Source organism: Nicotiana tabacum, chromosome 12 (assembly GCF_000715075.1).
Source record: "Nicotiana tabacum cultivar K326 chromosome 12, ASM71507v2, whole genome shotgun sequence".
In the NCBI taxonomy this organism is placed as follows: domain Eukaryota; kingdom Viridiplantae; phylum Streptophyta; class Magnoliopsida; order Solanales; family Solanaceae; genus Nicotiana; species Nicotiana tabacum.
The window spans coordinates 119695913-119768001 of NC_134091.1; the positions used below are offsets into that span (position 1 = coordinate 119695913).

General features: G+C 39.2%; 1 protein-coding gene across 1 annotated transcript; it reads right to left on the reverse strand.

The window, feature by feature from the left end:
* Window positions 1-31003: 31003 nt before the first annotated feature.
* On the reverse strand, window positions 31004-47664 carry LOC107823847 (disease resistance protein RPP13-like). The gene is made up of 3 exons (XM_075226913.1): window positions 46979-47664; window positions 31807-34004; window positions 31004-31322 (listed from the first exon to the last, which is right to left on the reverse strand). Exons 1-2 carry the CDS (start codon window positions 47480-47482, stop codon window positions 32007-32009), a joined length of 2502 nt encoding a protein of 833 aa, XP_075083014.1. The 5' UTR covers window positions 47483-47664; the 3' UTR covers window positions 31004-31322; window positions 31807-32006.
* Between the last annotated feature and the right edge of the window lie 24425 nt (window positions 47665-72089).

Here is a 72089-nt window from a genome sequence, read left to right on the forward strand (position 1 = left end):
ATTCAATGTTAAGGATGAATTTTAATAGTTGCTTATCTTATCAAAGTAGGTTGAAAAATGTATAAAGGCACTCAAAGAATTAAGAAATATTTTTCTAAACTAACATTGCAAGAAGATCGATTTAAGTTGGCAAGAATTAAAGAAAGAAAATAACTAGTAACTATAATTTAAGATGCGTAAAACTTTTAGGTATAATTATTAAATATTATATATATATATATATATATATATATATATATATATATATATATATATATATATATATATATATATATATATATATTACTTATAAATTTTGAGGCCCTAAGTATTTTGGGGGCCTCAGGCCATTGCCTTATTGGCCTTAGGCTTCGGCCGACCTTGCATCTCTACCCCAAACACATACAATACTCTACCCCAAACACATACAACACAAAGTCAAAAAAGGGAGGAGGAAAATCAAAAAGAGGGGAGATTCTTTGCACAACTGAGAGAGAAGCGGGGGAATATAGAGAGAGAGAAACATTAAGAGGGGATTGACGAAAAAAGAGAAGGTACAGATCTAGAAAAGAAAAAAACGCAGCCACACCTCCTCTCTTCTATTTCATCTTTTTCCTACCACCTAATCACAAACCAGCTATTTTCTTTCATCCATTTTTAGCCATGTGACCTTTAGCCACTCAAACTCCAGCTGAAAATCAGCAACAAACCCAACAACAAAAACACACCAAAACCCACCCAAAACACACCCAAATTAGCCCCCTAAACCACCGAAATCACCCCAAAAAATAGCCCCCCAAAACCCAGCAAAACACCAGCTGAAACCTGCTGCCGAAACCGCTCAAAAATAGTCCAAAAATATGACCAAAAAAGCAGTCAAAATTCAATGAAAAAACAACCATAAAATCTGCCGCAAAAGCACGAGCTCATCCGTAAAGTATTCGAGGTTCCGGTGCCGTTGCGTTTCTGTTCGGGTTCTGGCGGGTTTTCTCTGTTGGAGTCCATTCAGCTTTGATTTCAGCTATTGCAATTTCACTGGAGGTGCTTGCAATAAAGGAAAGATTTTTGTTACTAAAGGTCCGGTCGTTTACCTTAAGTCTTCGTTTTTTACATATTTGTCTGTGATTTTTCTTAGATATGGGTTTGAGTTCATTTCGATAAAATTGTTGCCTAAAGAATCCTGCTGCGTATTTGTTGCTATGTGTACCTATGCCCTGTTTAGTATAATTAATCATCTATTTGTTAATTATGAGAAGAAAAGCATGATAATTTTAGGAGTAAATGTATAATTGGATCTTTCTCTTTAATCAAGCGGGTCGTCAGTTCTTTTAAGAATACTTGGGCTTTAAGGCTATTATTTGGACCGAGCATTTGCATTTATTTGAATCTCATCATTATCCATTGGCATTTTAATTCACTCTGTAGTTTAATTTTTAATTTCGAAAGAATGTTAGCAATTAATTAAGTTGTAACATAATTGTTCTTGTTAATAAGTTTTAGTTAAAACATACATTTCTTTCTCAAGTAATTCCATAATTCATGACCTTATAATAATCTCAAACTTTAAGAAGAATAATGAATACCGATAAAGTGCTTTAGGCGCGCTTTTAATTAGTTTATTGCGATTATATATACGTTCGCGTGACATAATTGTGATTTCCAAATTTAAAACAAAAGTATGTGTTCACGCAACTTTGGTAAAAATAATCTTAATATAATAAAATGCTATTAATTGTGTACACGTACGCGTGATATAATTTTGGTACAATAAACAAAACGGATTCACACACAGTGATTCGTTTCAAAGATAGTTCCATATTTTAATAATTAAAAGCGGATAGATAAAACATGAAAATCAATAAATCACAGTTTATCCAAAATTAATTCAAGTGAAGTTGTAGTCAATAAAGCGACCGTATTAGAATCACGGGACTCGGGGAATGCCTTACACCTTCTCCCTGGTCAACAAAATTCCTTATTCAGACTTTGTTTTCATAGACCAAATTAGAAAAGAGTCAAATCTTCTTTTGAATAGGGATTCAAATAAAAGGTGACTTGGAATACCCAAAAAATAATTTCAAGTGGCGACTCTAAATAATAAAATAATACATACTTCAAAAATATCACTTTAACTGAAAAAACTCTTTAACCCACAAGAATTCATAACACACTTATCTTATCATTTTGAGGGTAGAAAATGAGTGTGACAGCTCTGGCGACTCTGCTGGGGAATCTCAAGAACTCGAGCTTGTACATTTAACTTTATTTGGCTTTATGAATTTTTGTATATACTGTGATTTATTTGGGCCTAATGTGTTATTTGTCTGCTTTTTACCAGTTTGATATTGTTGAAATGTACATATAAACTGTCTTTTCTCGCACCCCTCAGAGTCTTCTTGAATTTAAATTGGAAATTTGCTTGACATAGCCCGCTTTATTTGAGATAGCCGAGGTGCTTGTCACCCGATGAAGGATTTTAGTCACACATATTTTAGGCGGGGAGCACCACCAGCTAAGCCGGGAAGCAATTCTACTGGTACGCGGATCCTTCTCGGCTTGAGTTGTCCGCTCGAGTAAGCCAGTCTAGATATCTTCTCCCCGAGGATTTAAACATAGAAGAACATACCTCATACCGGATCCCTAGTAGGTACGTTTTTTTGCATCACGTACATTTGACTTGGGGGACTCAACACAGGGGTTGGGTCCATCTAGGACAAGTGCACCCAATTTATAAAGCCATCCTGATGCATTTAACGTGCTACTTGTGCACTTATTTGTTTTGGCTTGCATGTTGACCATCTTCTAAAATATCCAGGTATTTGAAAAAATCCTGAAACTCTACTGAAGTTTTGAAAAAAAAGAATCATTTCAAAAATAAGCAAAATATTTTCAAAAAAACAAAAAAACAAAAACAAAATCATGTTTTTGTGTTATGTCAACACCGATCGAACTACGCGGATATGATTCTCACCGGATGTGAGATACGTAGGCAAGCCCCATCGATTCCGACCCCCAATTTTCAATAATCCAAAAAGATATGTTCCTTTAATTTCTTCTTTAGAAATATTTCTTTGAGACGTCAAATCCAAAAATCCAAAAATATTTTCTTCCTTTTTTCTAAAAAAATATTTTCTCCCAAAATTCAAAAAACAATCAAAATCAAAATCCATTTTTTTTCTTTCTTTTGAATAATAAAAAAAAATTAAAATCCAAAAATATTTTCTTTCTTCTTTAGAAGTCTTTCTTTCACCAATTCTCCTAAAACAAAAAAATAAAATCAGAAAAAAATTTAAAATATTTTCGTTGCTAGGAGATTTTGTCGGATTATTTGTATATGAGAAAAAAAAAGGAATTAGTTTATTTATTTTATTTCTGATCTTCCTGAACTACGTAATGATCTGATTGATGCGACATCATGATACGTAGGCAATCCCCATCACATTCGATCATTGCCATTAAGAAAAAATAATTGAGTGAAAAAAAATGAAAGAAAAGAGTGACTAAAATAATAGGGATTCCATCATTGCCACTAAATAAACTAAGTGAATGAAAAAAACAAAAACAAAAAAAAGAAAAAGAAAAAAAATAGAAAAAAGAGAGAAGAAAAACAAAACAAAAATCAAACAAGTTAATGTTGATTGAACTATGTTTGACTTGATTCCGAAAGGATACGTTGACAACCTCTCTCTGGGGTTCAGTCATACCAAAACAAAAATTTACATTCGCCCAAAAGTTGAAACTGGGGCATATGTTGTAATGGTTCGGCGATGGTTCCGCCTGTAAGGTTCCAAAGTTGTAATTCAATCCAAATTCTTTTTACCCAAATTCTTCTCAAGTCCTTTCGATCAATCAACGAGAATGTTCAAGAATTGGAGGATACAATCACTTGGATCTGATGCAACCACAATGAGAGAAATAAAATAAAAGAGTCTTATTGGTGAAAACCTTCACGGGCATCAAAGGGCGATGACGAGCAGAGAAAATAAAAATGAGATAGTCTTGTTAGTGAAAACTCACAAAGATCACTATAAGACGATAGTGAGAAGAGAAATTAGAGAGGCCAGCTGGTAAAAACTCGAAAATGGCACTACTGATCGAAAAGAGGTTCCTCACAGCCAGTGGTATCGACACAGTCCTGGGCAAGGTTTTTCGGTTTCGAGGCGAAAGTTGTGATGAATTTTTTAGGGTCGAATGGTTTATAAGGATTAGGCGTCCAGTCCAAAATGTTCATTGAAGTCCGCATGTACTCCGAGATAAGTCTTTCTTTAATTTTTGTTCCTCGAAAGTGACACCTCTTGTTTAAACTCATTTCTCCATTCCATTGCTGTTTACTTTCAATCCCTTTCGGTATAACTTCGTGTCAAAATAAAGGCAAAGAAAGGATGATAAGACCGATTACAAGGCTCTCGTTTGAAGCGAACGGATACATTGAAAAGGCACCCAACCTCGGTAAGGGCATCAAGGCCACAAACTGACCACCACGTTGAACACTCATAATTTTCTTTATTTGCAGCAGGAACAAAGAAGTGCATAATGGCAATTCCTACAGGACGAATGTCACCATAGGTAAGTTTCCTCATAATCTCCAATTTCTTTTATTTTTAGCATGCATCACTACCATTCATACCTTTCATTTTCGTAGCTTAACCCAGGTAGAACCTTTTCGCCTAAGGTGATCCAGCTCATATTTCCGGGTAGATGTATTCTTCGCCCATGCTTTCTTTACGTTTCTTAACCCAGGTAGAATCTTTTCACATAGGGGTATCCAACTCATATTTTCGGGTAGAAGTACTCTTTGCCCAGGCTAATTTTCGTAGCTTAACGTAGGTAGAACCTTTTTCGCCTAGGGGGATCTAGCTCATATTTTCGGGTAGAAGTACTCTTCACCCAGGCTTGTTTTGCATAGCTTAACCCGTGTAGAACCTTTTCACCTAGGGGGATCCAGCTCATAGTTCCGGGTAGAAGTACTCTTCGCTCAGGATGTTTTACTTAGCTTAACTCAGGTAAAACCGTGTCTCCTAGGGATATCCAGCTCATATTTCCGGGTAGAAGTACTCTTCGCTCAGGTTGTTATATGTAGTTTAACCCAGGTAAAACCTTTTCGCCTAGAGGGATCCAGCTCATAGGTCCAGGTATAATTACTCTTCGCTCAGGTTGTTTTACGTAGCTTAACCCAGGTAGAACTATTTCGCCTTGGGGGATCCAGCTCATAGTTCCGAGTAGGAGTACTCTTCGCTCAGGATGTTTTACGTAGCTTAACCCAAGTAGAACCTTTTTTACTAGGGGTATCCATCTCATAGTTCCGGGTAGAAGTACTCTTCGCCCAGGCTGTTTTACGTAGCTTAACCCAGGTAGAGCCTTTTTCTCCTAGGGGATCTAGCTCATATTTTCGGGTAGAAGTACTCTTCGCCCAGGCTGTTTTACGTAGCTTAAACAAGTAGAGCCTTTTCACCTAGGGGGATCCAGCTCATAGTTCCAGGTAGAAGTACTCACTCTTCGCTCAGGATGTTTTACGTAGCTTAACCCAGGTAAAACCTTTTCTCTTAGGGGGATCCAACTCATAGTTCAGGGTAGAAGTACTCTTTGCTCGGGATGTTTTACGTAGCTTAACCCAGGTAGAAACCTTTTGCTAAGGGGATCCAGCTCATAGTTCCGGGTAGAAATACTCTTTGCTTAGGATGTTTTACGTAGCTTAACCTAGGTAGAACTTTTTCGCCTAGGGGGATCCAGCTCATAGTTCCGGGTAGAAGTACTCGTTGCTCAAGATGTTTTACGTAGCTTAACCCAGGTAGAACCTTTTCGCCTAGGGTGATCCAGCTCAAAGTTCCGGGTAGAAGTACTCTTCGCTCAGGATGTTTTATGTAGCTTAACCTAGGTAGAACTTTTTCGTCTAGAGGGATCCAGCTCATAGTTTGGATAGAAGTACTCTTCGCTCAGGTTGTTTTACGTAGCTTAACCCAAGTAGAACCTTTTTGCCTGCGGGGATCCAGCTCATAGTTCCGGGTAAAAGTACTCTTTGCTCAGGATGTTTTACATAGCTTAACCCAGGTGGAATCTTTTCGCCTAGGGGGATCCAACTCATATTTCTGGGTAGAAGTACTATTCGCTCAGGTTGTTTTATATAGCTTAACCCAGGTAGAACATTGTCACCTAGGGGGATCCAGCTCATAGTTTCGAGTAGAAGTACTCTTCGCTCAGGATGTTTTACGTAGATTAACTCGGGTAGAACCTTGTCGCCCAGGGGGATCCGACTCATATTTCCTAGTAGAAGTACTCTTCACTCAGGTTGTTTCACGTAACATAACCCAGGTAGAAGTTTTTCGCCTAGGGGGATCCAGCTCATAGTTCCGGGTAGAAGTACTTTTCGCTTGGGATGTTTTTTATACCTTAACCCATGTAGAACGTTTTCGCCTAGGGGGATCTAGCTCATAATCCAGGTAGAAGTACTCTTCGCTCAGATTGTTTCACGTAACGTAACCGAGGTAGAACCTTTTCGCCTAGGGGGATCTAGCTCATAGTTCCGGGTAGAAGTACTCTTCGCTCAGGCTTGTTTTACGTAGCTTAACCCAGGTAGAACCCTTTTGCCTAGAGGCATCTAACACTTTATTCGTAATACCGGGTACCAACCCCTGGTTACATTCCTTTCAGTAATACAGGGTACCAACCCCTCGTTACATTTCTTTTAGTAATACAGGGTACCAACCCCTGGTTACATTCCTCCTTTCAGCAATACTGGGTACCAACCACTGGTTACACTCATTTAAGTAATACAGGGTACCAACCCCTGGTTACATTCCTCTCAGTAATACATGGTACCAACCCCTGGTTACAGTTTTTTTTAGTAATACAGGGTACCAACCCCTGGTTACCTTTCATTTTTAGTAATACATGGCACCAACCCTTGTTTACATTTTTCTTTCAGTAATACAGGGTACCAACCCGTGGTTACATTTCCTCTTCAATAATACAGGGCGCCAACCCCTGTTTACATTTAGTATCAATAATAAAGGACGCCAACCCCTGGTTATATTTTATTTCAGTAATACATGGTACCAATCCCTGATTACATTCTTTTTCCGTAACACAGGGTATCAACCCCTGGTTACTTTTCCTCACCAGTATCGGGGTACACTAATCCCTAGCTGTGTTTCTCCACATAGGATCTCCACTTCTTAGTTGATTTTTATTTTTTAGAGATAGGGTCTTCACTCCTTGGTCTCCTTACCAGTATCAGGGTACACTATTCCCCATCGTATTTCCCCTAACATAAGTTACACCAATCTTTAATTGAGGCATCATTAAGACAATCAAGGTACACCATTCCCAAAGAATCATGTTTTCCCAAGGTACACCAATCTTTAGTTGAGGCACCATTTAGACAATCAAGGTACACCATTCCCAAAGAATCATATTTTCCCAGGGTACACCAATCCCGACCTTTTATTGCTTTCAATAATGAAGTAGTATAAAGTTTTGTTACAAATAACTCACAAAATTTTCCTAGTGAAAACTGGGGTAGAAAAATTTTGTTCGTTTGTTTGTTTTGGTGACTGAGCAGGTTTTACTTCGAGGCACGGGTTGGAGATGACCAATAAAAGAAGTCTCAATCCAAAATAAAGGAAGTGAATCCAGATTGCAGAAGCAGATGAAAAGATGTGAACTATTCAAGACATGACTGAAGTCACGAGCATTGCATTTCCCGTCTTCATCAGAAGAGGCCGTAGAAGAATGAACTGGCACCAGCAGCGAGCAAGCATCAAGGTTTAGATCAGAGTCTGCGTGAAGAACTAGTCAAAACTCAAGATCAAGTTTTATAAGACTTATATATATGAATCTTATAACTCATAGCTGATAGGGTTGTTTAGTCTCTTCTGATTTTGATGTAATAACACAACTACAGACCGAAGCCTCGACGGAACCTCACTCGACTCTCCAACTCTAACATTAAATCCTTTTCCTTGAACTACACGCGACCTGATTCCCTTATAAACCAGTAAATGTAGGCCGTCCAAAACCAAGACTCGGTTGTACTCTTTTTGCTCTTCCCTTTTGAATAATTTTATGGTAAAAAATTAGTCGTATCGCTCACCTTATCTTTGCTTGAAAACTCTTTATGTTTCCAAACAAAGAGGGGCATGCTGTGAGCACTTAATTTTTGACTATGCGTGAATATTTTTCCACTAACACTCTCACTTTCCCCATGCACTTCCCTCACATGATCCCTCCATCAACACACACATACACTCACAAAAAAAGGAGATTCATCTCTACCCTAAATACATACAACAAAAAGTCAAAAAGGGGAGGAGAAAAGTCAAAAAGGGGAGAAGGAAAATCAAATAGGGGAGGAGGAAAGTCAAAAAAGAGGGGAGATTCTTTGCACAATAGAGATAAACGGGAGAATATATATAGAGAGAGACATTGAGAGGGGACAGACGAAAAAAAGAAGGCACAAATTTGGAAAAGAAAAAAACGCAGCCACACCTCCTCTCTTCTAGTTCATCTTTTTCCTATCACCTAACCACAAACCAGCCATTTTCTTTCTTCCATTTAGCCATGTGAGATCACCTTTAGCCGCTCAAACTCCAGCTGAAATCAGCAGCAAACCCAACAAAAAAAACACACCAAAACCCACCCAAAACACCCAAAAAACAGCCTCCTAAACCACCAAAATTACCCAAAAAAATAGCCCCCCAAAACCAAGTAAAACACTAGCTGAAACATTTTGCCGAAACCGCTCAAAAATAGTCCAAAAATATGACCAAAAAAGCAGTCAAAATTCAATGAAAAAACAACCATAAAATCTGCCGCAAAAGCACCAGCTCATCCGTAAAGTATTCGAGGTTCCGGTGCCGCTGCGTTTCTGTTCGGGTTCTGGCGGGTTTTCTCTGTTGGAGTCCATTCAGCTTTGATTTCAGCTATTGCAATTTCACTGGAGGTGCTTGCAATAAAGGAAAGATTTTTGTTACTAAAGGTCCGGTCGTTTACCTTAAGTCTTCGTTTTTTACATATTTGTCTGTGATTTTTCTTAGATATGGGTTTGAGTTCATTTCGATAAAATTGTTGCCTAAAGAATCCTGCTGCGTATTTGTTGCTATGTGTACCTATGCCCTGTTTAGTATAATTAATCATCTATTTGTTAATTATGAGAAGAAAAGCATGATAATTTTAGGAGTAAATGTATAATTGGATCTTTGTCTTTAATCAAGCGGGTCGTCAGTTCTTTTAAGAATACTTGGGCTTTAAGGCTATTATTTGGACCGAGCATTTGCATTTATTTGAATCTCATCATTATCCATTGGCATTTTAATTCACTCTGTAGTTTAATTTTTAATTTCGAAAGAATGTTAGCAATTAATTAAGTTGTAACATAATTGTTCTTGTTAATAAGTTTTAGTTAAAACATACATTTCTTCCTCAAGTAATTCCATAATTCATGACCTTATAATAATCTCAAACTTTAAGAAGAATAATGAATACCGATAGAGTGCTTTGGGCGCACTTTTAATTAGTTTATCGTGATTATGTATACGTTCGCGTGACATAATTGTGATTTCCAAAATTAAAACCAAAGTATGTGTTTACACAACTTTGGTAAAATCAATCTTAATATAATAAAATGCTATTAATTGTGTACACATACGTGTGACATAATTTTGGCACAATAAATAAAACGGATTCACACATAGTGATTCATTTCAAAGATAGTTCTATATTTTAATAATTAAAAGCGGATAGATAAAACATAAAAACTAATAAATCATAGTTTATCTAAAATTAATTCAAGCCAAGCTATAGCCAATAAAGCGACTGTGTTAGAACCATGTGACTCGGGGAATGCCTTACACCTTCTCTCCGGTCAACAAAATTTCTTATTCGGACTTTATTTTCGTAGACCAAATTAGAAAAAAGTCAAATCTTCTTTATAATAGGGATTCAAATAAAAGGTGACTTGGAATACCAAAACATCAATTCCAAGTGGCGACTCTGAATAATAAAATAATTCCTATTTCAAAAATATCACTTTAATTGGAAAAACTCTTTAACCCACAAGAATTCATAACACACTTATCTTATCATTTTGCGGGTAGAAAAGGTATGTGACATCAATTTTCTCCTAAAATGAGGCTTCCAAATGTTCATCCAGTTCACATTAATCTTGTCAAATTCAACAAATCTCCACCTTGGCAAGATTCCACCAATTTTATCTCACTGATAAATTTTGATTGTGTCTTCAACTTCAATCTTCAAATTTCAACAATGTTGATCAAGTTCAAACAATGTTGAAACTTGATCGCAGTCACTACTTTTGTTAGCATATCAGCAGGGTTGTCTGTAGTTCGGATTTTCTGTACCATGACTCCACATTCTTCTATAATATCTCGTATAAAGTGATATCGAACATCAATGTGCTTCGTCCTTGCATGATAAACTTAGTTCTTTGCTAATTGGATAGGACTCTGACTATCACAAAATAATGTGATGCTTTCTTGACCAATATCAAGCTCTCTAAGCAACTCGTGAAGCCAAATTGCCTCATTTATAGCCTCCATAGTTGCCATGTACTCTGCCTCAGTAGTAGACAAAGCAACCGTTGACTGCAAAGTAGACTTCCAACTAGCTGGTGCATGTGAAAAAGTGAAAACATAACTAGTAGTTGATCTACGCTTGTCCAAATCACCCGCATAATATGAATCACAATATCCAACCAGATACTAACTATCTTCCTGCTCAAAAATCAATCCAATATCTACAGTATTACGAATATACCGTAGAATCCATTTTACAGCTTGCCAATGCTCCTTTCCTGGATCATGCATATACCTGCTTACAACTCCGATAGCATGTGAAATATCAGGTCTTGTGCAAACCATTGCATACATCAAGCTACCAACGACATTCACATATGGCACTCTTGACATTTACTCTCGTTCAGCTTCATTTTTCGGCGACATAGCAACACTAAACTTAAAGTGAGGAGCAAGCAGAGTGCTAACTGACTTCGTGTTCTCATTCATGCCAAATCGATCTATTACTCTTTTCAAGTATTGTTTCTGAGATAGATAGGGTTTCTTTGAATGTCTATCTCGTTTTATCTCCATGCCAAAAATTGTTTTTGCCTCACCTAATTCCTTCATCTCAAACTCCTTTCTTAGTTGAATCTTCAACTTCTCAATTTTCTCTTGACTTTTGGAAGCTGTCAACATATCATCAACATTTAGGAGAAGATATATGAAGGTTCCATCTTCAAGCTTGCGCAGATACACACAATGATCGTATTTGCTTCTTCTGTACCTCTTCCGCAACATAAACTTGTCAAATCGCTTGTACCATTGTCTAGAAGATTGTTTTAATCCATACAACAAATTTTCAAGTTTGTACACCATATTTTCTTTTTCAGCAACTTTGAATCCTTCTGGCTAAGTCATATAGATTTTCTCTTCCAGGTCTCCATGTAAATATGCAGTGTTTACATCTAACTGAACTAGTTTCAAATTCAACTATGCTACCAAAGCCAACAAAACTCTAATGGAGGAGTGCTTCACGACTAGGAAAATACCTCATTGTAATCAATTCCCTCCTTTTGAGCGTATCCCTTGTTCACCAATCTTGCTTTGTAGCGAACATCTTCTTGGTTAGGAAATCCTTCTTTCTTTGCAAATACCCATTTGCGCCCAATTGCTTTCTTGCACTTCGGGAGATTGTCCAATTTTCATGTACGATTCTGATGAAAGGATTGCATTTCTTCATTCATGGCAATCCTCCACTTATCTTCTTCTGAGATTTGGACTGCGTCTTTATAAGTGGTAGGAATACCATCAGTTACAATTGAGAGGCTGCACAAGCCACCGTCTCTATGAGACGGTCATGTTTCTTTATTGTTCTTTTTGGCTTGCTGGTTGCTATTGATTCAAGTTGTTGTTGAGGTTCCTGAATTGGAATCTCCCTCTCTGTTGACTCTTCTTCAAGGGGAAAATATTTTATTGTTTCCTCGTTTTCTCCCTATGTTGGAAAAATTAATTTTCCCTCAAACTCCACCTGCTTTGAAGCACCACCAATTTGTTTGGCATCTTCAACTGTCACCTTATCTGTTATGGCATATTCATCAAAAGTAACATCTTTGCTGAATATAATTTTTCTTGTCTATGGACACCATAATCGGTATCCTTTGACTCCAAAAGTAATCCCCATAAATATAGCTTTTTTTGCTCTCGGATCCAATTTTGACTCTTTCACATGATAGTATACAATTGAGCCAAACACATGCAAAAAGTTATAATCTTCAGTAGGTTTTCCATACCATTTTTCAAATGGTGTCTTGCCTCCAATAGCGATAGATGGTAGACAATTAATGAGGTGGCGTGCATATGTTATTGCATCAGCCTAAAATTCTTTGCCCAAGCTAGCATTGGATAACATATACCAAACCTTCTCCGGCAATGTCCGGTTCATACGTTCTGGCACTCCATTCTGTTGTGGCGTATTTCTGACGGTGAAATCTCTCAAAATTCCATCATCTTCACAAATCTTATTGTAAAGATCAATTTTGTATTCTCCACCGTTATTTGTGTGAAGACACTTTATCTTTCTGCCTGTTTGAGTCTCTATCATCGCCTTCAATTTGAGAAAAGTTCCCAACACCTCATCTTTGGTTTTCATAATATACACCCACTGTCACAACTCGCAATTTGGAGTTGTGATCTCGGCCAAGAACTGGTGAGAAAAGGTCCTTCTGATGGTCTGACGTAGAACTGTCTACTCGGGTAACTTGGGATTTTTAATTTTAAGCATATATAAGGGGGGTATAGGTGATGAAAGCTCCGACCTGCCTCCCCCATACGTTCTGCCACCAAGCCGTATAGAACGAGCTACCTTGGGGGCGAACCCCAAGGGCCTGCCTAGATGTCTCAAAGGAGTGTCAAAGGTATCCACACGAGTTTGGGAACTCGTGTGGATGACGCTACGCCTTCGGGCCTACTTTGGGCATCAAAGTGGCAATGGAGGTTCGATGTGTGGAACGGCTAGCCCCGTAGACTGCCGAATGTTGGAACTATACCTCCGTGCTGAATGGATACTTGACGCACCTATCATAGGGGCATCATGTGTCGACTTGTGAGCATGGCTTGGGTCAACCATGCAAGTAAGGGTCCGTTGGCCTAAAGGTACAGTTGTGGGGCGACACTGCACTATTCGGGATGGAAGCGTGTCGCGAGGGCAATGTATGGGCATGGCACAAAAGACGCGCATGACAATGACCAAGGGCTAAAGGTTGCCTTACTCGGGCGAGGCACGAGCTAGTCGCGGATGCACTAAGCGAGTGTCAGGCTTGAGGGTTGGGTTGTGCATGCGGGAGCGATGCTCAGTCTTGGGCTAAGGACAAGGTATGTCCTAAGCCAATCCCACAGGGCGCACATGGATTGTGATCCTAAAATGAAGTGCCACGACCTGTCTAAGACCAAGGGCCTAGGCCTCTTACGGGCGGCACAAGTTGGGGAGAGCCTACGGGCGAGTCCCATCAACAGGCACAGGATCATGCTTGGGAATCCTGGGATAGGATAACGCCTGGCCTGCAACGAGGGGAACTGCGGGCGCCGCACGGGCAAGCAGGTGACGCTACCCTATGTAAGGATTTGGGCCCATGACACTTGGTATCAGAGCTGATTAAGGCCATATTATGCGATGGCACAACGTCAAGGCAAAGGGTGGATATGGCGATCGCATTTTGGATGTAAGTGCAGAGATCACGTCAATGTAGAGATTGATGTTCATATGCCACCAAAGATCGAGAACCCGATACTGATGGTCGACGAAATAAATGGGTGATTCCATTGTATTTCATGAGTCTAAGGTGCTACTGAATGAGGAGATATACCGATGAGTCGGATGGCCAAGAGAAAGCCATGTTTGCCAGGTCGTTCAACCATATTGCGAAGAGTGGGAGCCATGGACTATAAACTTGGGCATGATCATAGCGGAGATCTTGCCAAGGATGCGTGCAACACATCAAGTGGAGTGTCTTTCCTACGGGAGAAGACCTTTGGGCTGCCTGAGGGCATTGCCAAGGTGAGGAAACAGATTCGAGGGTATAGCGAAGCTTCGAAACTTGGAGGATTTCCAAGTTAGAAGGTGTCATTTTGGAAAGAGGTACGTTGAATGATCGGGGACCGTGCGTGTCCAGGTGCGAGGCACACCGAACCGGGAAGCCGTGATAGCAGGGCCAAGAGGGCGCCTGTCTATAGGGCGAGTATTGAAGTACTACCGGGAGCATTGGCTACTTGCTGAGGAAGTGACAGTTGGAAAACAAAGATCCTTGTTTGGGAATGCGGCGATCGATGCTATGACTTTGGAAATGTAGTACTCACCAAAGGTCGTCCCAACTGCTGGCCGAATGCCAAGTGGGACGACAGAGCTAAGATGTATCCTCCACATTGAGTGTGGGAGGATCCCGCCTATGCAAGAGGCATATGGGAGAAGTCGTGGGTCTGGAAGCGAGCACATCTTCAAGGTAGTGAGGGCAAGGAAAGCTACGAGAGCGAAATGCTACGTGAGCTATGCCAAGAGGGCATCTTAATGCTACGGGAGCGAAAGGCTACGGGAGCCATGCCAAGGGCATCTTAAGGCTACGGGAGCGAAAGGCTACGAAAGCGACGTCAAAAGAGAACATGATGTGCTAACTTGTGAAGGGAAAGCTTCAGACTGACATGAAGGCCGTGAGGGTCATGGTGTGATTGAATAGTGTGGGTCAATCACAAAGTTAGACACCAGAGAGTGCAAGTACGAAGGCACGCTTGGAAGATACTTAGGGGAGAAGTGCATAGGGCACGACTCCTTTTGAGAAAGGACTTCGAGGAAGTCCAACCCACAGGACAAAGGGAGCTTAAATGGGCATACCTGAGGGGGCAGACTCCGGGATGTCTTAAGCCATGATGTGTCATCGGGGACGATGACATTATGAGTGTGGGAGGATGTCACAACTCACAATTTGGAGTTGTGATTTCGGCCAAGAACTGGTGATAAAAGGTCCTTTTGATGGTCTGACGTAGAACTGTCTACTCGGGCAACTTGGGCTTTTAAATTTTAAGCATATATAAGGGGGGTATAGGTGATGAAAGCTCTGACCTGCCTCCCCCATACGTGCTGCCACCAAGCCGTATAGAACGAGCTACCTTGGGGGCAACCTTAAGGGCCTGCCTAGATGTCTCAAAGGAGTATCAAAGGTATCCACACGAGTTTGGGAACTTGTGTGGACGACGCTATGCCTTCGGGCCTGCGTTGGGCATCAAAGTGGTGCTGGAGGCTCGATGTGTGGAATGGCCAGCCCCGCGGGCTGCCGAATGTTGGAACGAGACCTCCGTGCCGATTGGATACTTGACGCACCTGTCATAGGGGCATCATGTGTCGACTTGTGAGCATGGCTTGAGTTCAACCATGAAAGCAAGGGTCCATTGGCCTAAAGGTGTAGTTTTGGGGCGACACTACACTATTCGGGATGGAACCGTGTCGCGAGGGCAATGTATGGGCATGGAAGGAAAGATGCGCATGACAATGACCAAGGGCTAAAGGTTGCCTTACTCGGGCAAGGCATGAGCTAGTCGCGGATGCACTAGGCGAGTGTCAAGCTTGAGGATTGGGCTGTGCACGCGAGAGCGATGCTCAGTCTTGGGCTAAGGACAAGGTATGCCTTAAGCCAATCCCCCAGGGTGCGCATGGATTGTGATCCTAAGATGAAGCGCCATGACATGTCTATGGCCAAGGGCCTAGGCATCTTATAGGCGGCACAAGTTAGGGCGAGCCTACGGGAAAGTCCCATCAACAGGCACAAGATCGTGCTTGGGAATCCTGGGATAGGAAAAAGGCTGGTCTGCAGCGAGGGAAACTGCGGGCGCCGCACAGGCGAGCAGGTGCCGCTACCCAATGTAAGGATTTGGGCCCGTGACACCCACACTCTTCGAGAAAAGTCATCAATAAAGGTTACAAAATAGTGTTTTTTACCTAATGAAGGTGTTTTAGAATCACCCCAAACATTATAGTGAACATAATCCAAAATACCTTTAGTATTATGGATAGCTGTTCCAAATTTAACACTTGTCTGTTTTCCCTTGACACAATGCTCACAAAAATTGAAATTGCAAGTCTTTACTCCTTTTAACAATCCTTAATCTCATAAAATTTTCAAGGATTTTTTTCCAGCATGTCCCAAGCACATGTGTCATAGCTTGGTTGCTTCTGCCTCCTTGTCATCACTTGATGTCACTAATGTTGTCCCAATAAATGTACTACTATGATAGTGGTACATATTATTATTTCGCCGAATTACCTTCATTACCACTAGTGCACCAGAGCATATTCTCATTACCCCATTTTCTGCAACGACTTTGAGCCCCTTTAACTCTAGGGCTACTACAAAAATGAGATTTTTCTTCAATTCCGGTACGTATCGAACATTTGTTAATGTTCTGATCAATCCATCATAGTTCCTTAATCGGATTGAACCAATACCATATGCGGTAAGAGGATTATTATTCGCGGTGTGAATAACTCCATATTCTCCTTCTTGAAAATCAACGAACCAGTCCCTGTTGGGACACCTATAATAGCTACAAGCTGAATCCATCAACCATATGTCAGATGGTTTGAATGGCTCACTTGTAACTAGTGAGAAATCAGAGTAGTCACAATCACCTACATTTGAATCTATGATAGCCTTCCCATTGTTAGGTATGGCCTTGTTTTTCAACTTTGGATAGTCTTTCTTCTAGTGCCTCTTTTCTCGGCAAAAGGCGCATTCATCTTTGCTGGGTCAGGATCTTGACTTGGATCTTCTTTTCTTCGTTCTCATATGATTTTGAGAACGACCTCGCACGACCAATGCTTCTTCTTCTCCACTCTTTTGTTTTTCTCTTTTTCTTTGTTCATAGTTGTACAAGGCAAAACAAACTTCTTTGAGAGACACTTAATCATTCCCATGATGTAGAGTAGTTTTGAGGTGCTCGTACTCATCGAGAAGTGAACTTAATAATATTAAGTCCATATCTCCATCACTAAAAGTCACGTCCATATTCTGTAAATCTATCTCCAACTTATTAAAGCTGGTGATATGATCATTCATTATAGTACCAAGAACATATGTGAAGCATAACGGTCTTTTTTTCATGTAAGGTTTATTTTGACTGTTTTCCTTCAAGAATTTATCCTCTATTGCATTCCACAATTTACTTGCAGAAGTTTATTTTGTATATGGATACTTCTGTTCACTTGCTAGGTACGATCGAATGGTACCATAAGCGACGCGATTGATAATCTTTCAATCTCCTTCTCCGATATTTTTCTGGTTTCTTTTCTTCTATGGCAATATCTAGCCCTTGTTGAAAAAGGACATCAGAACCTCAGCTTGCCACATCTCGAAATGTCCTGACCCGTCAAAAATTTCAACTGCAAATTTCGCATTTGACATAATTTTTGTCATAAGAGAAGATGCCAACGACGCATTACTGACAGCCAATGTGGACTCTTCATTTTTATTATCTCCTATTTTGCTACAAATACTATTTATTTGCTGACAGTACAAAACACCAAAGTAATTCTTTTCTGATGTGGAAGTTTAGACTATGCTGCAACCACAAAGCATACTAAGATAGAACCTTGGCTCTGATACCAAATGTTCCGGAAAACAAATATATATAGAGTGATTAAATCACAACTACTATATCTAAAGGTAGCTAATAAATAGTAAATGAGACAATAATAAAAAGAACTCCAGAAATTAACGAAGTTCGGCAAAATTTGATTTTTGCCTAATCCTCGGACACAATCAACTCAAACTTTATTTTACTCCAAAAATACAAGTAAAATACTACAGGAGAGAAAAAAGATTTAAATGCCTTAGGAGATAAGAAGGCAAGTGAGAGATGTTTACAAATGAACAAACTCTAGCTATTTATAGAAGAGAAATTGCCTTAATAATGTGATGTAACATATCCATTCTGAAACTATAACATCAACTTCTTCATCAATTTCAACATTTTGAACTAACCAAAAAGTATGATATAGTCATTAGTCACCACGGTAAAATGAATTTATATAATAACAAGGGATTTATTTATCCATAATAAAGCGATTCAATTACGACAAAGTTAGAAATGCCTACTTTTTCATTGGTGACGACTATGGAATTTCAGGTGTAGTGAGAACATTACGATATGTTCTTCTCTTTCCTAATGTTTGAGGGGCATGGGCATCAGGTAGTAACTTAATGCCATTGAATATTGAAACCTATTCACTTCTCACCTAGGTTCTTCTTCCTTTCTCTCTCTCTTAATTCATGAAAAGGGAAGGTTAATTCTAAAATGATTCTAGGACTTGCAACAACTAAAATGTCACTCGACGGGATTCTAGTTGTCTTATCAACCAAATTTTGAAGCATATTTTAATGGTTGTTGGTTAGAGATGGACTTTATTTATACTGATATAAGCTCCCGATTAGTTTAGGTTATTTCATAAGTCCCAGAGTGAAGGGTACCACTACTACATCCCCATCTCCCTCCATTGAGCCTACCGGCTTTACAGAAGCCTCTAAGTTCAAAGAATGGCGTGATGCTATGTCATCTGAGATGACAACTTTGTTAAAAATCAAACATGGTCATTGGTTTCCTTCAATTCCTCCATGAACACTCTAGGGTGCAAATGGATCTTTCAGATTAAAAGAAACTCTGCTGGAGCTATTGAGCGCTATAAGGCTCGCTTAGTTGCCAAGGAATTTCATCAGGTTGAGGGTCAAGATTATCATGAAACATTCAATCCAGTCATTAAGCCCATGACAATTCAAATTATATTATCATTGGCAGTCACCTATGGTTGGACTCTAAGGCAATTAGATGCATGCTCAAAATACTTTTCTACATGGTGATCTTCAAGAGGATGTCTATATGGTTTAGTCTCCCGGTTTTGTTCATGTTTGCGAGCTTCACAAATCTCTTTACGGTCTTAACCAAGCTCCATGAGCTTGGTATAAAAAGCTTAATTAATTTTTCATCTTTGTTGGTTTCACCACCTCTAAGACTGATGTTTCTTTGTTTATCTACTTTCATTACAATGTGGTTGTCTACCTATTAGTCTATGTGGATGATATTGTGCTCACAGGAAACCGCTCTTCATTTATTGACTCATTTGTTCAAGCTCTGGGTCATGCATTCTCCATAAGGGACCTTGGTCCACTACATTACTTCCTTGGAATTCAGGTGTGCCACAATAGTGATGGTATTTGTCTCTCTCAATCTCAGTATATCCAGAGTATCCTCACCAAAGCTGGTATGATTCATTGTAAGCTTCTAAGCTCACCCATGGCCACAAATGCAAAGCTTAACAAAGGTGACATTCCCGACTTTGATGATCCAAGTCTTTATCGACAAGCTGTTGGTGCACTTCAATATCTTACTTTAACAAGTCCGGACATATCATTTATGGTAAATAAAGTGTGCCAGTTTATGCACAATCCATCGTTAAACCAGTGGGTTGCTGTGAAGCGCATCCTTAGATATCTCCAGCACACTAAATCCATGTCATTTCTCATTTCAAAGGCTTTTAACCTTTATTTACAAGCTTTTACAGACTCCGATTGGGCTGGTAGTATTGATGATCGCTGTAACGATCCGGCCGGTTATTTCGAGAGCTATAATACCATTTTTATACATTTCTACTTCTTTTCATGTTATTCAGCTATATTATGTTATATCGGGTTAGTTCGTTTGGGACCGGAGTGGTTTCAAAGTGAATTGAGACACTTAGTCTCTTAAGTAGAAACTTAAGTTAGAAAAGTCAACCGGATGTTGACCTATGTGTCAACGATCTCAAATTTGAATTCTGATGGTTCTGTTAGCTCCGTTAGGTAATTTTGGACTTAGGAGTGCGTCCGGAATGTGATTTAAAGGTCCGTGGTAGAATTAGGCTTGCATTGGCGAAATTAGAAATTTGACAATTTTGGTCGGCTGTGGAAAATTTGATATAGGGGTCGGAATGGAATTCCGGAAGTTGGAGTAGGTTCATGGTGTCATTTGTGATGTGTGTGCAAAATTTGAGGTCATTCGGACGTGGTTTGGTTGGTTTCGGCATCGGGTGCAGAATTTAGAAATTTAGAAGTTCTTAGCCTTGAATCTGAGGGTAATTTGATGATTTGATGTTGTTTTGAGTGATTCGAAGGTTCGAATAAGTTGGTATGTTGATATATGACTTGTTGATATTTTTGGTTGAGGTCCTGAGGGCCTCGGGGTGATTTCGGGTGGTTAACAGATTTGTCAAAGTTGGAAAATGCAGCTGAAGCTGCTGCTACTACTATTTTTGCACCTGCGGAAGAAAGAGTCGCAGGTGTGAGGCCGCTGGTGCGCGTGAGGAATTCGCAGGTGAGGGCAATGCTGGGCTAGGCAGGATGCACAGGTGCGAGTTGGAGGTCGCATCTGCGAGCCTGCAGGTGCGAAACCTGGGGCGCAGATGCGGAAAAGGGAATGCTGGGCAGGCTTCGCAGAAGCGGAGGAAACGCGCAGGTGCGCCTTCGCAGGCGCGGGGTTTTGGGCCACAGATGCGGAAGCTGGGCTCCTAAGTGAGTTCCGCACCTGTGATGGAGTTTTTCGCAGTTGCGGTGGGGCAGAAGCGTGAAAGTTTCCGCATGTGCGAAAAACCTGGGCTTTAAATAGAACCCTTTGCGAATTTCGTTCATATCCACCATTTTCAAGTTGGTTTTTTGAGCTTTTGAAGTGATGTTTGAAGGGTGATTCAAGGGCTATCAGTGAGTTAAGTTTCTTGAGCCCTAATATTCGTATTTATGATGATTTCCCGTTGTTTAATCATGTAATAAGTGAAAATTAGGAGTTAGGGCTTGGAATTATTAAAGAGTAATTTAAGGATTTGAAAGACCAAACGATGTCGGATTTTGATGAATTTGATATGGTTAGATTCATGAGTAAATGATCTTTCTAGTTTGTGACTTTTGTCGGATTTCGAGACATGGGCCGGGGGGACAGGTTTGAGCCGGGTTTTGGTCTAATTTTGTAGCTTTTCTTGTGGAATTCATTCCATTAGCACGTATTGATGGTATTGTACTGATTGTGAATAGATTCAGAGCATTTGGAGGACGAGTCTAGAGTCAAGAGCATTGCGGGTAGAGATTTGACCTATTCGAGGTGAGTAACGATTGTAAATCTAGTTCTGAGGGTACCAAATCCCGGATTTTGTATCATTCTACTATTTTTAGTGACGCACATGCTAGGTGACGGGCGTGTGGGCGTGCACTGTTGGGGATTGTGACTTGGTCCGTCCCATAGAAAATGTAAAGTTGCATACTTTGTTGAAACTATATGATACTTATATGTTTTAGAAAGAGTTTATGTAAATTGGGTTGAATGACATGTTTGGGCCTTGTGCCAGTGTTGTTTGGACCCTTAGGGGCCTTTTCTTACTATTCTCTCATTGTTTTCGATTGAAAATCTATACTCAGTCATGGTTATACTTGTTTACTGCATACCTCAGTTTTATGACTCTATTTTGATGCATATAAATGTTCTTTTGGGCCGAATGCTCTATTTTTACTGAAATGCCCGAGTGACTTGAGAGGTTTATGACTGAGTGAGGCCGAGGGCCTGATTTGTGAGGATATTTATGGGATTGGGATACATGCCGCAGTATGTTTGATATCGGCCGAGGGCCTGAGTGATTTATTTCATGATTTGGCTAGATATAGCGATTGGGCTGATCGAGCCCCTCCGGAGTCTGTAAACACCCCCAGTGAGCGCAAATACCTACTGAGTGCGAGTGCCGAGTGCTGAGTGACTGGGTAGCATGAGTGATTGTGAGGTATGCCCGAGTGGCAAAGAGTGATTGTGAGGTATGCCCGAGTGGCAAAGAGTGATTGTGAAGTATGCCCGAGTAGTTCGAGTGATTGTGAGGTTTGCCCGAGGGGCTGTTTATGATTTCATCATTTTTTTCTCTCTTTTGCATTTTTCCTCTGTTTGAAAACTGTTGAAAAATATATATTTAATTGATTCAAATCCTGATTTTAAAAGCATGTGGTATTTTTACTGAGATTTCCTGATATGAACATTATATGCTTTATTGCTCGTCATTACTGCTCAGTCATTATTTATTATTGTTACTTACTGTGTTGGAGTACTCATATTACTCCCTGCACCTTGTGTGCAGATCCCGGTGTAGCTGGACATGGTAGCGGTTGGTGATTGTTCTGATTGCAGATTTTCCCGAGGATAGCAAGGTAGCTGCCTGGCGATCGCAACCCTGCTCTTCTCCCTCTTATCTTTCTCTTGTTGTATTTAGCTATTTTTCAGGCTGAGTTAGCCTTGATATTATTATGCAGATTGTAGTAGATGCTCATGACTAGTTACACCCCGATGCCGGGCTATTCCTTCTGCACTTTTATTTTGATTGGAACTCTTTTACGAAGGTTTTTGTGTTAAATAACATTGAAATTATCTTTGAAATAAAAATATCGGTTTGTTTTGGAAATGAGTCATCTTGCCTAGTTCCACGATGTGTCGTGACATATTGGTATCAGAGCCTAGGTTACATAGGTCTCACGAGTCATGAGCGGGTTTAGTAGAGTCTTGCGGATCGGTACGGAGACGTCTGTACTTATCTTCGAGAGGCTGCAGAACCTTTAGGAAACTCCAATTCTTGAATTCTTGTCGTGCGAATCTGTTGGTTCTAGTAACTAAACATCTGTTGTTTTATTCTCTCACAGATGGTGAGGACTCGTGCTACCGGTCAGGAGGACCAGCCACTAGTACCACCAGCCGGGGTCGCTAGAGGCCGAGGCCACTAAAAGGTCATGGTAGAGGCAGAGGTGCAGCTCGTATAACAGCTGGGGAGTACTTGCAGATCCACCGGTTGTCCCAGATCAGGACCAGGTTCCAGTTGGTGATGCACCAGCTCAGGCACCACCTGTGCCTATTGTGATTCCAAGCCTTCAGGAGGCCCTAACTCAGATTCTGACAGCGTGTACCGGCCTTGCTCAGGAGATCTCTAGCTCGACGGCCGCATCCACTTCTCAGGCTAGGGGAGGCACTCAGACTCCCGTCGCTCGCACACCCGAGTAGGTTATTCAGGGACTTCCGACACCGGAGGCACCACTAGCCCAACCAGTTGCAATTGCTCAGGATTATGTGGTTCCTGCCATGCCTGAGGATGATCATCGTAGGTTGGAGAGGTTTGGGAGACTCCAGCCACTACCTTTCAGTGGCATAGAGAGAGAGGATGCTCAGGACTTCTTGGACAGATGTTAGAGGATACTCCGTACTGCTGGTATTTTGGAGACTTGTGGGGTCTCATTCACTACCTTTCAGTTACTGGGGCTGCACTCAGATGGTGGGAGACTTATGAGAGGCGTAGGCCTGTTGGCGCAGCACCCCTTACTTGGCAGCAGTTCTCCGTGGTCTTTTTGGAGAAGCTCGTGTCTCGATCCTGCAGAGAGGAGCTATGCAAATAGTTTGAACGGCTTCGCCAGGGTGATATGTCTGTGATGCAGTATGAGATACGGTTCTCTAAGTTGTCCCGTCATGCTATCTGGTTGGTTCCCACGGACAGGGAGAGGATCATGAGGTTTATTGATGGTCTCACTTATCAGCTACAGTTGCTCATGACCAGAGAGAGGGTTTCAGGTGCTTCTTTTGATGATGTTGTCGACATTGCTCGGCAGATTGAGATGGTTCGCGGTCAGGAGAGGGTTGAGAGGGAGGCCAAGAGGATTCGTGGTCGGGGTAGATTCAGCAGTGCTATTTTTGGGGGTCAGTTCAAGCACGGTAGAAGTCTTCATTTCAGACAGGCTCAGTCATCTCGGCCATTTCATCGGGGTGCATCATCTGGCCATAGTTCTAACAGTTTTGATCAGGGCCACTCATCACTTAGTGCCTTTCCAGCTTAGATTTCGTCCCGTACTCCACCTGTTCAGGGCTCTTCCATCCAGGTTCTTCTACCAGTCATCCCGGTACTAGGGGTTCCCCTCAGTTTCTGCCACCAACACCAGAGAGTTATTTTGAGTGTGGGGAGTTTGGGCATATGTGGAGGCATTTTCCTCGTCGTCATGGAGGTCTATCTCAGCAAAGGAGTCAACCTCCGACTTCAGCTCCAGTTACCTCACCATCCGCACAATCAGCTCGGGGTGGAGGTCAGTCAGTTAGGGGTCGCCCTAGAGGGGGAGGCAGATTATGGGGTGGCCAAGCCCATTTCTATTATTGTGGACTACGTATATCAGTCATGTGTGGTGACTATTGGGGGTATGGAGACCCAAATAGACCTTTTGCTGCTCAGTATGGTTGACTTTGATGTGATATTGGATATGGATTGGTTATCTCCATGTCATGTTGTTCTAGATTATCATGCTAAGACGGTGACATTGGCTATGCCGGGAATTCCAAGGGTTGAGTGGAGCGGTTCTGTAGATTATGTACCAAGTAGGGTGATTTCATATTTGAAGGCTCAACGCATGGTTGAGAAGGGTTGCCTATCTTATTTGGCTTTTGTGAGGGATGTTAGTGCAGAGACTCCTATCATTGATTCTGTTCCGGTGGTACATGATTTTCCGGATATGTTTCCTGCAGACCTGTCAGGCATGTCGCCTGACATGACTTAGGTATTGATTTGGTACCGGACACTCAGCCAATTTCTATTCCACCGTATCGTATGGAACCGGCAGAGTTGAAGGAATTGAAAGAACAGCTTCAGGAACTCCTTGATAAGGGGTTTATTCGGCCTAGTATGTCACCTTGGGGTGCACCTGTTCTATTAGTGAAGAAAAAGGATGGTTCCATGAGAATATGTATTGATTACAAGCAGTTGAACAAGGTCACAGTCAAGAACAAGTATTCTTTGCCTCATATTGATGATTTATTCGACTAGCTTCAGGGAGCGAGGGTGTTCTCCAAGATTGATTTGAGGTCCAGTTATCACCAGCTGAAAATTCGGGATTCAGATATCCTTAAGACGGCTTTCAGGACCCGATATAGCCATTATGAGTTCTTGGTGATGTCTTTTGGGCTGACCAACCCCAACATCGTTCATACATTTGATGAACAGTGTATTCCATCCCTATTTGGACTCATTCATCGTTGTATTCATTGATGACATCCTGGTGTACTCTCGTAGCTAGGAGGAGCACGCTCAGGATTTGAGGATTGTATTACAGAGATTGAGGGAGGAGAAGCTTTATGAAAAGTTCTCCAAGTGTGAGTTTGGCTCAGTTCAGTAGCATTCTTGGGACACGTGGTGTCCAGTGAAGGTATTCAGGTGGATATGAAGAAGATAGAGGCGGTGCAGAGTTGTATTTAGGCTCCCACAGACTTCGAGGAAGCTCGATGCTATTTGGGTTATTGTGGATCCGCTGACTAAGTCCGCGCACTTTATTCCAGTTGGTACTACTTACTCTTCAGAGTGGTTGGCCGAGATTTATATCCGAGAGATCATTCGCCTGCATGGTGTCCTAGTTTCCATCATTTCAGATAGGGGTACTCAGTTCACATCGCAGTTTTAGAGGGTCGTGCAGCGAGAGTTGGGTACTCAGGTTGAGTTGAGCATAACTTTTCACCCTTAGACGGATGGGCAGTCCGAGAGCACTATTCAGATATTGGAGAACATGTTGCGTGCTTGTGTCATTGACTTTGGGGGTTCATGGGACCAGTTTCTACCACTCGCGAAGTTTGCATATAACAACAGTTATCAGTCGAGTATTCAGATAGCTCCGTACAAGGCTTTATAAGGTAGGAGGTGTAGATCTCCGGTTGGATGGTTTGAGCCGGGTGAGGCTAGGCTCTTAGGTACAAACTTGGTCCAGGACGTATTAGATAAGGTGAAATTGATTCAGAAGCGGCTTCGCACAACGCAGTCTAGGAAGAAGAGCTACGCGGATAAGAAGGTCTTTGATGTGTCTTTTATGGTTGGGGAGAAGGTTTTGCTGAAGGTATCACCCATGGAGGGTGTTATGAGGTTTGGGAAGAGGGGCAAGTTGAGCCCCCGGTTCATTGGGCCTTTTGAGGTGCTTCACAGGATAGGGGAGGTGGCTTATAAGCTTGCCTTGCCACCCAGCTTGTCGAGTGTGCATCCAGTGTTTCATATTTCCATGCTCCGGAAATATATTGGAGATCCGTCCCATATTTTGGATTTCAGCACGGTTCAGTTGGAGGGTGATATGACTTATGATGTGGAGCCGATGGCTATTTTGGATCGGTAGGTTCGAATGTTGAGGTCAAAGGATATAGCTTCAGTGAAGGTGCAATGAAGAGGTTAGCCTGCGGAGGAGGTCACATGAGAGACTGAGCGGGAGATGTGGAGCAGATATCCACGCCTATTCGACACTCCAGGTATGTTTCTAGACCGTTCGAGGATGAACAAATGTTTAAGAGGGGGAGGATGTAACGACTTGGCCGGTCATTTCGAGAGCTATAGCCCCGTTTTCCCCATTTCTACTTATTTTCGTGTTATTCAGCTATATTATGTTATATCGGTTTAGTTGATTCTGGACCGGAGTGGTTTTAGAGTGAATTGAGACACTTAGTCTGTTAAATAGAAACTTAAGTTAAAAAAGTCAACTGGATATTGACCTATGTGTCAACGATCTCGGATTTGAATTCTAATGATTCCGTTAGCTCTGTTAGGTGATTTTGGACCTAGGAGTGCGTCCGGAATATGATTTGGAGGTCCGTGGTAGAATTAGGCTTGCATTGGCGAAATTGAAAATTTGGCGATTTCGGTCCGCAGTGAAAAATTTGATATCGGGGTCAGAATGGAATTCCAGAAGTTGGAGTAGGTTCGTAGTGTCATTTGTGATGTGTGTGAAAAAATTAAGGTAATTCGGACGTGGTTTGGTTGGTTTCGGCATCGGTTGCCGAATTTGGAAATTTACAAGATCTTAGGCTTGAATCCGAGGGTAATTTGATGATTTGATATTGTTTTGAGTGATTCAAAGGTTCGACTAAGTTGATATGTTGATATATGACTTGTTGGTATTTTTGGTTGAGGTCCTGAGGGTCTCGAGGTGATTCCGGGTGGTTAACAGATTTGTCAAAGTTGGAAAATGCAGTTGAAGCTGCTGCTACTGCTATTTTCGCACATGCGGAAGAAAGAGTCGCAGGTTCGAGGTCACTGGTGCGCGTGGGGAGTTCGCAGGTACGGGCAATGCTGGACTAGGTAAAATGCGCAGGTGTGAGTTGGAGGTAGCATCTGCGAGCTCGCAGGTGCGAAACCTGGGGCACAAATGCGGAAAGGGGAATGCTAGGTAGGCTTCGTAGAAGCGGAGGAAACACGCAGGTGCGCCTTCGCAGGCACGGGGTTTTGGGCCGAAGATGCGGAATCTGGGCTCCTAAGTGAGTTCCGCACCTGCGATGGATTTTTCCGCAGGTACGGTGGCGCAGAAGCGTGACATTTTCCGTAGGTGCGAAAAACCTGGGCAGAAACCTTAAATAGAATCCTTTGCGAATTTGGTTCATTTCCACCATTTTCAAGTCGGTTTTTGGAGCTTTTAGAGTGATTTTGAAGGGTGATTCAAGGGCTATCAGTGAGGTAAGTTGCTTGAGCCCTAATACTCGTATATATGGTGATTTCCCGTTATTTAATCATGTAATTAGTGAAAATGAGGGTTTCGGGCTTGGAATATTTGGAGAGTAATTTAAGGATTTGAAGGACCAAACGATGCCGGAATTTGATGAATTTGATATGGTTAGATTCGTGAGTGAATGAGCTTTCTAGTTTGTGAATTTTGTCGAATTTCGAGACGTGGTCCGGGGGGGGGGGGGGGTTTGAGCCAATTTCAGGTTTTGGTCCAATTTTGTAGCTTTTCTTGTGGAATTCATTCCATTAGCGCGTATTGATGGTATTGTACTGATTATGAATAGATTCGGATCATTTGGAGGCTGAGTCCATAGGCAAGAGCATTGCGAGGTAGAGATTTGCCCGGTTCGAGGTAAGTAACAATTGTAAATCTAGTCTAAGGGTACGCAACCCCAGATTTTGTATCATTCTACTAATTTTAGTGACGCACATGCTAGGTGACTGGCGTGTGGGCGTGCACTGTTGGGGATTGTGACTTGGTCCGTCCCATAGCAACTATAAAGTTGCATACTTTGTTGAAACTATTATGATACTTATATGTTTTAGAATGAGTTTCTGTAAATTGGGTTGAATGCCATGTTTGGGCCTTGTGCAAGTGTTGTTTGGACCCTTAGGGGCCTTTTCTTACTCCTCTCATTGTTTTCGATTGAAAATCTATACCCAGTCAAGCTTATACTTGTTTACTGCATAACTTAGTTTTATGACTATATTTTGATGCATATAAATATTGTTTTGGGCCGAATACCCTATTTTTACTAAAATGCCCGAGTGGCTTGAGAGGTTTATGACTGAGTGAGGCCGAGGGCCTGATTTGTGAGGATATTTATGGGATCGGGCTGCACGCCGCAACATATTTGATATCGACCGAGGGCCTGAGTGATTTATGCCATGATTTGGCTTGATATAGTGCTTGGGCTGAAGGAGCCCCTCCGGAGTCTGTACACACCCCCAGTAAGCGCAGGTACCTACTAAGTGCGAGTGCCGAGTGCTGAGTGACTGGGAGGCATGAGTGATTGTGAGGTATGCCCAAGTAGCAAAGAGTGATTGTGAGGTATGCCCGAGTGACAAAGAGTGATTGTGAGGTATACCTGAGTGGCACGAGTGACTGTGAGGTTTGCCCGAGGGGCTGCATATGAGTGATGTTTTGCCCGAGGGGCTGTTTAGGATTTCATCATTTTTTTCTCACCTTTGCATTTTTCCTCTGTTTGAAAACTGTTGAAAAATATTTTTAAATGATTTTTACTGGAACTGGGTTTAAACGAGATGTTTTGATTCAAATCCTGATTTTAAAAGCATGTGGTATTTTTACTGAGATTTCCTGATATGAACGTTATATGCTTTATTGCTCGTCACTACTGCTCAGTCTTTATTTATTGTTGTTACTTACTGAGTTGGCGTACTCACGTTACTCCCTGCACCTTGTGTGCAGATCCAGGTGTAGCTAGACACGGTAGCGGTTGTTGATTGTTCTGATTGTAGATTTTTCCGGGGATAGCAAGGTAGCTGCCTGGCGATCGCATCCCTGCTCTTCTCCCTCTTATCTTCCTCTAGTTGTATTTAGCAATTTTTCAGAGTGAGTTAGCCTTGATATTGTTAGACAGATTGTAGTAGATGCTCATGACTAGTGACACCCCGATGTCGGGCTTTTCCTTCCGCACATTTATTTTGATTGGAACTCCTTTACAAAGGTTTTTGTGTTAAATAACATTGAAATTATCTTTGAAATGAAAATATCGGTTTGTTTTGGAAATGAGTCGGCTTGCCTAGTTCCACTATAGGTGCCATCACGAGAGGGGTTAGTTTGGGTCGTGACAATCGCAAGTCAACAGATGGCTATGTAATATACTTTGGCCCAAACCTGATATCCTGGTCATCCAGCAAGCAACGAACAGTGACACTTCTACCGAGTCTGAGTACAAAGCATTAGCTGATGCTGCTGCAGAATTGATGCGGACTCAATCTTTGATGATTGAGCTTGAAGTTTAGCTGCCTCGCGCTCCAATTTAATGGTGTGATAATATTGGTGCTGCATACCTCATACCTGTCTACTAATCCTATTTTTCACTCGCACTAAATACGTTGAGATATATTTTCAGTTTGTCCGAGATAAAGTTGCGAGACGTGACCTGCTGGTTCAATTCCTCTCTTCCAAAGATCATGTGGCTGATATTCTCACAAAACCACTCGAAACAAGCAAGAATTCAGTTTTTCCGGAACCCCCATAATTTACCTTCTATATAAGCCCCTGGATGTCATACCTACCCCTTCTAGTACCACGTGCAACTATGAGCAAAGTATAATTAATGCACTAAGATATATAGCTTGGACTTTCAACTTTGTGGTTGCAGCCTTTGCAATTCTTGCAGCTACAAAGGAGTTGGTGAATGCTGGTTCTTAATCCTTTTTTTTTGGGTGTAATTAATCTTTTCCTTTATTTTCATCAGCAATATCTCAATTCCGGCTGTAAGAATACCCTCTTTTGGGTGGCATGTCACTTCTGGAATTCATAATTTGCAAACATGAAATTCTGATTCAGATTACACCTTTTAAAATGGAAAGCCACCGGTTAAATGGATTTAGTATAATTACTAAGGTAGTAATCACACAGCCTAGTGGTTACACATTATTATAATTACGGTGACCTTTTTGTTTGTCATAGTGTAATTACAAGTTTACTATTTGATTGTACAAGTATAATTACACAATTAGATTAAATTTTAGATATAGAGTTAATTATCAAAATTAAAATTTAATATTGAACAAATATATGCCTTTATAAATAATACGTATTAAATTTGACATTTAAGATAGATATTATTTCTTGAAAATATATTAATTAATAATTATATATTTGTAACTAATATTGTAAAAATAATTGATATATATTTTTCAAATTAATAATATTTTAATTTAATCAATAATACAAATTAAAATTACATATGTTATATGAACATATATTCAAAATCCAAAAAGAAATTAACATGTACTCTTATGTAAAATATAACATAACATAAAATAAGTTTTAATATAATTCAAAAGAAAAGAAATACATAAGTACAATGAGATTCTACTTTAATGACATCACTCATTATATGCTAAGTTTATTGATAATTTATTATATCTAATATTAGGAGTAGATTCAAAACTAGAATAATGGCACAATTATGCTAAATGAAGAAAATAAAAAAATAAAAATGTGAGCAACTATATGGAATCACAAAAAATAAAAGTTGGAAAATGAAAATATTATTTAAATATTAAAAAGTAATCTATCATTTTAACATAGTTAAGTTTACATATAACTCATCAAATAACAAAGTTCAACTTTAATGACATCAAGTCAAGTTTGTGAAGGACTTATTCTTTTTAAGATTACGGGTATAATCTTTTAGAAAAATTAGAATTATAATGTAGCTATGTGTAATAATGAGAAACAAGGCTTGTAGTAGTTTATCTAGTTGGAATGACATGTCTTTTATGGCAAAGCAAGAAAAAGAAAAAAGGAATAACATGTCTTTCAACAATATCCATGCTTATGCAGAGAAAGCAATAAAGAAGTAAAACAATAGACACAACAGAAACGGAAAGATGGAGCAGTTTTATTACAACTTAGAAAGAGAACATGAAATGCGGTGACTCCTTAATCCTTATCAAAGAGCATCATCATACCTTAGCTTGATTTCTGGCATGAAGAGAGAGAAAGCTGTGTTGCGGATATATAGTTATCACTGCTGAGGTAATCTCTGTCGTTTGGAAAGAAACCACTAAATCATTCACAATATTCCATCTACTACATATAGTGCAATATAAGTCAACATATATACATTAAAAGAAGGAATACTCATGTAGACATGCATATTATTGATGCAAAGGACACTCAAACCTTTATATATTGACTCTGAAGAATGAAATAATCATGGAAGAAACAACAACAACAACAACCACCCAGTAAATCCCACTAGTGGAGTATGGGGAGGGTAGTGTGTACGCAGACCTTACCCCTACCCGAGAGAGTAGAGAGACTATTTCCGATAGACCCTCGGCTCATCAAGACAGAAAAGAGATAATATATCAATACCATCAACAGAAAATATAGATGACGGAAGAAACAACCATAATAAGAATAATGATACAGTCTCAAAGGTATATCTAATAGTAATGGCAGTAGCTGGACATGAATATATATTGTAAGTCATTTCAATAGGAAAAAAAAAAAATTCTACTAACCTTTCAACTGCATGTGACCATCTATCTATTCAGTATCAGGGGGCGATAACGTGAGCTTGAATTTGATGCTTTTCATGAGTTTCCTGCGCTCTATTTCTCTCGCTGATTTGGCTGCTTTTCTTGTGTTTTCCAGCTTCATCTCTTCAAAGCTAGGTACATCAGCCAGCTCATATGGCACTGCTTCAAGATTTTCACAAAATTTAAGAACAAGGTGTCTGATATTTAGAAGCCTCCCAATTTTCCAAGTCTGCCCCTTCAATCCTTAAGACCTGGAGTTCATTAAAACCACCTCGTTTCACCTTCCATAACATCCCCTCGAATGCATTTTCTTTCAATTTCAGGACCTCAAGGCATTCCAACCGCCCCAGTATATCCGCCTCGCTCCAATCAAACATTGTATTAGACAAAGTTAACTTCTTCAGTGTGCGTAGACACTTGAAAAATGGAGGAAGATAAGGTTTACGAGAGTATGAACCATCATTGTATATTATCAAACGTTCCAGGCACCATAGCTCTTTAAGATTTTGCCATCCACCCTTGCTAGTTTCAAGGAAAGCCTCCATATTCCTTCGGATACCCAACTTTTTGAGATTACAAGCTTTTGCAAAGGCATCTTTCGTGCAACTTTTCGGTGTAATCAGAGAAAGAGTTTGTAGGCAAGAAGCTTCACCTGTTGGGATAGGAGGTAGCGGCAATTCTGCAGGGACGTTGGTGTGAAGATGCCTCAACCGCAATAACTTCCATATGTCTGCTTTTATCTCAAGGGTGGAATTTGATGTATTAAGTATAAGAGTTTGTAAATATAAGAATTTACCTAAGGGTACAGGAATAACCTTGAAGTCACCTGAGATAGCAATATATCTCAATAGAAATAACTGGAGAAACTCTTTGGAGAAAACAAGATGGCCGGATTCAAAGTCCAAAACCCTAAGCAATGGAAAGGCTTTGGTGATATGTTTGATGTCACTTAGCGACAACCTCATTTGACTTTGTGTTGAGGTAAAACAGTAAAAAGATCTAAGATGCTTTCCTAATGGCTTTGTGGAGAGAAAATCATTCAGAACAGAGGATTGAACACACAATTGACGAGTAGTCTCTGGTATACTACTGCCAATATCTTCATATACTTGTTGAAAAGACCATCTTTTGGCCTCCTCTTTGCAAAACTCGTGCAAAAGGTCATGAACACGACATGTTTTTATATGACCACAAGAGCTTTTTTGGATCACCATTACTAGATTCCTATCGACGAGGCTTTGCAAACATTTTTCTGCTCTCTCCTCAAGCGATGACGATGGGTTGTACTCTATTAAGCACTCAGCAATCCATAAGCGGATCAATTTCCAAGCTGGGATATCAAATCCTCGCGGAAAGACGCTGAAATACAAGAAGCACAACTTCATTTCCTCAGTCAAATGATCGTAACTCTGGTTTACAAATTGATACATGGTTGTACTGTCGTCATCGTCATTCATCTCATGTTCCACCATATTTTCCTCGAATATTTGCCATTCTATTTGGCTCCTCCAACCTCTTAATGCTCCTGCAATTATCACTACCAAAATTGGTATTCCACTACATTTTTGTGCGATTCTTTTTCCAAGTCCGATTAACTCATGATCAGGACAACTTCTCCGGCTGAAAACTTTCATTTTTAACAACTCAAAACTTTCATCTGGAGTCAGAAATTTCAGATAATGAGGATGTGAATCGGCATAATTAGTAATAATAGCCACGTGGCGCATGCGAATGGTCATCAGGATACGGTGACCTTTTCCATCTTCTCCAAAAATCCTTCTGAAGAAATCAACAACATCAGTGGTCCGTACGTCGTCCAAGACAATAAGACGTCTACCTCCTTTATCCAAAATACCAAGTATTATCTCCTGTAAATCATTTTCATTCATATCTTCATATTGTTCCCAGCTTCTTGTGGTGATCAGCCCTTTGAGAAAAGAAAGACAGATATCCTTCACCTTACCTAAATGGCCGACGGTAATCCAAGAGCAGCTGAAAAATTCATGCGAAATTCGAGTATCATGATATATTTTTCTTGCCAGTGTGCTTTTGCCCTGTCCGACCATACCCACAATGGGAACAATTACATCATGATAGCCCGATCCTCTAAGAAGTCGCTCGATCACTACTTCTGCTTCCTCGTCAAAGCCGATCACTTCGTCATCCTCTGACTCAGGACCCTTTAAAGATTAAACAGAATCTTCTTTATTAATTTTGAATTAGAATTAAAAAGAGAAGTCCCAAGCCTTGGCCTTTGGACTATGTTTGAGTTGCAAACTGAACTCCAGCTCGTTTGTACAGGTTGTTAAATATTTTATTGTAAAATGAGTGGGAGAATGTTGGTATATTTTATTGTATCGTATTAGTATTACTTTAGATACAATATTTGTTTGGAATGTTATTTAATTTTATTGTATCGTATTATTAAATCTGTTGTTACGTAATAACGAAAAGTGTCATTTTATGGAACGACCAATTTGGTGTGGTGGCATCGTTACCTTATTTTTTTCTCTCATTTTGCTCTTCCTTATTATTAAATAATTATATTATATCCTACTTTTTATACAATAATTCTACTCTGTATCCTATTTTTTCTTAGTAATGTTGCAAGCTTATTCTTCATATTGTTGGTGCATGACATCATGAAACGACGACAAACGATACAATCTATCCAAACGTTGTATTCATTAAACAACATAGTCCAATATAATTCATTATGAAACGAGTAACAACAATTCTCTTTTTATTTATCATCTTAGTATAAGTTAGGAAAAATTATTTTAATAATTTGAATGAATTAAGTACATACATCCAATGATACAACAACAACAACAACCCAGTATAATCCCACTAGTGGGATATGGGGAGGGTAGTGTGTACACAGACCTTACCTCTACCCTGGGGTAGAGAGGCTATTTTCGATAGACCTTCCCTCCAAGAACTCTCCACCTTGCTCTTGGGGTGACTCGAACTCAAGACCTCTTGGTTGGAGGTGAGAATGCTTACCTTTAGAGCAACTCACTTTTATATTAATAAGATAGAATAGTACTAGCACATAAAGGAGCAGGTTTTCTCTTTTTACTACTCCTTACAATATAGTTATCTTACATACAGATTGAAAGAAGGGAGTTTTGTGTAACATTTAAAATCACATCGAAGTTGTGTCACAAGCCGAAACATTAAAGGAGGTTTATATATACACTAAAGCCTATCCATAAGAGCATTGATTGTTTTTTTATTTTATTGTAAAATGAGTGGGAGAATGTTGGTATATTTTAGTATTATAATATTAAAATTATTTTATGCTATGATCTCTTATTAATTTTCATTATCCATGATCTTGAGAAGTGGCCATAAGTCCCACTAACTCACAATTGGCCACAATTGCTTTGTAACTACTCTCCCATTTTTTACTAAATTTACACACGAACTCATCCATTAACCAATGTTTTTCATGATCTCATAAAATTCCTATACCTACAAATATGAGTGTTTCTTTCATAATATGGTGTAGCTTAAAAAATAACCGAATTCTGCTAAATTCCGTATCGGTCGAAATTAGTACATAATCATTCACATTAATCATGCATATATTCAGAAAACTATTTAATAGCTTAAATTTTAAGGGTTATTCCATTTATTTACCCTTTGTCTCTCCTTATAAGGATAAACCACTCTTGAGAAACTTTTAGGGTATATTTAGAAAATCATGTGTAATTACACGACTATGTAATTATTAAGTAGTAATTACATAATTTGATAATTACATAGTATATTAATTACAATAACATGTTTGCACGTCGAAACGTAATTACAATGCATTTTTTACTATCATGTTTGGTTGTACAAATATAATAATTAAATAATTTTTTAAAATTGACATGTAGATAAATTTTATTATGCCACAAATATATGCAAATTAAAAATATAAATATTATTCATTATGAGGTATTTAAAATAAATGTTTATCTGTAAAATATAATAATAATTGAATAATTATGTAAGATACAATTTCATCTAATAATTTAATGAATGTTACTCCAATTAGAAGGGAAGTTTAATTTGCTACACTATTAAACGTCTACGTGAATTTGCATGATGTAAATTTATCTTCAAGGGAAACTAGCCAGACAAGTGAGACTTGCTCAGTTGGTAAAACACTTTTACCCACGGCCGTTAGGTCCTGGGTTTGAGTAACGCTGGAGGGAAAGCGTGAAAACATTATAGATTCTCCTATTTGGATGGGATTTTAAAGAAAAAAATAAGGGAAAAGTAATGAAAAAACGATTCAAGTGTTAAAACTGCGCTAGTACAAAAACTCATAAATATTTAATAGCACAACTAAGTAAAACAAAGAAATACACGCCCGGAATTGGAATGTTGGAAAATGAGAAGAAAAAAGTAGTGTAGAAAAATGAATTTGAAAAAGTCACATTGTAATTACATGGTGTAATTATTACTAATTATTCGGGCGCGTGCAAAGACGAGACATAGATACTCCGGTTAGGAGGTGTGTGAGATGTTGACCATGACGGGTCTAAGAAAGTATAGGGGTAGGCCAAAAAAGTATTTGGGGTGAGGTGATTAGGCATGACATGTTATTGCTCCAGCTTACCGAACCGAGGACATGACCCTCGATAGAAAAGAGCGGAGATCGAAAATTAGGGTGGAAGGTTGACATGTAGTCGTTAGTGTCTCTTCGTCTTACCAGTAGTACTAGTACTATTTGTGTATTTTTCTTATTCTTGGTTCTTTATTATTACATGTTGTGCCATTTGCTGCTATTGCATTATTGTTGTCACTGTTTGTTACTTTGTTTTCATTGTTCCTTGAGCCGAGGATCTATCGGAAGCAGCATCTCTACCTTCACAAGGTAGATGTAAGGTCCGCATACACATTATCCTCCTCAAATCCCACTTGTGGGATAACACTGGATTTTTGTTTGTTATTGTTGCCACTGTTTGTTACTTTGTTTTCCTTGTTCCTTGAGTCGAGGATCTATCGGAAGCAGCATCTCTACCTTCACAAGGTAGAGGTAAGGTGCGCATACACATTATCCTCCTCAAACCCCACTTGTGGGATAAAACTGAATTTTTTTTTTCTGTTGTTGTTGTTGTTGTTCTCATCTCTGTCTTGAAAATTGGAAATGCAATTACATTCATTCAATTACACTCAATTCCATGTAATTACTCAAATTAACATGTTATTAAATTATGTAATTATATCCAATTATACACAAATTTAATTTTTAGATGACTTTCCAAACATGCTCTGGCAATCATTTATGGAGCTAGGGTAGATTTGGAAACAAGTAATTAAATTTGATTGGTTAAAACAATATTTAGTTACAAAAGTGAGCCAAAATCTCACGTGCGTCTCTTCAAGCTGTACCTACTACTAATCAACAAAAATTCAATGATCTTATTACTTCAATTCCACAACGGAGAGAGAGTAAACTACTGTCTGTCTCACTCCCTATTTGATAGCCGTAATTAGGGGCGGTAAACAGGCGGGTTCAGTCGAATACAGATAAAAAACGAGTTAATCTGCGGATAATATGAATATTCATATTATTCATGATTTTTTGAGTGTGATTATTTTTTGGAGAATTCCTAGTCTTACCAATTTGAGTTTCCCCCAATTTGAGGCTTTACAAATGTAAAGTTAAACCCATTACTTATTTTTTGATTATCTATTTTCTAAGTGGATAATATGGTTTTTATCTGTGTACGGTCAAAACCGATCCTCATTCATAAAGACCGGTCGAGACGACGACGTTTCGATCAAAGAATATCTACATGATGAGCTCGGTCGAATTCCGAAGTAGGGACGTCGAGCTTCGAGCCAATAGACCAATCAACAACAAGAGTCGGTATCATTGTCGAACCCATATCCAAATCGAACTACGAGACAATTCGTAGTTCATCGAAGATGCCTAGACCGACCAACACTCGCCCCGAATATCGATGCCCCAAGGCAGAATCAAGCTCAAACCAAGACCGGGGGCTCGATCTAATACCGAGCTCGAGCCAGTATCAAGCTCGGAGACAAGAGCCGTTACAACCGCACCAAGGGAGAGAATCTTAGCGAGAATCGAGGAAGAGACAAATCATCATGGGTCCTCCACTATATGCATTATTTTATTATGTTATTATAGATAAAGCAATGACCCTCTATTATAAAAGGGAGCATCCTTGTGAGCTAAAGACACACGGCAATAAACACATCCTTTTCTCAGATACATTGAGATTTCTTTGTGCTTGTTTCGTCTCAACTTATTCAATTTACCAGTATTTTATTTTTGTATCAAAGAAATTTGCGTATCCTTAGAACCATACCTAAATTTAACGTTATCTGATTTTTCGGGTAAACAGTTTGGCGCCCACCATGGGGCTAAGGGTAACAGTGATTGTTTGATATAAATCTACAGTATACTCAAGCTTACAACTTCAAGTCAGCAATGGCCCTACCTATCGACCTTGAAGCCGTCATTCAAGATGAAACCAACAACATGGCCCCCGGGGCCGGAAGGTTACCTGACGATGGCAACGAGGCTCGAATCGAGGAACCCGAAATTCAAGCTGAAGTACCATTGGATGTTAATTCACAAATAGCTCTGGAGGTGAATCAGCGTTCTGAACCGGAAAGAAGCATTCAGGGCGGTGCTCGACCCGCAGCCCGAGACACCCACAACATGGGGGAAATCAGGGTCAGCTTTGCGTATGATTTTCGAAATGCTACAAGCCCAACAAGCAGCGATAGCTCAGTTGCAGAGCCAAACTCATATGCAAAGCAGGCCAAACTCCAATCCACTTCTTCAAGAAGTCACCCCAGAACGGAGCCCGCCATAGTGAAATCAAACGAGCAAAAATCGAGGACCGCTCCTGAAATTGCTAAACTGCTCGAGGAACTCACAAAATGAGTCGAAGCCAACGACAAGAAAGTGGAAACGTATAATGCTAGGGTCGATCAAATCCCGGAGGATCCGCCAAAGATAAAAGGGCTTGATTCGAAAAAATTCATACAAAAGCCTTTTCCCTCGAGTGCGGCCCCAAAACCAATCCCCAAAAAATTCTGTATGCCTGAAATTCCCAAATATAACGGTACGACCGATCCTAACGAACATGTCACCTCCTATACATATGCCATCAAAGGCAACGATTTGGAAGACGATGAGATCGAATCCATGTTGTTGAAAAAGTTCGGAGAGACCCTCGCAAAGGGAGCAATGATCTGGTATCATAACTTACCACAAAATTCCATCGATATTTTTGCCATGTTAGCAGATTCGTTCATAAAAGCACATGCTGGTGCCATTAAAGTTGCAATAAGGAAATCAGACCTCTTCAAAGTAAAACAAAGGGGTAACGAAATGCTGAGAGAATTCGTATCCCGATTTCAAATGGAACGTATGGATTTGCCACCGGTCACAAACCATTGGGCCGTACAAGCTTTCACCCAAGGGTTGAACGAGCGAAGTTCGACAGCATCACGTCGGCTAAAACAAAATTTGATCGAGTACCCAGCAATAACTTGGGCAGATGTACACAACCGTTATCAATCGAAAATCAGGGTCGAGGACGATCAATTAGGAGCTCCGTATGGACCTGTGTATCAGAACCACACAACCACTAAAATCCAGAGGGAGATCAACAGAGAACCAAGGTCGAACAGAGACCGATATCAACCGTACGTCACAGATCGGGCGAACAACGGTTCAGCATATCATACAGTTCGGAACAGTCGAAAGACTGATAGAGGGAAAAATTCTCGACGACTTATGAGCAAGAGCGACTTTGATAAATATGCTGATCCTATAGAAGTTCCTCGATTATCGGAATATAACTTCAACATTGATGCATACGCCGTCATGTCGGCTATCGGACACATCAAAGACACCAGGTGGCCTCGACCCTTGCAGACTGATCCTGCCAAAGGAATCCCAATCAAATGTGCGAATATCATGGCACCCATGGCTACATAACAGAAGATTGCAGGAAATTAAGAGAGGAAGTAGCCCGCTTATTTAACAAAGGGCACCTTCGGGAATTTCTAAGTGATAGGGCGAAGAATCATTTCAAGAACAAGGACTTCAGCAAGCAAAACGAGCTAGAAGAACCACAACACATCATTCACATGATGGTCGGTGGCATCGATACCCCTCAGGGACCAGTGCTTAAACGCACTAAAACATCGATTGTGAGGGAAAAACGATCTCGAATTCAAGATTACACACCCATAGGAACTTTGTCTTTCAATGATGAAGATGCAGAGGGAATCATCCAACCCCATAACGATGCACTAGTAATATCCGTACTCATGAATAAAATTAAGATTAAGTGTGTGTTAATTGATCCAGGTAGCTCGGCCAATATCATCAGATCGAGGGTCATAGAACAGCTCGGCCTGCAGAACCAGGTCGTACCCGCCACTCTGGTTCTAAAAGGATTCAATATGGCATGTGAAACCACAAAAGGCGAGATAATCCTACCGATAAACATGGCCGGAACCATCCAGGAAATAAAGTTTCACGTGATCGAAGGCGATATGAGATATAATGCCCTTTTCGGAAGGCCGTGGATCCACAGCATGAGGGTTGTACCTTCGACCCTACACCAGGTCCTCAAATACCCAACATCGAGAGGTGTCAAAATAGTGTACGGAGAACAACCGGCCGCAAAAGAAATGCTCGCCGTCGAGGAAGCAAAATCAATATCTTCGTCTTCACTGATAAAAGGAACAGGTTCAGAAGGAGATACAATCGAAGAACAGAATGCCAAATAGAAATCACAGACATCGGCTTCGACCCAGCCAGGTAAGCAGAACGTCGAAGAAGATGATGATCAATGGATCCCTCGATTCTTCGTGACCCCCGATGATTCCGATGCCACTAAATCAACAATTGAGGAACTGGAGAAAATCATACTAATCGAACACTGGCCCGAACGAAAGGTATACCTGGGAACGGGTTTGAGCCCCGGACTTAGGAAGAAACTCATTCAATTTCTTATCGATAACATCGATTGTTTTGCCTGGTCCCATTTAGATATAACAGGGATACCACCGGACATAACGACGCATCGACTGAGCTTGGACCCTAGGTTCAGACCGGTGAAGCAAAAAAGAAGACCCCAATCGGAGGTAAAGCACGCATTTATAAAGGATGAGGTAACCAAACTTCTCAAAATAGGGTCCATTCGAGAGGTAAAATACCCCGAATGGTTAGCCAATGTGGTTGCAGTGCCTAAAAAATGGAACAAACTTGGAATGTGTGTGGACTATAAGGACTTGAACAAAGCATGCCCCAATATTCCTTTCCACTGCCCAACATCGATTGCATGATCGATGCCACGGCCGGCCACGAGATCCTCACCTTTCTCGATGCCTATTCCGGGTATAATCAAATTCAGATGAACCCAGAGGATCAGGAAAAGACTTTATTTGTGACCAGATATGGAACATATTGTCATAATGTAATGCCCTTCGGGCTAAAAAATGCAGGAGCCACTTATCAACTCTTAGTAAATAAAATGTTCGAAGAACAAATAGGTGAATCGATGGAAGTCTATATTGATGACATGCTAGTTAAGTCCCTGCGCGCAGAGGACCATTTTGCCCATTTGCAGGAAACGTTCGAGATTCTGAGGAAATACAACATGAAGCTCAAACTCGAAAAATGTGATTTCGGGGTCGGTTCGGGCAAGTTCCTCGGCTTCATGGTGTCAAATCGGGGAATCGATATTAACCCCGACAAAATCAAGGCCATCGAGGACATCACCATCGTGGACAGCGTGAAAGCCGTACAAAGGTTAACAGGAAGAATTGCAGCCTTAGGCCGATTCATTTCAAGATCATCAGATCGAAGTCACAAATTTTTCTCTCTACTCAAAAAGAAGAACGACTTCGCTTGGACACCGGAATGCCAACAAGAATTACAGGAATTGAAACGATATCTATCGAGCCCACCACTGCTTCACACTCCTAAAACCAACAAAAAACATTACTTGTACTTGGCGGTATCAGAAGTCGCCGTAAGTAGTGTCCTGGTTCGAGAAGAGCAAGGTACACAATTTCCAGTTTATTACGTAAGTCGGACCTTAGGAGAAGCGGAAACTAGGTATCCTCACTTAGAAAAATTGGCACTTGCGCTAATAAGCGCCTCTAGAAAGTTAAGATCGTATTTTCAATGTCACTCCATAAGCGTATTGACCACCTGCCCACTTCGTAATATTTTACATAGGCCCGAACTATCAAGCCGATTGGCCAAATGAGCCATCGAACTCAGTGGGTTCGATATCGAATATCAACCCCGTACGGCTGTCAAGTCTCAAATTTTAGCAGACTTTGGCCGACTTCACGCCAACCCTCGTACCCGAAGCCGAAAAAGAACTCCTGTTAAAATCAGGTATATCGTCGGGGGTATGGATCTTTTTTACGGACGGGGCTTCGAACAAAAAGGGGTCCGGGCTAGGCATAGTTTTGAAACCCCCCACGGGCAACATTATTAGGCAAGCTATTAAAACTATCAGGTTACTTAACAACGAGGCCGAGTATGAAGCCATGATTGCAGGTCTCGAGCTAGCTAGAAACTTGGGAGCAAAGGTCATTGAGGCTAATTATGACTCTTTGCTGGTGGTGAGTCAAGTAAACAAAACCTTCGAAGTTCGGGAAAGTACAATGCAAAGGTATTTAGACAAACTGCTTATCACTTTGCACCATTTCAAACAATGGACTCTACGGCATGTTCCGCGAGAACGGAATAATGAGGCCGACGCGCTTGCTAATTTGGAATCGTCGGTCGAGGTAGATGATTCAAACTCGGGGACTGTCGTTCAATTTTCAAGATTGGTAATCGAAGATAGGCACGCCGAGATAAATTCTACTAGCTTAACCTCGGATTGGAGAAACAAGTATATTGAATACTTAAAAAACGAAAAGCTCCCACCACACTATAAAGATTCCAGGAACCTACAGACTAAAGATGCTCAATTTACGTTGGCCACAGACGGAACACTATATCAAAGGACATTCGATGGACCGATGGCAGTATGCTTGGGTCCGGGAGATACCAAGTACATCCTACGGGAAGTACACGAGGGCACTTGTGGGAATCACTCCGGTGCTGACGCATTAGTTCGAAAAGTGATCAGAGTGGGGTATTATTGGATCGATATGGGCAAAGATGCGAAAGAATTTGTTCGTAAATGTGATAAATGTCAAAGGTTTGCGTCGATGATCCATCAACCCGGAGAGCAACTTCACTCGGTCCTATCCCCATGGCCGTTCATGAAATAGGGAATGGACATCGTCGGCCCTCTGCCATCGACCCCAGGTAAAGCCAAATTCATTTTATTTATGACTGACTATTTTTCTAAATGGGTTGAAGCACAGGCATTCAAGAAAATAAGAGAGAAAGAAGTTATAGACTTCATTTGGGATCATATCATATGCCGATTCGGGATACCCGCCGAAATAGTATGCGACAATGGGAAGCAATTCGTTGGCAGCAAAGTCACAAAATTCTTCGAAGATCACAAAATAAGAAGGATACTATCAACACCGTACCATCCCAGTGGGAACGGACAGGCCGAATCAACAAACAAGACTATTCTTCAAAACTTGAAGAAGAGGTTGAACGAAGCTAAGGGAAAATGGAGAGAAATTCTGCCCGAAGTCCTTTGGGCATACCGGACAACATCAAAATCCAGTACAGGGGCGACCCCATTCTCCTTAGTATATGGTTCCAAAACATTGATACCAGTCGAAGTTGGTGAACCTAGTCCCAGATTTCGATTCATGACGGAAGAATCAAATAACGAGGCTATGAACACCAGCCTCAAATTATCGGACGAAGGACGAGAAGCTACCCTCGTCCGATTGGCCGCCCAAAAGCAACGAATCGAAAGGTATTATAATCGAAGAACTAAGCTTCGCCATTTCAAGCCCGGGGACTTAGTGTTAAGAAAAGTCACCGTCAATACCCGGAACCCAAACGAAGGAAAATTAGGACCGAACTGGGAAGGACCATATCAGGTGCTCGAGAACGTCGGAAAGGGATCATACATGCTCGGCATCATAGACGGCAAACAGCTATCAAGCAGTTGGAATGTATCACATCTAAAACGGTACTACTGCTAAGGTACGACCTTTCAATATTCATCTAACTGACCCCTGCAGAAGTCCGAACAAGAACTGAGGTGGATCTTTCGCCTAAAGGAACGTGTTGCACTCTTTTTCCCTTAGACCGGTTTTATCCCAAATGGGTTTTTCGGCAAGGTTTTTTTTAATGAGGCAATCACCGATCGTGCTACACTTTTAACAGTATCCGATCGTGCTGCACTTTTAACAGTATCCGATGCCTCTTTCCAATCGACCTCGAATACCGAGGGGGCATCAGGCCCTCAAATACATCAAGTTCAGATGCAAGAAAGTCATTTCACAACAATAGGGTTCCAACAGGAAAAATTATAAGAGCCAAAATGGTCAAAATGAACCATGCTCATGTAGATTGGCCCGAACAAAGGCGCAAAACATGACCACATGTACTATGACTTGAGATTTATTGTCCAACCAGAATTAAGATTCACTCGACTATTAAGCCTACGGGCAACTTTTATTACGAGTTCGAGCAAGCACTCACTCGACCATTATGCCTACGAGCTACATTATTTCGAGTTCGAAAGTTCGAAACATTCACTCGACTATTAAACCTATGGGCTACTTTTATTACGAGTTCGAGCAAGCACTCACTCGACCATTACGCCTACGAGCTACATTATTTCGAGTTCGAAAGTTTGAAACATTCACTCGACTATTAATCCTACGGGCTACTTTTATTACGAGTTCGAGCAAGCACTCACTGGACTATTACGCCTACGGGCTACATTATTTTGAGTACAATTTCGAGTTCAAAACATTCACTCGACTATTAAGCCTACGAGCTACTTTTATTACGAGTTCGAGCAAGCACTCACTCGACCATTATGCCTAAGGGCTACATTATTTCGAGTTCGAAAGTTCAAAACATTCACTCAACTATTAAGCCTACGGGCTACTTGTATTACGAGTTCGAGCAAGCACTCACTCGACCATTACGCCTACGGGCTACATTATTTCGAGTTCGAAAGTTCGAAACATTCACTCGACTATTAAGCCTACGAGCTACTTTTACTACAATTTCGAGCAAGCATTCACTCGACATAGTCAATCTTAAAGTCAATCTTCAGAGTGCACGGGCCAGGAATATAGTCGTGAACGGACGGCTCCGCCGGTGCCTTATCATCGGACGGCCGCGAGTCGTTGGAAGTTTTTGCCATTAATACGAGAGGAAAGAATGCAAAGGAAAGTGAAAAATTGACAACACCAAAGCTCTGGTGTAGGCGGCTCTGAAGCAACGAAATGGAGAGGATAAATAAGAGAATTTGGAAGAAGAGAAGGCGCCAAAGTGGTAAAGGTTGTATGGAAAGGCTATTTATAGACTGAGGCTTGACGGTTCAGTATCAGCGGTGGCCGACCACCGTCTGACATGTATTAAATGCCTCGGTAAAATTGAGCCGATGGGACAGCTATCACATACGTCATGGTCGGGATCGATAAAAACAACAACATAAATTTGATCGAGCCGTAGGGAAATCATATCGTTTCTCGCCATATCTTTTTCCGAGAAACGAGGGGACTATCTGTGTACGGTCAAAATCGATCCTCAGTCATAAAGACCGATCGAGACAACTACGTTTCGATTGAAGGATATCTACATGATGAGCTCGGTCGAATTCCGAAGTAGGGACGTCGAGCTTCGAGCCAATAGACCGATCAACGACAAGAGTCGGTATCATTGTCGAGCCCATATCCAAATCGAACTACGAGATAATTCGTAGTTCATCAAAGATGCCTAGACCGACCAATACTCGCCCCGAATATCGATGCCCCAAGGCAGAATCGAGCTCGAACCAAGACCGGGGGCTCGATCAAATACCGAGCACAAGCCAATATCAAGCTCGGAGACAAGAGCCGTTACAATCGCACCAAGTGAGAGAATCTTGGCGAGAACTGAAGAAGAGACAAATCATCATGGGTCCTCCACTATATGCATTATTTTATTATGTTGTTATAGATAAAGCAATGACCCTCTATTATAAAAGGGAGCATCCTTGTGAGCTAAAGACACACGGCAATAAACACATCATTTTCTCTGATACATTGAGGTTTCTTTGTGCTTGTTTCGTCTCAACTTATTCAATTTACCAGTATTGTTATTTTTGTATCAAAGAAATTTACGTATCCTTAGAGCCATACCTAAATTTAACGTTATCCAATTTTTCGGGTAAATATTATCCTTATTTGATCTGTTTTAAAAAGTATTATCCAACTCATTTTTTAATGAATAATATGAATGAATAACTATATTCTTTAATCATTTTACCACCACTGACCTTTAACTAATTTCTCTTGAGATAGCTAATTCAATGGGGAGGGCAAAAAACAGCGTCTATGGGAGGGCAAGAGGTTTGTGTTTCCGCACTTGTTTCTCAAGTGTACTATTGCTTCATTCTTTTGTTTTAGGCGAAAGCTAACTTTAGGCAAAATTAAGGATGAGTATACTGTATGATGTTGCTATAGAAAATTGTATTCCATTTGCTACAAATCTTTATAGCATATGGAATATGCTTCATAATTAAAATAACACGTGCGTAGGAAAAAGAGAAAAGAGAGTGGTTGGCTAATCTTATAAACAAGTTAAATTGGCTTATAAACCTATTTTGACTTATTTAACCGTTTGACGAATACTCAAAGTAAGCTAAAATCAGTAATAAGTCATAAGTTGGTCACCCCAACTTATAATTTTTACTAGTTTGACCAACACTTTTACTAGTTTATTCTTAATAATATTTTCTAATTCACAAAATACTTTTACCAAAATAAATTTCCTCACTTCTCTTCATTCTATATTCGTTGTTAATTCTTTTCTTTACAAAGAAATTTTTTAATTTATAGTCTTTGAAAAAAATTCAAGATATTTTAGTAATTTTAACAAAAGAATAGCTTATCAATATTTTTTTATATATATCGGTAAAAAAAAAATTAGCACTTTAAATTTATCAGCTATTTGTGAGTTAATCCAAACTTACTCAAAAAGTAATTTTGCATTTCTTACCTCTAGCGGTCTTGGAACATAATTGAAAGGGTTAGATTTCTTAATCTCAGTCATCCAACGCTCAAGCACCTTGGTAGGCTTGACATCACGTAGAGTATTTGAAATCAGAATATATTTTTGGCTGGACGTCGACGGAAGAGATTGTGAAGAATATGGCATCATCATGTCAAGGAGGCCATCGATCTCTACCGAAAGATTCTCGATTATTCTTTTCCCTCGGTCAGAATCTAAGAATTTTGGCCATTTATTTTTCAATTGGTGAACCAGGAAATTATCAATGCCGTCCTCACATCTATATACTGCAGTTATAATGCGCATGCTCAAATCTTCTCTCAATTGATGTGTCCTTCTCATTTCTGCAACTTCGATAAGGCAGGCGTTAAGTAGTTCAACTAGTTCGCGGAGAACTCGAAACTCACTCTCTGCACCTGCGATCAAATTCGCATCTTCATGTGACAGCTTCAACAAGTTCTCCAACAGAGATTTCACCAAGATATGTTCCATTTAAATATCTTTACTTGGATGGATATATGCAACAAAATGAATACGATATATATTATAGCCTTGACATCTCAATTTACGATAGCTGTCTGTATATATAGAGTGAGGATCATATAGAAGAGATTATATATATCTCAAGTTGACGCTTAGGTGTGAATTAACTAATATGCACCCGTCCGGCCGTGGAAACGTTTTTTTTAACACAAGCAGGTAACTAACTTTAAAGCCTATTTATTAGAGTTGAGTTTTTATTATTTATTAGATCGTCGATCTTGATTCGGAATAGCTTAAGACTCTTTGAATTATTGGTATGGTTATAAAAGCTTGTAACATAAAAAATTTAAGTTAAAATATATTTTACCCAAAAGCACTTTTCTTGAAGATTGAGATGTGGCTAAAATCAAAAAGTGGTTTGAGCATCAGCAGAAACTGTAAACTACAAATTATCCTTACAAATTCTTTTATATTTATCAAACTATCTCTCATTAAATTAATCTCAACTACAAATAAATTTTTTTCTGCTCTTTTTGGGTTTAACACATTTATATTGATTAGAAAATTTAATATATATTTTTTATGTTTTAAATTTAAATAAATAAAAATAAAAACTTAATTAAAATTTTCATGAAATAATATGTAAAATTATTTGTCTAGTCAAATAATAGGAATTGTAAAATGAACCTTAAATTTTCACTACTAGAAATACGCTAAAAACCGACCAAAAAAATCGACCAAAGTTGGTTGGTCGGAAATATATTTTATTAATTTAATTTTACCGACCAAAGTTGGTCGATTTAACTAAATTATATTTTTTTATTAATTATTAAAATAAAAAAAATGACCAACTTTGGTCGGTAATTGAAAATATATATATTTTTAAAATAATTAAAATTAAACATTACCGACCAACTATGGTCGGTAACCTCAACAGTGCAGGCAAAATACCGACCAAAGTTAGTCGGTAATGTTGAATTCTGGGAATTCAATGTTCATTAACTGTAATGATCCGACCGGTCGGTAATATTATGACTTGTGTGAATTGTTGGTTTTGGTTTAAAGGTATTTCAAAGTTAGCTTGGAAGAATGAATTTTCAGGTTGGAAGCTTAAGTTGAAATAGTTGACCGGATATTGACTTATGTGTTAACGACCTCAGAATTTAATTCTGATGATTGCAATAGCTCTGTTTGGTGTTTTGAACTTAGGAGCGTGTACGAAAAATTATTTGGAGGTCCGTAGTGGAATTAGGCTTGAAATGTCGAAAGTTAAATTTTGAAAAGTTTTACCAGGGGGTTGACTTTTTGATATCGAGGTCGAAATCTGATTCTGGAAATTTGAATAGTTTTGTTATGTCATTTATGACATGTGTGCAAAATTTGAAGTCATTCCGGATTGATTTGATGTGTTTGGGCACAAGATATAGAATATGAAAGTTCAAAGTTCATAGATTTTGATTTAAGGTGCGATTCGACGTTTTGAAATTATTTGATGTGATTTGAGGCCTCGAGTAGGTCCATGTTTTGTTATGAAACGCGTTTGTATATTTGGTTGAGGTCCCGAGGGGTTTGGGTGTATTTTTGGGTCATTGGTTGAGAGATTAATAAAGTTAAGAAATTTGAGAGTTTGGCCATGGTCAATATCGGATTAAGGCGACCTCTTTTCAGTGTTTTGAGTGCGCGGGCAGGTCCGTAGCATGTTTTATGATTGAAATTCATATATGGTTTGTCTCCGGGAGGTTCCGAATGAGTTTTGGGGTGAGTTTTGAGCGAGTCCCGGCATTTTGGCACTCTAATATTGTTCTGGCACTTTCGGGGGCGTGGGCCGCGTATTTTTGGGCGCTGAGGCGAAGGAATGACGCGAACCACACATTTTTGGGCGCTAGGGCGAAGTAGGGACGCGGTCCGCAGCAGAATTTCACGGCCGCGCTCAAAATTTCACGGATCGCGCAATTCTGTCCGTGGCCGCGCTCCAGGAAGTTTTGCAGACCTGCTCGTCCGAATTCGAAAGCCTATATCTTTTGATCTATAAGGAATTTTGAGATGATTCAAAAACGAAAGTTATAGCCCTTCGTGTTTAGTTTACACAAAGATAAAAAAGTCATCAGTTGGATATCTGTAGATAAAGTTATGGAAAAAATACTAAAGTCTGGCAGTGCAGACCCAAGAATTTCGAGGCCGCACCATTTTTTTGCGACCGCGGGACTTGGGGCGCGGCCGCGCTTGGAATTTCGCTGACCGCAAAATTTGAGTTCAGAGGATGTACTATATATCTGAGGTTTAGGTTATTATTTCATTTTTGGACTTTGGGAGTTCGGTTGGAGACGATATTTAGTGGGTTTTTCAAGAAATTCATCAGGTTAAGTGATTCTAACTTGGATTTGGTTAATACACATGAATATATCAATGATTTCATCATCTGATTAGTACTTTGAGGTAGAAATTTGGGGAAAATTATAGATACTTCATAAAATGAATTTTTGGGATTTCAATGTCGAGTTGAGGTCAGATTTGAGTGAAATTAGTTTGGTTGAACTCGTAATTGAATGGGTTGTCGGATTTTGTAACTTTTATCGGGTTTCGAGATGTGGGCCCCACGGGAGATTTTTGAGCTAAATTACGGATTTTTATGGAAAATTAGTATTTTCTCATGGAATTAATTCCAGTAAATTTTATTAACTTAAGCGAATTATTTGTGACTAGATTCGAGGTATCGGGAGGCCGATTTGCGAGGAAAAGGCATAGCAGAGTGAAGAATTTCACGCTCTGAGGTAAGTAACAGTTTTAAATCTGGTCCTGAGGGTATGAAACCCCGAAATTTAGTGTCATATGATTACTTTGGAGGTGACGCACATTCTAGGTGACAGGTGTGTGGGCGTGCACCGAGGGGATTGTGACTTGATCCGTCTCGTGAGACTATAAAGTTGAATAACTCGTTGTTAGCTATCTGCTCTCTATGTATTGTGGAAATTTGAATAGAAACCATGTTTAGGCTATATATTGGTACTGTTGGGACCCACAAAGGTCGTGTACATGTTGAACTATTTGCTTAATTGTTGTTTGTACTCAGTCACAACTTACTTGATTATTTTATCTCAGTCTCTGTTATTATTATTATTATTGATACATCATATCATTGTTGTTTTGACTGATTTCATGATTATTGAGAGCCCGAGAGGCTGGAGAGCTTTATGACTGAGTGCGGCCGAGGGTGATTTTGAGATATCATACTATAGCACGTGAGTTGGCCGTGCAGCACGTGAGTTGGACGTGCGGATCCTTATATTATACTATAGCACGTGAGTTGACCGTGCATATCCTTATATTATACTATAGCACGTGAGTTGGCCGTGCAGTTCCTTATATCATACTATAATACGTGAGTTGGCCGTGCAACACGTAAGTTAGCCATGTGGATCCAGATATTTATATTATGGCACGTGAATTGTCCGTGCAGCACGTGAGTTGTCCGTGCAGATTATAGCGCTTGGGCTCTAGGAGCCCCTCCGGAGTCTGTACACCCCCAGTGAGCGCAGGTACCTATTGAGTGTGAGTCCTGAGGGCTGGGAGCCCAGTGAGTGATTGTTGTCCTGAGAGGCTGCACTTGATTTTCATTGGTTGATGCACTTAGTTGCTATCTGTTATTTTGGTGGAATTTTTGAAAGATTCTATATCCGGATTATATGAACTTGAATTGTATAAAATTGATTTGATTTAAACTGGCGGATCTTAAAGCATGTCTATTCTTTGCTGGAATTACTGAAAGTAAACTATAATTGTATAGCTCGTCACTATCTTCAGTTTCTTATTTATTATTGTTACTTGCTGAATTGATTGTACTCATACTACACCCTACACTTCGTGTGCAGATCCAGGTGTTCCCGGACATAGCGGGTGTTGATTCTTCCGCACAACTGATTTTCCGGAGATTCTGAGGTATCTGCCGTGTTTCACAGACCTTGCCTCTCCTTCCCTATCTCTTTATTTACTATACTTGGTCTCAGACTGTCATGGACCATATTTTTCCAGACTTGTATTCACACTAGATGCTCATGTACTCGGTAACACCAGGTTTTGGGGAGTGTTCGTATTAGTATTTGTGGAATTTTGTATTGTATTTAAATATTATATTTTCAACCTTAAAGAGAAGTTTTGGTTTATTGAGATTATCGGCTTGGCTAGTATCAAGATAGGCGTCGTCACGACAGGTTGGGATTTTGGGTCATGACAAGTTGGTATCAGAGCTTAGGTGACATAGGTCTTACGAGTTATGAGCAGGTTTAGTAGAGTCTTGCGGATCGGTACAGAGACGTCTATATTTATCTTCGAGAGGTTGCAGAACCCTTAGGAAATTTTCACTTTCTTGTATTCTATCGTGCGGAATTGATTAAGTTTGCAACATAACTCTTTGAATTCCTTCCACGAATTCGTATACGCACATGAACGCTCGGTATTAGCTGTGCATCGCCGGCTTGTGATTTTATAATGAGGTTAAAGATGTGTATTCTGTGTTTTGGTGATGGGCCAGTCTGGAGGACTTGAGGCCAGGTTTATACCGCAGCTTAGGCTCGGTAGCTTCAGTTGTAATCTGTACATTTGGACTTATATGTACAGTAATGTCCTTACGAGTGGAATTTGTGGCTCGATGAGCGGTGGAATGTCTTTGTGATGAGTATGATGTAACTGCGGGATGTGTTAAGATGATTTGAATGTGACGAGAAGTGTTTCCTTGAAATGTAAAAGAAGGCGATTGGGTGCTTTATTTTCATTTTGATGTGACGTACAATCTCGAGTGTGAATGTTTTGAAAGATCTTTCACATTGTTAAATTTTGGGGCAAATTAAATTCTCGTGTCTGGTTAATGAGTTTGGACTCAAAAGGATTTAGTTGTTTCATATTAATTGTGGCTACGTAAGGGTATAACAAGATGCCAATTTGAGACTAAGCACGTGGGTTATCTCCTGCGGAGTAATTTATCTAGGTGTGTTCCTTATGATGTGAACAAAGAGTTTCTTTTCTGCCAGCGGGGTGTATGTGTTGAGACTTGATTTTGAATCTGGTTGAGAAAGTTGACTTGAGTGTTAAGAGAATGAATGCGAGATTGGCGGATGATTGAGGTATTTTATGGTGGGTGTGTCTTGTTCTTGAGAAGAATTTTCGTTGAACTGACTATGGTATTAAGGCAGTAATAAAGTATGGGTATTGTGAGTTATTAAGTATTTTAATCTATGGCTTTGAGCCAAGTGGGGTAGCCTGTTATTGACAATTCAATTCATGGTTATATGTTAAAATTTTGGTTGGTCTAAAGCATACTTGGGGATCAGTGATGACTTGCAGAGGTGGAGTTCGAGAATGACTCGAGTAAGGAAATTTCCTGAATACGGGATATAATGAACTTACGAAAATATAAATATTATGGAATGATTAAGTTGTTATTTTGAAGGATATAGTGCATACGAAGTATGAATTTGATTGGTCGTGTTAAGACAGGGTTATTTATTTGAGTGTTGATTGTGCTAAAGGAGCATATGTCTTTTGGCCCGTTTGGGGCGGAGTAAATTAGATTTGAGCAGAATGGATGATTCTCGAGAAGGTTCTAATGGATTCAAAATGTATATGTGGAAAATGAAATTTTTTCGAATTTGTATATCACTAGAATTAGTTACTTACATTGGATGGTATCGGGACATACGGTAATTCTGTTTGACTATGGATTCTACATTTTCAGTATAAGAAAAGAAAGAGGAACAATTTTAAATTCGCATAAGGTATTTTCACAGTGAGTGTTACGGTTGGGGTATTTATGAAGGTGCTTAAGAAGAATATAGTAGCTTATGGGCCTTAGGGCGATGTGGTTTATTTTAGGATGTCTTGTAGTGAGCTTGGGGTAAGAATAGTAGTGTTTTGACAAGGATAAATGTCAACCTGAAGGTGATTCAGAAGAAACTCAGAGAAAATAGGACAAATGGGTAACATGCTGGATCAGTATGGTAATTGTATGCTCAGTTCTTTTGGTTCATATGATGATATGGGGCTTTACGGGTGTTTAGTGGCAATACTCTCGGATTTGGCAACTTGTGTGGCTTGGTGGAGTTAGGGGGATTCAGTTCTGATAGCTTGGTTATGTGTAAATGGATTTCAAAGTATTCTTAATGGTTTCTACCATGGGTTGAACCTTATATATTCTACCGGTGTAGGGAACATGTTGTGTATTATGAATTCCACGTTGGAGGAAGCAAGATGAAGGTTATTGAATGACCGGGTATGTAATTTGCTGGTTACCCAAAGTTGATAATGAGATTCTCGTGCTTCTCACATGATGACATGATAGATGTGGTGTGTGGCGCGGGATTAAGATTTTCATGTACAAGGTGGCAGTTCATTCTTGAAAGGAGGATCACGAATTTTGGACAGAATGGTCAATTTCAGATAATTAGATGAATGCTATAACTGCTCGGTAATCCCCGAGAAGGGTGATAATTTCAAAAGGTGCATTATGTTTTGACTTACGGATGTTCATTGGTATTGCAGTACTCACCTGGTTGATAGACTGCTGATATTCAAATTATTTCTATGTGGCACAGAAGAATTATGAAAGTATTCCTTATGGGAAGATCGTGAATGGAAGATGTGTTAGTCATTCTAGTGTTAGAGTTGGGATCAGTTACGGTGATTCATGTGTTTGATGAATTTGGAGGCTGAGAGTTCTCAAAAGTATATTGTTTCAGGTTACGGCCTATTTGAAGAGAGTATTTTATTTTAACTCAGTGGAGGTACTAGTTGCGTTAATTATTTGTGATAGCTACGCGCTATAAGTGTGCATATATGTGAGGTTGGAGTCCATGTGCGGGCATTAGAGCAAGTATTCATACTCGGGAGGAATGCTTAGGCTATTATATGCCTACAGTCGACTGTTAAGCGTAAAGTTATAATGTTTCCCGTATTCGTACCTTTGTTGAGAACTATCTCAGCTATACTTGAGGTTACAAAGAAGATGATTCCCTAAATAAACGGGGTAGTTACTAATTCTGCGTAAAATTGCCGATTTGAAGTGTGATAGAAGACTTTGCACATGCTTGCACTATGGTGTGCTATTTATACCAGTCTAGGAGCATGAGAATCTTATTTCATTATCATATACAAGTGTACTTGTTTAATTTCTCTTGTATGATATGCTGGGACTGGAGGCCTGTGACCATGCCGGGTGATTCATATTATTGGCACGTGAGTTGTCCGTGCCATGTGTGGGAATTTTATTTCTATGATAATTTATCTGATTTATTAATTTCCTTGCTCTACAATTGTGCACATGCGCCTACGGTTATCCTCTTCACGAAATTTGAGAAGTTGGTTGTAACATTGTGGTTGTGGTAGTGCTTGTTGAACTTGCAATATGGTTCCCTTCCTTGAGACATCTCCCATATTTGGGTACATGGATTGCGCAGTGGTGGCTGGGGTTATATTGATGTGGCGTGTCTGTGGGATAGTCGTATTTAATAATACAAGGCCATTGGACCTAGAATGGGTACTATCAGGCTTGATTATGGTATATTCGAGAGGATTATGGTTCTGGTTGGGGCGAGAGAGCTCCATGGCTAGTTGATCTGATGAGTGGTTATGAGTTTTTGATTGTTTCTTTCATTATTGACAGTGTACGAAGGTTTTGGAATGAGGTTCTGTTGAATGCGGGGTTTTATACTATCACTTGGTTGGTTTTGATTAGTTACTGTGATCAGAAATGGTGTTACGAGTGTGCGAGCTGTGTAGTATGTTATACGATTGTATCTGGGATAATGGTTATGGATGGGTACATCTTGTTCAGGCTTATACAATGTGTAGATGTGAGATTCGGGTCTTGAAAAGAATTCTGGATATTAAAAATTTGGCTCCAAGGTTTTCGGGCTAAGGTTAAATTAATAATTTTTAGTTATGTTGTGTGATCATGCCTATATAGAATAGGGTGACGTGAAATCACCCCCAGGTATGTGAATGGTAAGGAGGAACAATAATTTAACGGCTTAGGAACAACTCTTGGCACGTTCGAGGATGAACGTATGTTTAAGTGGGGGAGATTGTAATAACCCGATCGGTCATTTTGAGCATTTAGGCTCCTTTCAACTATTTGAAGTCTTGAACAATTTCCTACGAGGTATTATGACTTATGTGAATTGTTGGTTTTGGTTTTAAGGTATTTCGGAGTTAGCTTGGAAGAATGAATTTTCAGATTAGAAGTTTAAGTTGAAATAGTTGACCGGATATTGACTTATGTGTTAACGACCTCGGAATTTAATTATGATGATTGCAATAGCTCCGTATGGTGATTTGAACTCAGGAGCGTGTACGGAAACTTATTTGGAGGTCCTTAGTGGAATTTGGCTTGAAATGCCGAAAGTTGAATTTTGGGAAGTTTGACCGGGGGGTTGACTCTTTGATATTGAGGTCGAAATCTGATTCTGGAAATTTGAATAGTTTTGTTATGTCATTTATGACTTGTGTGCAAAATTTGAAGTCATTCCGGATTGATTTGATGTGTTTCGGCACAAGATATAGAATATGAAAGTTCAAAGTTTATAGATTCTGATTTAAGGTGTCGTTCAACGTTTTGATGTTATTTGATGTAATTTGAGGCCTCGCATAGGTCCGTGTTATGTTATGGAATGTGTTGGTATATTTGGTTGAGGTCCGAGGGGCTTGGGTGTATTTTTGGGTCATTGGTTGAAAGATTAATAGAGTTTAAAAATTTGGGAGTTTGGCCATGGTCAATATCGGGCCAAGACGACCTCTTTTCAGTGTTTTGAGTGCGCGAACATGTCTGTAGCGTATTTTATGATTGAAATTCATATATGGTTTGTGTCCGGGAGGTTCCGGATGAGTTTCGGGGTGAGTTTTGAGCGAGTCTGGGCATTTCGGCACTCTAATATTTTTGTGATTTGAATGTCAAGTTGAGGTTAGGTTTGAGTGAAATTAGTATGGTTGAACTTGTAATTGAATGGGTTATCGGATTTTGTAACTTTTGTCGGGTTCTGAGATGTGGGCCCCACGAGCGATTTTTGAGCTAAATTACGGATTTTTATGGAAAATTAGTATTTTCTCATGGAATTAATTCCAATAAATTTTATTAACATAAACGAATTATTTGTAACTAGATTCGAAGCATCCAGAGGCCGATTTGCCAGGCAAAGGCATAGCAGAGTGAAGAATTTCACGCTCTGAGGTAAGTAACCATTTTAAATCTGGTCCTGAGGGTATGAAACCCCGAAATTTGGTATCATGTGATTACTTTGGAGGTGACACACATGTTAGGTGACAGACATATGGACGTGCACCGAGGGGATCGTGACTTGATCCGTCTCGTGAGACTATAAAGTTGAATAACTCGTTGTTAGCTATGTGTTGTGGAAATTTGACTATAAACCATATTAGAAATCATGTTTAGGCTATATGTTGATACTGTTGGGACCCACAAAGGTCGTGTACATGTTGAACTATCTGCTTAATTATTGTTTGTACTCAGTCACAGTTTACTTGATTATTTTATCTTAGTCTCTATTTTTATTATTATTGATACATCATATCATTATTGTTTGGGCTGATTTCATGATTAATGAGAGCCAAGAGACTGGAGAGATTTATGACTGAGAGAGGCCGAGGGCCTGATTATGAGTTATTGATATCATAGCACGTGAGTTGTCCGTGCAACACGTGAGTTGTCCGTGCGGATCCTTATATTATACTATAGCACGTGAGTTGGTCGTGCGGATCCTTATATTATACTATATCACGTGAGTTATCTGTGCAGCACATGAGTTGGCCGTGCGGATCCAAATATTTATATTATGGCACGTGAGTTGTCCGTGCAGCACGTGAGTTGTCCGTGCAGATTATAGTGCTTGGGCTGTAGGAGCCCCTTCGGAGTCTGTACACCCCCAGTGAGCGCGGGTACCCATTGAGTGTGAGTGCTGAGGGATGGGAGCCCAGTGAGTGATTGTTGTCCTGCGAGGTTGTACTTTTTTTTCATTGGTTGATGCACTTAGTTGCTATCTGTTATTGTGGTGGAATTTTTGAAAGATTCTATATCTGGATTATATGAACTTGAATTGTATAAAATTGATATGACTTAAACTGGCGTATCTGAAAGCATGTCTATTCTTTGCTGGAATTACTTAAAGTTAACTATAATTGTATAGCTCGTCACTATCTTCAGTTTCTTATTTATTATTGTTACTTGCTGAGTTGGTTATACTCATACTACACCCTGCACTTCGTGTGCATATCCAGGTGTTCCCGGACATAGCAGGTATTGATTCTTCCGCACAGCTGATTTTTCTGAGATTCTGAGGTAGCTCCCGTGTTTCGCTGACCTTGCCTCTCCTTCCTTATCTCCTTATTTACTGTACTTGGCCTCAAACTGTTATGGACCATATTTTCCAGACTTGTATTCACACTAGATGCTCATGTACTCGGTGACACCAGGTTTTTGGGAGTGTTCGTATTAGTATTTGTGAAATTTTGTATTGTATTTAAATATTATATTTTCAACCTTAAAGAGAAGTTTTGGTTTATTGAGATTATCGGCTTGCCTAGTATCAAGATACGCGCCATTACGACAGGTTGAGATTTTGGGTCGTGACATTAACCGACCAACTTTGGTCGGTATTTTGGAATAATTATTTTTTATATTAAAAACCGACCAACGTTGGTCGGTTTTTCTGGGGTTTAATTTTGGCATTAAATGCATGTTTTGGCAGCTACACCACCTGCCAGCATACCAATACACCTAATAAAAACTGAATTATAACAATAACAACAACAACAACAACACAACAACCAAAACATTCAATAAATACTTTAAAACTAATAAATTAAAGTTCAATTGAACATAAAAATCCAAAACCAAGTTAAAACAAATTACAACTAGTTCAAAACTGGTTCTATTTGTCTAGTTCAAAGTATATAAAAGTCAAGGGGTGTTTTATACAACAGCATCATCACCGTCTGATGAACTTTCATTTACAAGACGGTATAGAGAACGGTTTTGTGGAGGAAGAGAAGAACGATCACGGGGAGGACGGGAGGAATGATCACGAGTAGGATGGGAGGAACGATCACGTGGAGGTCGACCCTCTGGAGATGACTCACGAGACCGGGGCAACAGAAAAGCTCCACTAGATAGGAGAGTTTTGATTTGAGCTTGCATGCCAAGGAATTGAGCATCTCTAAGCCTTTCTCTTTCCTTGGCCGCTTCTAGCTCGGAATTGAGCATCCCTATTCCTTGCATTTCACATTTATAGCGATGGAATGTTTTAGTAGGAAACCCGTATACCTTCCCCCATTTTGGACTGCCAACAGACTCCAACTATATTCTTTTAGCATCCTCATCCGAAGGTTGGGTTGGCTCACCCGATTCACCAGCTGGATGACTACGGATGAATTCCTCCACGTTACTTTGGTAGAGACCCTATATTATTTTAAATTATAAATCAGTATTTCAAAATTTTTATAAAAGTAAATTATAATACTTAAAGAAAATTGAAAGTTTACATATGCAGTCGAGGCCCGGTCCCCGACCCACCTTTCTTGATCCCCCTCTTTCTTCTTCTTCACAATATGCATCTCCTTGAATAGCTCATCATGGCTCATTGGACGCCCATACTTCTTTTCCTGAAAATAAATTAATTTAGTTAATAAACAGAATAGATATACTTAGAAAAGTAAAATAATTTAAGCAATTACGTACAAATTTTCTTTTTATTGTCCCTAGGCTGATCGCACCTCCAGTGTGCAAGGAGCCTCCCTTCTCGGATGCACGAGCTTTATTTCCTTTTTCGCTCCTCTCTAAGAACTCCGCGATAAGCCATTGCCTTTGCAAATTATTCCACAAAGATGAAGCTTAACTTCCTCCGGTTTTTTAAACTTCATACAATCGCACCTGACACAAGGGCACCTAATTACTCCTTCATTTTGGTACGGTGGAAGTGACATTGCATGTCTAATAAAGTCATCAACCCCTTCTACGAAATCCTCCCGCAATCCCCGCCGATTAGGATAATTCCTATTGTACATCCAAGTACGATGTTCCATCTATACAAATAAAACAAGAACAAATTAATTTATTCTACAATTATAAATTAATTAAATTTTTTTAGTTAATTCAAGATAATTATTTTTTTCTAATTACACCAATTTATATCCTACAAGTTCAATTCATATCCAAAAAGTTTAATTTTTATCCTACGAATTTAAACATAAACTAACAGTTCAATTTATATCCTAAAAGTTCAATTCATATCTAAAAAGTCCAATTCATATCCTAAAAGTTCAATTTATATCCTAAAAGTTCAATTCACAAGAACAAATCCTAAAAATTAAAAGTTCAATTTATATCCTACGAGTTTAAACATAAACTAAAAGTTTAATTTATATCCTAAAAGTTCAATTCATATCCTAAAGGTCCAATTCATATCCGTTCAATTCATATCCTAAAAGTTCAATTCACAAGAACAAATTCTAAAAACTAAAAGTTCAATTTAAATACTACGAGTTTAAACATAAACTAAAAGTTTAATTTATATCCTAAAAGTTTAATTCATATCCTAAAAGTTTAATTCACAAGAACAAATCCTAAAAACTAAAATTTCAATTTATATCCTACGAGTTTAAACATAAACTAAAAGTTTAATTTATATCCTAAAAGTTCAATTCATATCCAAAAGTTCCAATTCATATCCTAAAAGTTCAATTCACAAGAACAAATCTTAAAAACTAAAATTTCAATTCATATCCTACGAGTTTAAACATAAACTAACTTAACTAAAGAAATTCAACTCTAATTAAACTATTCAAGACAATACAAAGTTAATAATTCAATTCTAACTAAACTATTCAAGACAATACAAACTCAAAATTAAAACACTCATCAATTAAAACTAATTCATAACTAATTGACTAATTAACAAAACTAATTAGTTAATAAAACTAATTAACAAAACTAATTAAAACAAGACCTAAACCCTAGTCCTCAATAAAATGCAATGTTCAAATAATTGAAACACTAATCAATCGAAACTAAATCATAACTAATTAACAAAACCTAGAAATAACAAAGAAAGTTGTTGTAATTCAAACCTAGAATTTTTAGGAGGTGGAGAAGGAGAGGGGAGGCAGTGGCAGTGGCATCGGCGACGGCGGTAGCTGGGCGGTGGCGACGCGGGGTGGGGAATAGGATTTGTGTGAGGGAAATAGAGAAGGAGAGGGGAAGGTATTGAGTGAGGAGTTAGGGGAAATTTGGGGAAGAAAGGTAAGAGAAATGGGGGGAACCCGTTATTTCAATTCTGATTTCAGAATTACCGACCAAAGTTGGTATGTAATTTTGGTCGATACATTAAGTGTTGACCATTTGACCAAAAACCGACCAACTTTGGTCGATTTTTTTTTTAATAATTCTTTTTTTGTGTGTGTTTTTTTTCTTAAAATATTATAAACTATAAAAAAATATTATAAACTATAAGCATTTATTTTATTTAACTATACAATTATTATAAAAATTATAAACCATAAGCATAATCTTTATAAATAATTATATTAACTATTTACTTTTAATAAATTATAATAGCATCTATCTAAGTAAATTTTCTAAGTTATAATTAAGTATATGAGTAATTTCTCTCTCACACACACATACACTATATTGTAATTGATGCTAATAACTTCTTTTTTCATTCGTTCATCACTAATAATGCATGAAATAGATTAATCGATATATAGGTCGAGACGTTTTGATGAATCATCGATTAATATTCATCGATGCATCTAAGTAAGTTATAAGTCGATGAATCAATTTACAAATAGATATATTTGATGATAAAGTATATATACTAATTAGGATCTTCACAAGTCTATCCCTAAAAGAACCCGACCCTGTGGTCCTAGCGCTTCGTGTTCTTATATATATACGGCTATACCTATATATATATATATATATATATATATATATATATATATATATATATATATATACACACACACACACACACACACACACACAAACACACTTCACTGTAATACTTTAACTATATATATAGCTTGTTATAGTATATGTTAGTGTGTATATATATAGCTTGTTAAAGTTTGACCATGTTTGACCTATTAATTTAACTCGTTTACTTAATACTAATAACTTCTTTCGTTTATTTAATTTGTGATCCATATATATATATATATATATATATCTTTAATTTGTGATCCATATATATATATATACATGTCAAAGATGTTTAGTATTAATTCTTCTATTTTTCATTCATTCATCACTAATAATGCATGACATAGATTAATCGATATAGGTTGAGACGTTTTGTTTTTACTATTAGTCGATATAGGTCAAACGTTTTATTTTTAATATTCATAGATGCATCTAAGTAAGTTATAAGTCAATGAATCAATTTACAAATAGATATATTTGATGATAAATTATATATACTAATTAGGATCTTCACAAGTCTATCCCTAAAAGAATCCGACCCCGTGGTCCTAACGCTATATATATATATATATATATATATATATATATATACACACACACACACACACACACACACACACACTTCATTGTAATACTTTAACTATATATATAGCTTGTTATAGTATATGTTAGTGTGTGTGTGTGTGTGTATATAACACACGCTTCATTGTGCTACTTTAACTACATATATAGCATGTTATATATATGTCACGACCCAATTTTCCCTCCGTTTGGTATCGTGATGGCACCTAGTCTTAGGGACTAGGTAAACCTAACATTAATTGAAACAATAACATTATTTAAATAACATTTAACTAGTTAAATAGAAATCTCTTAAAATTCCCAAAACCGGTAGTACAAGTCATAAGCTCTACAGAGTTTGCTAATTTATTTCTAAATACAACTGTTTGAAATAAAGTAAACAGTATGAATACAAATCAGAAGGTGACTCCGAAGCCTGCGAACGCAGCAACATGTTTACCAGTCTCCACAACAACAGTTCGCACAGCTAGTTAATGATCAACTGACTTCGAAATACCTGGATCTGCATAAAAATGTGCAGAAGTGTAGAATGAGCACACCACAGCGATGCCTAGTAAGTATCAAGACTAACCTCAGTGGAGTAGAGACGAGGTACAGTCAAGACACTCACTAGTCTAATAACTTGTGCAATATAATATACAAAATAATAGGAACCAAATAATAATAAGGGCAACATAAAACAACTAGTGATATGCACAGTAAGACAATAAAATCACCATTCATATCGCTCAACAATTGGTAAATACAATTAAACCCAGTCAAATCAAGTTCTTCAATTAAATATCTTTCACATATAATTCTTACGAATAAAACTCTTTTTTCAAATATAATTTCCTCAAATAAATATCTTTCAAATACAATTCTTTCATATAATTCTTTCAACTAAAAAGTCACCATGTGACACCTCATTTCATAATCATAAAAATACGGGTCTCAGCCCATTTTCATATTTTTACGGCACTTCGTGCCCATAATTAAATCGTCATATTTTTTCGGCATCTCGTGCCCTCATTTCATATCACAACTGCACGGACAATTCACATGCCAATATCCTCAATGTATATAAGATCCACATGATCAATTTATTTCCGATAAAATAAGTTTAAATTTTTTAAATCAAGTAAGAAAATCAACAAAGAAATGAATTTATTTCAGAAATCATTTGAGTGAAGAAAATAACATCTCAATTAAAATGAAGCACCTGATAGTTGCTGGATTGGATGTAAAACTTATAAGAACTAAAGCACACAATAATTTACCTATCACGGAAATACAAAAATAACCGAAGACAAATGCAACCACAGAGAATGTCAACAAAAGCACTCATGAGATACCGTCTCGTAGTCCCAAAAGTAAATATGTAATAACAACAATGCCCCCAGGCCATCACAAGTCATCACAATTCAATCTCCGACATAGTCCACCTTGTCTCGCCACATGTGCAATTGTAAAGTGAATGTCCGCCGTGTCTCGCCACACGCGCACAATAAAATTCTCACATTGTCTCGCCACATGTGCAAACCCACACACACACATATATATATATATATATATATATATATATATATATATATATATATATATATATATATATATATATATATATATATATATATATATATATATATACACACACACACACACACGCCGCATGTGCATAAATTAATAGTAATAATAGCACGGCAGAAATCTCGTGCAAACACCCAAACATAACTCCCACGATATAACGTGCCAAAATCACATCTCATAAACTGCACCTCAAGTGCTCAGATATTACAACATATCACAGATTGCACATCAAGTGCTCAAATATCACAACTTGTCACAAAAATCAACAATACCTTATTTTTCACAATAAGGAGCCCATGGCTCGACCATAATGTGCACAAAAATCTTAACAAAATATCCGGAAGTGAACAACTCAATAAAATAATATTTCACATAAAAGTCAAGGTGGCAATCATATCAAATCATCATGTAAAAATAATTTCAACAAAACAAGGATCTAGGCATGACAAATAGAGGATTTAATAAGTGCCAATAATTTCCAATTTAATATATAAGGGCGTCTAAGGATTTTTAATCAATGAAATTTGCACCTATAAACCAAGTACGTACTCGTCACTTCGCGTACATGGTTTTCAATTACACAATTTGCACATAAGACTCAATACCTAAGGGGAAATTCTCCCACTCGAGGTTAAGCAAGACACTTACCTTTTTGAAGTTGTGCCGATATTCCAAAATCGCCTTCTTGCTTGAATTGACCTCCAGACAGCTCAAATCTATCCAAATTAATTGTATAACTTCGTTAAAATTCATCGGAAACAATTCCGGATAATAATATGCCGACTAAAAAATTTATTCCAAAAAGTCAACAAAAGACAACGCGGGCCCCGCTTCTCGAAAACTGACATAATTTTTACGAAATCCGAACACCCATTCCGATACGAGTTCAACCATATAAATTTTATCAAATTCCAATAACAACTCGACCTCCAAATCTTAAATTTTCATTTTTGGAAGATTTTGTAAAAATCTTGATTTCTTCCCATTAAATCCTAATTAAACGATGAATATAATCGTAGATTCATGAAATATAATCCCTTTAGGATATAGAACACTTATCCCAACCAAGCTTGTGAGGAATCCCTCCAGAATCGTCCAAATCCTAGTTCGAAAAGTCCCAAAACGAAAATGGCGAAATGACCATTTTTGGTCCTTAACATTCTGCCCAGTTTGCGCACCTGCGAGGGGACTTTCGCATCTGCGCTTTCGCTGAAGCGACATCAACACCGTAGAAGCGGACGACGAAAATGCTGGGCATCGCATCTGCGATCCATGTTTCACAGGTGCGATCGCGCACCTGCGCTCCCCCTTCCGTAGAAGCGAAGCAACAGGACCTCCCCATACATTGCAAAAGCGACCTTCAACCTCACAGAAGCGGCTCCGCATCTGCGATCAAATCTCCGCATATGCGGTTACACCAGAACACTGCCCAATACTAGCTTTTGCTAAATTGTTCCGATTGATCCAAAGCTCCTCCGAAACTCACCCGAGCCCTTCGGGACCTCAAACAAAAATACCAATACATCCTAAATCACAAAACGAACCTAATCGAGGCTTTAAACCATGCCAAACAACGCCGAAATTATGAATCGCGCATTGAATCAAAATTTGATTTTTCAAATCTTCCATCTTCTATATTTTGCGCCGAAATGGAGAAATTCTCAAGTCATAATTGATGAAATGGAGATATTCTCATTTTCGGAATCGAAATCCGACCTTGTTATAACACCCTTCAGTCGAACTTTCCAAAATCTTCTATTATTTATTTTTCCAAACATTCTCCAAAATGCGTCGAATTGTCCTACAGACTTCAAAATCCGAATCCAGACATACGTCAAAGTCCAAAATCACCATACGAAGTTATTGACATCATCAAAATTCTATTCCGAGGTCATTTTCTCGAAAGTCAACTCTTTCCATTTAAGCTTTTAAATAAGAATTGTTCTTTTAATTAAATTATGAATCTTCCGAAAAAATTAAACTCGACCACACCCACGGGTTATAATACACATTACGAAGTTTCTCGAGACCTTACATCACCGAACGGTACGTTAATTCTTAAAACGACAAGTCGGGTCGTTACAATATAGTATATGTTAGTGTATTCATTATTTGTATTACAAAAGTGTTAACAGATTGCATTTATATTATTTAGATAGTAAATATCACAGTAATTCAAAAGTTTGACCAATGTTGACGTAATAACCGACCAACTTTGGTCGGCTATTTTTCAGAAAATAAAAATTACCGACCAAAGTTGGTCGGTAAATGCTTCCCCTGCATTAACCGACCAACGTTGGTCAGTAATTTTAAATATAAATTCTTAAATTTTATAAAACATTTAAAATAATAAAATAATTATTAAAATTTAAAGAAATTGGGTCCAGATTACCGACCAACGTTGATCGGTAATCCAAAACTTTCTTTGACTAAGCAAGTCTGACCAGTTGGGTCAACTTGTTAACCAATTTACCGACCAACGTTGGTCAGTATTTATTTTTAAAAGAATGTAAAATATTGTTTTTCTAGTTTTCGTCCAAGCTGGACAGTTTTTGGTCGCTGTGTTTGACCGACCAATGTTAGTTGGAAATTTTTGATCGGTTTTTAGCGGATTTCTAGTAGTGTTTATCCTTTTTCGTAAATGGACACTCAAAATGTCATGACCCAAAATCTCACCTGTCGTGATGACGCTTATCTCAATATTAGGCAAGCCAAAAATCCCAATAAACCACAATTTATTTTATGTTTAAAAACAAAATGATTAAATTCAGCGGAAGAAATCTCAAATTTCAAATATAATACTCCCAAAACCCGGTGTCACAGAGTACATGAGCATCTAATATGAATACAATGTTCGACTGATAAAAACCATTGTATGAAAGTATAGAACAGTACAATAACTGAAGGAAAAAGAGACAAGGTCAGCGGACGCCAAGCAACTACCTTGATAGTCTCCAACTGATAGTACTCTGAAATCTAACAATCTCTGTGTCCGAAAGCACCTGGATCTGCACACGAGGTGCAGAGTGTAGTATGAGTACAACTAACTCAATAAGTAACAAGAGTAACCTCTGGGCAGAAAGAAATGATGATCTACGCAAGTACAGTCTTGTAAAAATAATGTTACAGAAATATAAGGATGCTTTCAAGTTCAATAGATAAACGCACTACAAATGAAATAGATCAATACTGCATGATATAAGGAATATGACATTTTAGTAGCTAGACCTCCTGTAGATACTGGTCACCAATTATTCGGTCACTCGGTACAGTTTATGGCCAGTCCAGTACCAGGGTGTTCCAACCCATATATATATATATATATATATATATATATATACACACACACACACACACACATCGACTGGCAGTCAGTCATTCAGTACCGTATAAGGCCAATCCAACCCTTGGGTAATTTATCCCCAAATGTAAATTATACGGACTAGATCCATGTCAAGGTAAATTCATTACAATATAAATAAGTAAGGCAAGTCCATACCCTGGAAAAATCCATCCCGAATATATATAATCATCTACGCTCACTGGGGTGTACAGACTCCGGGGGGGCTCCTTCAGCCCAAGCGCTATAAGTCGACCGCGCTCACTGGGTGTGTGTGCAGACTCTCGGAGGGGCTCCTTCAGCCCAAACGTGATATAAAGCCAGTATGGCCTACTGCAGGAGGACAGTCCCGATCCGTATAATTAAAAAGCCAATGAGGCCTGCTGCAGGCGGACAACCCCGATTCATTTAATAATAAAGCCAATAAGGCCTGCTGCAGGTGGGCAACCCCGATCCATAAAATAGTAAAGCCAATAAGGCCTGCTGCAGGCGGGCAGCCCCGATCCAGAACAATAATAATGTACAAGGTCATTCTGGCCTTCTGCAGATGGGCAGCCCCGATCCATTTAATAATAACATATATTAAGCCAAATGGCCTGCTGCATTGCTCAGCTCAATCCCATAAATATCCTTACAATGGACAATTTTTACTGAGTGTGAAATGTATATTTTAGAATAATTAATTCAACAGCATCACGACCCCATGGGACCTAAAATATCGGCACATAGCCTAAACAAGATCTTTATTACTAGCCTCAGCTTAATTCCTCTAACACGTGCCACATGTTCAGATAATAACATGATTCATTAATCTTACAACTGGACAGGATTTATTCAAGACACAATTTATATGGTGCACGTCCATATGCTTGTCACCTATCGTGTATGTTACCTCCAAACAATTTATATCATACCAAATTCGGAGATTCATACCCTCAAAACCAAGTTTAGAAGTGTTACTTACCTGAAACCGTGTAATTCTTTACTCCTCTATGCCTTTGCCTCGTGAATTGGCCTCCAAACGCCTCGAATATATCCACAATTCATTCGATTCAGTCAATAGTATTTATTGGAATTAATTCCATAAGAAAATACTAATTTCCCATAAAAATTCAAAATTTAGCTCAAAAATTGTCCGTGGGGTCCACGTCTCGAAACCCGACAAAAGTTACAAAATCTGGAAGCCCATTCAACCACGAGTCTAACCATACTAAGTTTACCAAAATCCGACCCCAACTCGACCCTCAAATCTTCAATTTAAACCAAGAGGGTTTTCAAACTTTTCCAACTTAATTCACCAATTAAATGATAAAAACAACCATGGATTCGGGTCATTTAACTAATATCGAGCTAAGAATACTTACCCCATTGTTTTTCTTGAAAAACTCCCGAATATCGCCTCAATCCGAGCTCCAAATCGTCCAAAACTGCAAATGGGACAAGCTTTTCTTCTTCGCGAACGCAGTCAGTGCCCATTTTCAGAACTTAAACTCACTGCCTAGGCTTTTCTTCATCGCGAACGCGGTCAGTACCTCGCGTTCGCGAAGCACAAAATAATTCCCGTCCAAATTCCTCCTTCGCGAACGCGACATCACCCTCGCGTTCACCAAGCACAAAATACCTCTGCCTCAATGCCTTCTACGCGAATACGTTAAACCCATCGCGAACGCGATGCTTCTTTCCCCCTCACTATGCGAACGCGACACTCCCTACAAATTGCCTGGGGTCCTCAGCTGCTTCCTTTCTTCTTCGCGAATACGTAACACCTCTCGCGTTCACGATGCACACCCAGTCCACTCTTCGCGAACGCGAAGAGCAAATATTGGCAGCCTCTCAGTTCCTATTCGTGAACGCGAGGCTCCACTTGCGAACGCGATGATGGAAACAAGATGGTGCATCAGAAAAATTCCAGCAGAGTTCCAAGTCCACAATCCAACCCGTTAACCATCTGAAACTCACCCGAGCTCCTCGGGACCTCAACCAAATATATCAACAAGTCATAATACATAACACGAACCTGCTCGAGGCCTCAAATTACATCAAACAACATCAAAGCCATGAATCATACCCCAATTCAAGCCTAATGAACTTTGAAATTTCAAATTATATATCTTGTGCCGAAACACATCAAATCAATCTAGAATAACTTCAAATTTTTCACACAAGTCATAATTGACATAACGAAGCTATTCCAATTTCCAGAATCGGATTCCGGCCCCGATATCAAAAAGTAAACTCCCCGGTCAAACTTCAAAAAAATTCAACTTTCGGCATTTCAAGCCTAACTCCACTATGGACCTCCAAATAATTTTCTGGACACGCTTCTAAGTCCAAAATAACCATACAGAGCTATTGGAATCATCAAAACTCTATTCCGGGGTCGTTTACACATAAGTCACCATCCGGTCAACTATTTCAACTTAAGCTTCCAACATGAAATTTATTCTTCCAAGCTAACTCCGAAATACCTTAAAACCAAAACCGACAATTCACACAAGTCATAATACCTCGTAGTAAGTTATTCAAGACTTCAAATAGTTGAAAGGGGCGTAAATGCTCAAAACGACCGGTCGGGTCGTTACAATCTCCCCTACTTAAACACATGTTCGTTCTTAACCTTTAAATCTCTATTCCACCTTACCACGCACATACACGGGGGTGATCTCATGTCACCCTATTCTATATAGGCCTGACAACATAACACAACTAAAAATTATCAATTTAACCTTACCCCAAAACTTGGAGCCCAATTTCCAACACCTAGAATTCTTTCCAAGATCTAAATCTCACACACCGTATAAGTCTGAACAAGCTGTATCAAGCCATAACCATAACCCCGGATATAATCACGTAACATACTACGCAACTCACATGCTCATAGCAACATTCCCGATCACAGTAACTACTCAAACCAACCAAGTACAAGTATTAAACCTCATATCAAGCCAAACCTAGTTCCAAAACCTTTGTACACTGCTGATAATAAAAGAAACGTGCAAAAATATCATGACCCCTTATCAGAGCAACAAGTCATGGAGCTCTCTCGCCCCAACCAGAACCATAATCACTTTCTAAGCCGACTTTCAATATTATCCTCCCAATATACCGGAATTAAATCTGATAGTATCTGTTCTAGGTCCAATGACCTTATTCTTTTTATTAAACACAATTATCCCACAGACACGCCACATCAATATAACTCCAGCCACTACTGCGCAATCCGTGTACCCAAATATGGGAGATGTCTCAAGGAAGAGAACCATATTGCAAGTTCAACAAGCACCACTACAACTATAATGCTATAAGCTCATTATATATAGTAGAACCAATACACACAAATTTAATAACAGTAACCAGCTCTTCTAGAGCTCACATTAACATCACTCGCACAGACAACTCACGTGCTATAATATCAATACCTGGACCCGCACGGACAATTCACGTTCCAATAATATAAATATATGGACCCGTACGGAAAACTCACGTGCCAATAATATAAATATCTGGACCCGCACGGACAACTCACGTGCCAATAATATAAATATATGGACCCGCACGGACAACTCACGTGCCAAAAATATAATCCGCATGGCATGGTCACATGCCTCTAATCCAAGCATATCATACAAGAGCAATCAATAAGTACACATGAACCATTGTAACTGATCACAACTCCAGCACTCACATGGTTATCAAATCCTTCATGCACGTTTATCCCACTAGGAATATTTTCATAATTCTTCCGTGCCACATATCAATAACTCGTATATCAGTACTCTATTAACTAGGAGAGTACTGTAATACCAATGCACCTCCGTAAATCAAAACACAATGCCCCTTTCAACCGCACACCCTTATCAGGGATTACCGAGCAACTATAACATTCATCTAAATATATAACACTGACCATTCTGTCCAGAATTCGTGATCTTCCTTTCGTACATATAAATCTAAATCTCGCACAACACACTACATCTATCATGCCATCATGTGACAAACACAGGAATCTCATTATCATCTTTGAGTCGCCAATAATTTACATACCCTATTAGTTAGAAACCTTTCTCTTACTTCTTTCCAAGAGGAATCCACAATACACAACACGTTCCCCACACCGGTAAAAAATATCCGGCTCAAACCATGGTAGAAACTATCAAGAACACTTTGAAATCCATTTTCATATAACTAAACTATCATAACTGATTTTCCTCTAACTCGACCAAACCACGTAGGTCACCAAAACCCAAGAATATTGCCACCAAAACATATGTAGAGTCTCACCACATCATAATTACCCCTATAAATACCACAACCGAAATACCACTCTGAAAATACCTTATTTGAGTCTAAGGCCGTTTCATTTACCTTCCTCATACCGAAATATAAAATCCATAATGATATACAAAAATGCCACAAGTCTCGACACCATCCAACTTAAATCTCATATTTTAGCCATAAATAAATCCGCCAAAAATTCTCAATTGTTACATATTAATCTCGAATCCATTAGAACTTTCTCGAGAGTCACCCCTTTTGTTCAAATCCCATTACACCGCCCAAATAGGCCAAAAGACACGTGCCCCATTAGCATATCAACACTCAAAGAAGTAACTCTACTTTAATACCACCTATCAAATTCATACTCCGTGCGCACTACATCATTCACAAATAACAACTCACTCATCCCACGATTTTCATATACTCATAAAGCACAATATAACCCGCATCCAGAAATTTCCTTACTCGAGTCATTCTCGAACTCCGTCTTTACAAGTAATCACTGATTCCCAAGTATACTTCAGACCAAAACAAAAAATTTGACACATAACCATGAATTGAATTGTCAATAGCAGGCTCCCCCACTTGGCTCAAAGCTATAGATTAAAATACTTGATAACTCACAATACCCATATTTTATTACTGCCTTAATACCGGAGTCAGTTCAACTAAAATTCTTCTCAAGCTCAAGACACACCAACCATAAAATACCTCAATCATCCGCTAATCTCGCATTCATTCTCTTAACACTCAAGTCAACTTTCTCAGCGAGATAAAAATTCAAGTCTCAACACATACGTCCCACTGGCAGAAAAGAAACTCTCTATTCATATCATAAGGAACACACCTATATATATTACTCCTCA

Bases quoted from the DNA above. Each gene is read 5' to 3' on its own strand.
- LOC107823847 (XM_075226913.1), bottom strand. From the start codon at position 47,482: ATGGAACATATCTTGGTGAAATCTCTGTTGGAGAACTTGTTGAAGCTG. The intron at 34,005-46,978 runs GTAAGAAATGCA...TAATCTTTAAAG, and splicing joins ATGTTCCAAGACCGCTAGAG to GGTCCTGAGTCAGAGGATGA.